Here is a 56,745-nt window from a genome sequence, read left to right as displayed (position 1 = left end):
GCCTCGACTTCCTTAGGAGTCTGCAGAGATTTGGCATGTCATCAAAAACTTGGCAAGCATCTATAGATGTGTGGTGGAAAGTGTATTGACTGGTTGCTTACGGCCTGGTATGGGAATGCCAATTCAATGCCTTTGAGGGGAAAATCCTACAAAAGGTACTGGATTTGGCCCAGTACATCACGGGTAAAACCCTCCCAACCATTGAGCACATCTACGTGAAACATTGCCATAGAAAAGCAGCATCCATCATCAAAGATCCTCACCACCCAGGCCAGGCTGTTTTCTCACAGCTGCCATCAGGTAGAAGGTACAAGAGCTTCAGGACTCGAACCACCAGGTTTAAGAACAGTTACTCCCCCTCAACCGTCAGGTTCTTGAACAAAAGGGGACAACTACACTCATTTAAGGACTCATATTAATTCATGCTCATTATTTATTGCTATTTATTTATCTGTATTTGCACAATTTGTTTACAGTTCACAGTTATGCTCTATAGCCATGCTAAGTACAGTATGCCCAGAGAAAAAGAATTTCAGGGTTGTATATGGTGACATGTATGTATTCTGATAATAAATTTTACTTTGAACTTTGAAATTGTGCAAATACAAGAAAGCCCAAGATGATGAAAATAATAATAATGTAATAAATATTGGGAACATGAGTGGTAGAGTCCTTGAAAGTGAGTCCATAGGTTGTGGAATCAGTTCAGTGATGGGTTGAATAAGTTTTGGACTCAGGTTCAGGAGCCTGATGGTTGCAGGGTAATAACTGTTCCTCACCCTTGCTGTGTGGGACCTAAGGCTCATATCTCTTTGCTGATGGCAGCAGTGAGAAGAGAGCATGGCTTGGATGATGGAGGTCCTTGATGATGGATGCTGCTCTCCTGTGACACTGTGCATTGTAGATGTGTTCAGTGGCGGGGAGGACTGAGCTGTATCCATTACTTTTTGTACGGTCTTCTATTCGAGGGCATTAGGAGTTCTATACCAGGCCCCAATGCATCCCGTCAGTATACATTCCACTATAGCAGTTTATCGAAGCTTTAGATGATACGCGAAATCTTCACAAACTTCTAAGAAACTAAAGGTACTGCTATGACGTCTCTCTAATGGCACTTATGTGCTGGACCCAAGGTAATGCTGAGGATTGCAAAGCTACTGATTTTCTCCCCCTCTGATCCCCTGTTGAGAACTGGTGCATGCACCCCCGGTTTCCCCCTGTAGTTAATCATCAGCTTTTTGGTTTTGCTGACCTTGAGTGAGAGGCTGTTGTAGCACCTGCTGGATTTGTTTCCCCCTTATATGCTGATTCATCACCACCTTTGAATCAGCCAACATCAGTGGTTTCATCAACAAACTTAATTATGACATTGTGATGCATTTCAAGAGTTTTAGAAGGACCTATATACTTCAACCTCTAACTCTAGTGAGGAAGAAATTGATAGCTTTCTGAGGCCATTAGGGTTACCTAAGTTGACGAAAGAACAACAGCAATACTTTGACTCCGTTATAACATTCGAAGAAATTATATCAGTGATTAAGACCTTACCTACTGGGAAAGTTCCTGGCCCAAATAGATTTACGGCGGAATTTTTAAAATGCTATGCGGAGGAGCTAGCTCCGCTACTGCTGAATGTGTACAATGAGTCTATAGAGCGGGGTAACTTACCCCCTACTTTATCACAGGCGTTAATTACATTGATTCTGAAAGAAGGTAAAGACCTGCGTGAATGTAAGAATTATAGACCAATCTCCCTAATCCCAATAGATGTGAAAATTTTATCGAAGATCCTTGCAAGTCGTTTAGATACAGTAATAACATGGTTGATACATAGTGACCAGGTGGGATTTATCAGGGGCCGTAGCTCATCTGATAACATCAGGCGCCTTGTGAATATTATGTGGGCGGTGGCCGATAATCAGTCACCTATAGCAGCTACAATCTCTCCCCCTCCTGTCTTCCCCTAACATTTCAGATCTCCCCCTCTCAAATCTCCTACTATCTCTTCTTTCAGTTAGTCCTGACGAAGGGTCTCGGCCCGAAATGTCCACTGTACCTCTTCCTATAGATGCTGCCTGGCCTGCTGTGTTCACCAGCAACTTTCATGAGTGTTACCTATAGCAGCTATCTCACTCGATGCTGAAAAAGCTTTTGATCAGGTGGAATGGGGCTATTTGTTTAAGATTCTTCAATTTTTTTCAATTTGGACCCATCTTTTTAAGATGGATTAGACTGTTATATAATAACCCTGAAGCAGCAGTTCAAACTAGTGGTTACATTTCACCTTACGTCTCTCTCAGAAGGTGTACCCGACAGGGTTCCCCACTTTCCCTAATGTTGTTCTGTTTAGTTTTGGAGCCCCTGGCAGCAGCTATCAGAGAGAATGAGAACTTTATAGGGATATCTGTGGGAGGTCAGGTTCATAAACTGATGCTTTATGCGGATGGTATTTTATTATTTGTGTCGGACCCTAGTCGGTCAGTGCCATGTCTGTTTAATGTTATAAAGTCTTACTCTAGATTCTCAAGGTTAATTGGACAAAATCAGAAGCACTACCGTTGACTGCATATTGCCCTGCATCTGTTTTTTACCCAGGCCAATTTCACCGGCCAAGGAAGGGTATACGATATTTAGGTATTAATTTTCCCCCTCAACTGAAGGATTCAGTAAAGGTAAATTTTGATCCATTATTGCAGAGAATTTCATGTGATGTAGACAGATGGTCATCATTGTATTTGTCAACGTCGAGAAAAGTGAATGCCTTGAAGATGAATAGCATTCCAAAGATTAATTATCTGTTCCAATTGTTACCAGTTCAAATCCCAATAACATATTTTAAGTAATTTGATAAAATAGCTAAGGCCTTTATTTGGAATGTTAAATGTCCATGTTTAAACTTTAACAAATTACAATTGCCAGTTGAAAGGGGGGGGGCTTAGGTTTGCCAAAGTTAATATACTATTACTATGCCTTTACTCTTAAACATTTAGCACAGTGGTCTCTCCCTCCGGAGAGAGCGCCCCCTTGGTATCATATTGAGTGTTCTGCTCTTCCTCCCATCACTCCATTACAATGTTTGTCTATCAAGTTACCTCCTGAGGCAAGGTCTCACCCAATTATATCACAAATCAATTTGTTCTGGAATGAAATAGCCATATTATTTAAATTTAATCCATACTTGAATGAAGCCTCGAGTATCTGGATGAATCCAAAGTTGTGTATTGATAAATCCCCTTTCTTCTGGAGGGAATGGCAAGGGAAAGGCATAATTAAATTGGGAGACCTTTATAATGGTGATAGTTTAAAATCTTTTAGTCAATTAACCCAACAGTGTATTTCTAGGTCTTACTTTTGGAGATATCTTCAACTGCGTCATTTACTACGTACAACTTTTGGTTCTACACAGCAACTCCCACAAGTTGCTACGACATCTATACACAAAAACGGGGCAATTATTTAGGTTTCCTTGGGGGTGGGTAGTGGTGAATGTAGTGGTTGTATTGTAATCTGAATTGTAATCTTTTCTGTTATTAGAGGTCTAATAGACACACTTGGTTATTATATTGATATTTATTTCTGCCATGTTTGTTTTTATGTTTTGTAAGCTATGGTTTGACTCAAGGGTTTGGGGAAATGACACTGGAGCTGTGCTTACCCTCACAGTCGTAAGTACAAAACGAGTAGAGCAGGGAGCTAAGCACAAAGCCTTGTGGTGAACCAGTGCCGATGGGTAATTGTGGAGGAAACGTTGTTGCCAATCTGAACTGACTGGGGTCTGCAACTAGGAAATTGAGGATCCAGTTGCACAAGGAGGTATTGAGGCCAATGTCTTGAGGCTTATTGATTAGTTTTGGGGAAATGAGAGTGTGCATCTTCACTGTCCAGATGTTCCAGAGTCGAGTGAGGAACCAATGAAATGGCATCTTCTGTTGACCTGCTGTGATGGTAGACCAATTGTAGTGGATCCAAGTTGCTGCTCAGGAAGGAGTTGATATCTCCCATCACCAACCACTCAAAGCACTTCATAATTGTGTATATGCTGTTAGTACCACTGGACAATGGTCACTGGGGCAGGTTGCCACATTCTTCTTGGGCACTGGTATAATTGAAGCCTGCTTGATGCAGGTGGGTACCTCAGACTATCAAAATGAGAGGTTAAAGATATCAGTAGACACTCTAGCCAGTTGAGTACCAGATGCTTTCCATGGGTGCACACTTCTGAATGATTCTCTCACATCAGGATCAGAGACTGAAATCACGCCATTGGGGTTTGTGGGAATTTGTGAAGGTGGAGAACTGAGGGGGGGGGGGAATTACTGAAATTTGAAGAAATTGATGCTCATGCCATCAGGCTGGAGGATACCCAGATGGAATTTGAGGTGTTGCTCCTCCAAACTGAGAGTGGCCTCATTGTGGCAGTAGAGGTGGCCACGGACTGACATATCAGAATGGAAATAAAGTTTAGAATTAAAATGGTTGGCCACCGGGAAATCCTGTTTTTTGTGGATAGAGCAATCCCCAGTCTACATCGTGTCTCACCAATGGAGGCCGCATTGGGAGCAATAGATATAGTAGATCACTTACCTGGAAGGACTGTTCAGGACCCTGAATGGAATTGAGGGAGGAGATGAATGATTAAGTTTAGCACTTTTTGCACTTGCAGGTCTAAGTGCCTGTAAAATTAGTGGGAAGGGACAAATGGATGAACAATTCTCAGGCAGAATGATCCATGTGGAAAGTGGAGAATGGGGGGGGGGGGAGAGAGAGAAAGAGTTAAAGATGTATTTGGTAGCAATGCCCCACTGACCCACTGAAATTAACATAAGTTGTGGAGAATGTGTTGGATGATAGGTAAGGACAAGAGGATTTGAAGGACATTGACATCTCTGATGTACTGGAAAGGAAATGTTCATGTAGGAAACAGATGCAGTAGCAATAAAGGAACTGAGAAAAGGGAATCTTTCCCCCCAGAAGACAGGCTGGGAGGAGGTATAGTCAAGGCTAGATTGTTTAGAATGAGGTGCATTTCCCCAAATTTTTGTTTCTACCAGAAATGTTAGAATGGACAAGTACAAGTATCCAGGGAAATTCATTTCCTTTATACCTAGCCATGACCATCTGATGCAGAGGTGAGACAGCAGAACATTGCAATACATAAAAACTGTAAATTAAAGAGAGAGAGAGTTTGTGTGTGTATATAAATATATATAAATTAAATTACTGCAAAAGAGAAAAAGAAGTAGATAAAGTAGTGAGGTAGTGTTCATGCATTCAATGTCTGTTCAGAAATATGATGGCAGAGAAGAAGCTTTTCCTGAAAGGTTGAGTGTGTACCTCCTCCCTGATGATAGCAATGTGAAGAGGGCATTGAGTTTATTTGAGGATGCTCATTGGGAAAGGAAATGAAGAATGGATTAAATCAAAGGGAAATCAACAGTAGAAAAGTTTAAAATGATTTTATTTTACAATAGGATAGATAATAAATCCAGGAAAATTTAAATACTTTTAAATACCTAAAGAAAAATAAATTGCAAAAAAAATCTAAAGACATCTTAAAGCAAAATTATGTAGGTTCTGCACATCTAAAAACAGAAAATGCTGGAAATACTCTACATGGTCAAACAGCACAATAAAAAGACATTTGAAGTGGATAAATTTCTAGCAAAATAAATTAATTGAATGCTTGCATGTGGATTGTTCTTGAGGGAATTGAGAGGAAGCAGATATTACTATAATACAAAGCAAGAGATTTATTTCAACAATGCATAGGAGCCTTTACCATGAACATTCGTGGAAGACAAGCCCAAATGCCAACCTGGGGATGCTTGTGTGAACATTTCACTGTTTAAAATGATAATCACAATAAAGATGTACAAGCTGCTTTCAAAAATTAAGTAATAATGCAGAAATTGTTGGTAACTGCCAGACAATTAGCAACTAAAAGAATAATTTTCACAGGATAATCATAAACACAAGATATTCTGCAGATGCTGGAAATCCATAGTAGCACAAACCAAATGCTGAAAGAACTCAGCAGGTCAAACTATGGAGAGGAGTAAAGAGCTGAGGCTTCGGACGAGGACCCTTTCATCAGGACTTTTAAGGAAAGAGGAAGAGGCCAGAATAAGAAATTAGGGGGAGGGGAAGGAGTACAAGCTGGAAGGTGATAGGTGGTCAGGTGATGGGGAAGGTAGGTAGGAAGGGGAGTGCGACTGAAGTGAAAAAAATGGAAGTAGTTGGAAAAAGGGCTGAAGAAGGAATCTGGAAGGAGAGGAAAGTGAAGCAAGAGAGGAAAAAAAGAGGTACTAGGGGAACGTGAAGAGAAGGGGTAAGAAAGGAGCCAGAATAGGGAATGGGAAAGGAGAAAAGCAGGAAGGGGAAGGAAGAGGAAATTTGCATTCCAGATTTATGGTGTTTGCTAATTGAATCTGATGCAATACAAGAATAATAGAATGTGGAGCTACAGGACAAAATAGGGGAGCGGAAATATTGGATAGCTCTACCAAAGACCTAGCATTTGTGCTATTGATCACATGGTCCAAACAACACTATGCATTTAATAACAGAGTTAAGACAACCATATTCACTAACTTCCGCTAATGCCCCACCTCCCCCTCGTACCCCATCCGTTATTTGTTTTTATACACACATTCTTTCTCACACTCTCCTTTTTCTCCCTCTGTCCCTCTGACTATACCCCTTGCCCATCCTCTGGGTCCCCCCCACCTCGTCTTTCTCCCCGGACCTCCTGTCCCATGATCCTCTCATATCCCCTTTGCCAATCACCTGTCCAGCTCTTGGCTCCATCCCTCCCCCTCCTGTCTTCTATCATTTTGGATCCCCCTCCCCCTTCCACTTTCAAACCTCTTACGAACTCTTCCTTCAGTCAGTCCTGACGAAGGGTCTCGGCCTGAAACGTCGACTGTACCTCTTCCTAGAGATGCTGCCTGGCCTGCTGCGTTCACCAGCAACTTTGATGTGCATTGCTTGAATTTCCAGCATCTGCAGAATTCCTGTTGTTTGCGTTTTTAAAATTCACTATTGTGAAGCCTCTTCCGGTGATGCCTACACCGAAGAAGTTTAGATCCTCTCTTCGACGGGAGTTCAGTGAAACCATCTCTCACTGCTCCCCATCTGTAATTTCTTCGGCTCTTCAACTTTTCGACCACACTTTGACTCAGACTCGCTATCACAGCCATATATCCTTTCTTGGAACGTGCCTCCGTCGCCAACTTACTCCAGTTGGCTTTAGGATTCGTTTCCGAGCCTCTCAATTTTGACCTTCTGAGGATCCCAGGTACTCACATTTTATTGACTCTGCCTCTCGTCGCTTCTCCCATCAAGCTCTGAAGGCGACTCTCTCCGCCATGAGGAGGTATTTGGTGTCCCTATCCCAGACCCTTCCACACCTTCGGGACACTTTCTTCGCCGTCTGTAATGGTCCTACCCGTTATTTCATCCTCCGTCGGATTCACGCCTGCAATCGCCGTTTATTTGACTTTGTCATGTTAGGCAAAGATCGCAAGATCCTACATCTACGGACTCCAGAGCCTGCTGGCCCTGAAACTAGCAGGCATGAACTTCAGATTGTTTCTGCCATTGATCTTGCTATCTCCAGCACCTCAGGGCATATTCAAAACCCGGACTCCAGCAATGACCATGGACACCTTCAAAGCGATTGCGCAACCACCAATTACGACTCCAGCCTTGAACTCCAGGCCGGGTCTTTATGTGCTGCTATTGTGACTCCCGTCTCCCCTTCCCCCACCAATACTCTGCAATCCTGTCTCCTTCAGATCCCATCGTCAGCTCCTGGGTCCTCAGTGGCTCAGTGGCTCCATCTTCCTCTCACCCCATTGACACCCCTAGCCTCCCCCCTCCCCCCGATCCCAGCTCTCAACCATGCCAGGTCTTTACCATCCCCTCCGACCTTCAACTGTCCTCAGTAAGGGCCTCACCTTTGTCTTCCCTCGCCCACATCTCAGTGAGTTCCGTGTTCGCCATGATGCGGAAATCTTCTTCCGCCGTCTCTGAGCCTACTTCTTTGGCAAGGACTCTTCCACCCCCACCGATGACCCCTTCTCCCGTCTTCAACCCTCCTCTTCTTCTTGGACATCCCGCTCTGGTCTTCTGCCTGCTCTGGATCTCTTTATCGCTAACTACCGACGGGACATCAACCGTCTCGACTTCACCACACCTTCTTCCCATTCCAACCTCACTCCTTCAGAACACTCTGCTCTCCACTCCCTCCGCACTAATCCTAACCTTATTATTAAACCCGCCGATAAGGGGGGTGCTGTTGTAGTCTGGCGTACTGACCTCTACCTTGCTGAGGCACAGCGACAACTCGCGGATACCTCCTCTTATTTACCCCTCGATCGTGACCCCACTAAGGAGCACCAGGCCATTGTCTCCCACACCATCACCGACTTTATCCGCTCAGGGGATCTCCCATCCACTGCTACCAACCTTATAGTTCCCACACCTCGCACTTCCCGTTTCGACCTCCTACCCAAGATCCACAAACCTGCCTGTTCTCGCAGACCTATTGTCTCAGCTTGCTCCTGCCCCACCGAACTCGTTTCTGCATACCTCGACACGGTTTTATCCTCCCTTGTTCAATCCCTTCCTACCTATGTTCGTGACACTTCTCACGCTCTTAAACTTTTCGATGATTTTAAATTCCCTGGCCCCCACCACTTTATTTTCACCATGGATGTCCAGTCCCTATATACTTCCATCCCCCATCAGGAAGGTCTCAAAGCTCTCCACTTTTTGGATTCCAGACCTAATCAGTTCCCCTCTACCATCACTCTGCTCCATCTAGCGGAATTAGTCCTTACTCTTAATAATTTCTCCTTTGGGTCCTCCCACTTCCTCCAAACTAAAGGTGTAGCTATGGGCACCCGTATGGGTCCTAGCTATGCCTGCCTTTTTGTTGGCTTTGTGAAACAATCTATGTTCCGTGCCTATTCTGGTATCTGTCCCCCACTTTTCCTCCGCTACATCGACGACTGCATTGGCGCTGCTTCCTGCACGCATGCTGAGCTCGTTGACTTTATTAATTTTGCCTCCAACTTTCACCCTGCCCTCAAGTTTACCTGGTCCATTTCTGACACCTCCCTCCCCTTTCCAGATCTTTCTGTCTCTGTCTCTGGAGACAGCTTATCCACTGATGTCTACTATAAGCCTACTGACTCTCACAGCTATCTGGACTATTCCTCTTCTCACCCTGTTGCTTGCAAAAATGCCATCCCCTTCTCGCAATTCCTCCATCTCTGCCACATCTGCTCTCAGGATGAGGCTTTTCATTCCAAGACGAGGGAGATGTCCTCCTTTTGTCCTCCACTATCAACTCTGCTCTCAAACGCATCTCCCCCATTTCACGCACATCTGCTCTCACTCCATCCTCCTGCCACCCCACTAGGAATAGGGTTCCCCTGGTCCTCACCTACCACCCCACCAGCCTCCGGGTCCAACATATTATTCTCCGTAACTTCTGCCACCTACAATGGGATCCCACCACTAAGCACATCTTTTCCTCCCCCGCTCTCTCTGCTTTCCGCAGGGATCGCTCCCTACGCGACTCCCTTGTCCATTCGTTCCCCCCCCCCATCACTCCCCACTGATCTCCCTCCTGGCACTTGTAAGCAGAACAAGTGCTACACATACCCTTACACTTCCTCCCTTATCACCATTCAGGGCCCCAGACAGTCCTTCCAGGTGAGGCGACACTTCACCTATGAGTCGGCTGGGGTGATATACTGCATCCGGTGCTCCCGATGTGGCCTTCTATATATTGGCGAGACCTGACGCAGACTGAGAGACCGCTTTGCTGAACACCTACGCTCTGTCCACCAGAGAAAGCAGGATCTCCCAGTGGCCACACATTTTAATTCCACATCCCATTCCCATTTTGACATGTCTATCCACGGCCTCCTCTACTGTAAAGATGAAGCCACACTCAGGTTGGAGGAACAACACCTTATGTTCCGTCTGGGTAGCCTCCAACCTGATGGCATGAACATCGACTTCTCTAACTTCCGCAATTGCCCCACCTCCCCCTCGTACCCCATCCGTTATTTATTTTTATACACACATTCTTTCTCTCTCTCTCCTTTTTCTCCCTCTGTCCCTCTGACTATACCCCTTGCCCATCCTCTGGGTTCCCCCCTCCCCCTTGTCTTTCTCCCCGGACCTCCTGTCCCATGATCCTCTCATATCCCCTTTGCCAATCACCTGTCCAGCTCTTGGCTCCATCCCTCCCCCTCCTGTCTTCTCCTATCATTTTGGATCTCCCCCTCCCCCTCCCACTTTCAAATCTCTTACTAACTCTTCCTTCAGTTAGTCCTGACGAAGGGTCTTGGCCTGAAACGTCGACTGTACCTCTTCCGAGAGATGCTGCCTAGCCTGCTGCGTTCACCAGCAACTTTGATGTGTGTTGCTTGAATTTCCAGCATCTGCAGAATTCCTGTTGTGTACAACCATATTTAGTGCTGGAGTAACTCTTGAAAGAGAATTAACACTTCTACTTTTTCCCCACTATTGCCTTCCAGTTTTTCCACATCATCTCCCTCTTACCTGTCTTCCTTCACACCTGGATACCCCATCACCTTCCAGCTTGTACTCCTTCCTTATTCTGGCTTTTTCCCCCTTTCAACTGATAACAAGACTATTTAAACTTAAGCTTCAAAGATGCTGTTTGAATTAAAACTTTGACTGCTCACTCTTGCCATGTAGTATCCTGCTATACAGTTATTACAAGAATCAGAAGCATCACAAATTTTTTTTTTAAAAAAAAGGATTTATTTTTGCACCACTCAGCAGTGTTAACATGGTGTACAGTTGCAAAGAAAACAGATTTAGAAAATGGAAGGTCAAATAGAGATGTTATAAAATGGATGTTTTTCCTGCCTAAAAGATGAATTCTAAAAAGGACTAAATTCATTTGTACATTTCAAATTGTAATGTTCAGATGGCTTCATCAATTAATAAAACACATAATAATCCTGGGCTTCAACTACTAAGAGGTAATAAGGACGAAAGAATAGTTTTCTTTCATCAGGAAAAAAAATTATTGCAAAGAAGTGTATATTAAATGAGTTCACAGGAATCATAACCTGAAGAACTATGATTTACAACTTTTCTCTTGTGTGCTGTAAGCAATTTTCAGCTGACCTTCTTTACAGGGAAATTTTGGACTAAACTTTCTCTTAACAATTGTAGGGTTACTTTTGCTTTGGCTTAAGCATGCCACAATGGAACAAATTTCGCCAAGTTACTTTAAGACCTTTTCCTTATTACCTTCTTGTGCAACTAGACCCTTGATTTGCTAACTTGCAGACACGAGAGAGTTTGGGTTGGCAACACATCTCCACAGGTACAGCTTCTGCTCTACTTGCTTTATACTTTTGACTGTGAGGTTGGGCACAGCTCCAATGCCAATACTGTTGTTGGCTGAATCAAAGGTGGTGACAAATCAGCATGTAGGAGGGAGACTGAAAATCTGGCTGAGTGGTGCCACAACAACTTACCTTTCACTCAACGTCAGTAAGACCAAGGAGCTGGTTATTGACCTCAGGAGGAGGAAACAGGATGTCTATGAGCCAGTTCTCATTGGGGGATCAGAAGTGAAGCGAGCCAGCAACTTTAAATTTATCAGCACTATCATTTCAGGGGATTTGTCCTGGTCTGAGCATGCAAGTGCAATTAAGAAGAAAGCACGGCAGCATCTCTACTTGGAAGTTTCCAAAGATTTGGCATGATATATAAAACTGACAAACTTTGATAGATGTGTGGCAACTGGCTGCATCACATCCTGGTAAGGAATCACCAATGCCCTTGAATGGAAAAGCCTTCAAAAATTAGTGGATACAGCCCATTCCATCAAGGTAAGGCCTTCCCCACCAGTGAGCACATCTACACTGAGCGCTGTCGCAGGAAAGCAGCATCCATCAAGGACCCCCACCACCCTGGCCATGTTCTCTTCTCGATGCAGTCATCAGGAAGGTGGTACAGGAACCTCAGGACCCACACCAACCAGGTGCATAAACAGTTATTACCCTACAACTCTCAGGCTCCTGAACTAGTAAGGATAACTTCACTCCTCCCATCACTGAACTGTTCCCACAACTAATGAACTCACTTGCAAGGATTCTTCATCTTACATTCTCAATATTGATTGCTTATTTATTATTTTTTCTTTTGTAATTGCAGATTTGCACATTGGTTGTTTGTTCAGCCAGTCGGGCGTAGTCTTTCATTGATTCTATGTTTCTTGAATTTTCTGAATATACCCACAAGAAAACAAACCTCAGGGTTGGATATGGTGACATACAATATATGTACTTTGATAATAAATTTACTTTGAACATCAAATATAATATTGATATAGTAATACAACCAATTTCCATTAAGGAAAGCCATTTGATTCAAATAATTGCATTCTTCTAGAACAGAGTGACCTTCCCTACCCCAAAAATAATTCCCTTAAATCCACAGGTTTACCCTGTTTTGTTCCTGACAATCCATGTTAACTATTGTTCACCTGACACCCTAAGACTAAGAAAAAAAAATTCTAGTGTTCACCATAAATTTATTATACTGGGACTTAAAATGGCACATTTGAATGAACATTTTATGATACTGCTAGCAGATTATAGCTATTAGAAATCCCTTTAATAAAACTGATCTGAAAATTGCATTGAACTGCTCTTACAGAAACAATGTTTAATTTTGAACAAAGTAGTCTAAAGTACAAACCCCATTTCCAGCAAAGTTGGGATATTTTCCAAAATGCAATAAAAACAAAAATCTGTGATATGTTAATTCATGTGAACCTTTATTTAACTGACAGAAGTACAAAGAAAAGATTTTCAATCGCTTTTACTGACCAACTTAATTGTATTTTGTAAACATACACAAATTTAGAATTTGATGGCTGCAACACACTCAACAAAAGTTGGGACAGAGGCATATTTACCATTGTGTTACATCACCTTTCCTGTTCATAACACTTTTTAATCGTTTTGGAACTGAGGATACTAATTGTAGTAGATTTGCAAATGGAAATTTTGTCCATTCTTGCTTGATGTAAGACTTCAGCTGCTCAACAGTTCGTGGTCTCCGTTGTCTGATTCTCCTCTTCATGATGCGCCATACATTTTCAATAGGAGATAGATCTGGACTGGCAGCAGGCCAGTCAAGCACACACACTCTGTGTCTACAAAGCCACGCTGTTGTAGCCCGTGCAGAATGTGGTCTGGCATTGCCCAGCTGAAATAAGTATGGACGTCCCGGGAAGAGACGTCGCCTTGATGGCAACATATGTCTCGCTAAAATCCTAATATACGCCTCAGAGTCAATGGTACCTTCACGTACATGCAACTCACCCATGCCGTGGGCACTGATGCACCCCCATACCATCACAGGTGCTGGCTTTTGCACCTTTCCCTGATAACAATCTGGATGGTCATTTTCAACTTTGGCACGGAGAACTCGATGCCTGTTTTTTCCGAAAACTAGATGAAATGTGGACTCATCTGACCACAGCACATGGTTCCACAGTTTTTCGGTCCATCTGAGATGAGCTCGGGCCCAGAGAACTCGCCGGCGTTTCTGCATAGAGTTGATGTATGGCTTCCTCCTTGCGTAATACAGTTTCAAGTTGCATTTTTGGATGCAGCGACGGACTGTGTTGAGTGACAATGGTTTTCCAAAGTACTCCCGAGCCCAGGTGGCTATAATTGTCACAGTAGCATGATGGTTTCTTAGGCAGTGCCGCCTGAGGGCACGAAGATCACGCGCATTCAACAGCGGTTTCCGACCTGGCCCTTTATGCACTGAGATGTCTCTGAATTCTCTGAATCTTTTCACAATATTATGTACTGTAGATGTTGAAAGACCTAAATTCTCTGCAATCTTGCATTGAGGAATGTTCCTTTTGAACTAACAATCCTCTCATGAATTTTGGCACAAAGGAGTGAGCCACGACCCATCCTTGCTTGCAAAGACTGAGCCTTTGATGGACGCTACTTTTACACCCAGTCATGATACCTCACCTGCTACCAATTAGCCTGCTTAATGTGGAGTCTTCCAAACCGGTGTTCCTTGAACATTCTGTGCACTTTTCAATCTTATTTTAAGTCTGTCCCAACTTTTGTTGAGTGTGTTGCAGCCATCAAATGCTAAATTTGTGTATGTTTACAAAATACAATTAAGTTGGTCAGTAAAACTATTGAAAGTCTTTTCTTTGTACTTTTGTCAGTTAAATAAACATTCACATGAATTAACATATCACAGATGTTTGTTTTTATTGCATTTTGGAAAATATCCCAACTTTTCTGGAAATGGGGTTTGTAGTTAGGAAATATCTGCAATATCCCATTGCTTACTAAGTTTAAGATGACTAATAACATTCACGAAACAACTGACACTTATGCATGAAAAGTCAAGACTCCCAGATATGCAATGATACTTTAATTTAATCCAAAAAAAATACTTCTTTGAAGTTAACCTCTTAGAATTACAAGTACACTAGCGTACTTTGAAATTAATTACATATTTTCTCAGTAACTTTCCAAAAATTTACGTTCGCACAAAATTGGCAATTAAGAAACTATACCAGTAGTATTCTGTAACACTTTAAAGACATTTTTCCCTATTAACAAATTAAAGGAGAATTTTAAAAAAACTTCCAAAAAGATACGAGAATTCATTTATGTGAATACAAACCATGCCTGACCTCAAGTATTTTTCATTAAACATTTTTCCCAGCTTTATTCATTGAAAAAAATAATTCCACAATTTTGGGTGACATCCATTAAAACGCAGTATTCTTAAACAAAAAGAGAAATTCTTCATGCCCATGGTAAGTACCAGAAAATTATGTAGAAGGTGGTGGATAATACTGCCCATAGTTCCAGGGTGTCTGATAGTTGTACTGTTGGAGAAGAAAACAAATACTGGTTAAATATTTAGCAACAGTAATTTGTAATTTCCCAAAACAACGATCAAAAATAGATGGTGGTCATTCCAGTTTGTGCATCCAATATGAAGTTTAGGTATTCCAATCAAAATCAACATTCAACTGTACACAAAAGTCTATTTGAAATGTCAATGTTGTAGCACTAACTTTTGATGAGAAACCCTCATTTTCCAATGATATTTTATCATCTCCCACACAATATCTATTTGTATTAAATGAGAGGAAGTTTTTAAATGCTAAGCAAGTCAGAGACAGGGCAGTCAGCTTCAACAGATGGGCTACTGGTTACGGCCCACCATATGAATGGTGTCAAGCCTACAGTTGCACTCAAGATAAAGATCAGCTTTATTTGTCACATGTACATTGAAACATATAGTGAGAGGCATTACTTGCTTCAAATCAAGCCAATGACAATTGTGTTGGGCAGCCTGCAAGTATTGCTACACTTCCAGCAGTAACATAGCATACCCACAACTCAGTAACCCTGACCAAATATCTTTGGCATGTTGGATGAAACTGAAGCACTCTCGTGAAAGCCACTCTGTCATGGGAAGAACTTACAGGTAGTGGTGGAATTGAACCCTGATCAGTGATCACTAGCACTGTAACATCGTTACACTAACCACTAGGCTATCATACTGCCCTGCCACTCATCAAGAACCACATACTTCTAACCAGCAGCTTGTAAAGTAATTAGAAAGCCAAATTACAAGTTGACACAAAATTACCAGCTTTGACTTCTAATTATGACAATGACTGGTTGGGATTAAGTTTTAAGACAGTGGTAATCCCTGCTAGATGTCGTTGGGGAATTGGGCACATTATAAGGGAATGATGTTGGAGGCAACTTGTCTGTGCAAATATCACTTGTGATGCACAAGTTCACATACAACTTGCGTTGCATTTGCATTGTCTGATGAAGTGTAATTAGAACTGAACACTGAACTCAGCCATAAAGCCTTGCTTTGGAATAGATGGAGATGGCCATTGTTGAATCAATTAAAGACCAATGATATTAGATTCTGCTCCGAGGGATTCCTCAACAAAACCTTATTAAACGTGAATCAAACAAAAATTAAGGCTGATGCCTCTGTTTTAAAGGACTTCATGAGGTCGAAATGGTTCATTTAACAGCTGCAAGTTTTAAGTGCCTCCATCACCTCTTTTGCACTCAGTTGCCGATAAGTTGGACTTCAAAGACGACAGGATATTTATAAAGCATTAATCTAACAGAAACAGCATTCATGATTTTTTTTTCCTATCTCAACTCATACTACCCCAAGATGCTTTATTCGTTCACAGTAAATACAATGAAACACAATAGAATCAATGCAAAATTACACACAAAGATGGCATGCAACTACTGTGCAAAAGACAACCAATTAGAAAATAATAATAAAGCAATAATAAAAAATATTGAGACCATGAATTGTGGAGTTCTTGAAAATTAGTCCAAAGGTTGGGGAATCAGTTCAATGTTGGGGTGAGGGGAAGTTATCGACTCTGGTTCAGGAACCTGATGATTCAGGTGTAATAACTGGTCCTGAACCTGGTGGTGTGGGACCAAAGACTTCTGTATGTCCTTCCTGATGACAGCAGTGAGGAGAGCATGGCCTGGATGGTGGTGGTGGTAGTGGTGGTGGGGGGGGGTGGTGGTCGTTGATATTGGATGCTACCCTCCTGTGCAGTGCTCCTTATGGATGTGGTAGTGTGGGGGGGACTTCACCAATGATGGATTGGATATGTCCACCATTTATAGACACCCAGTGATTTTTTTGGTGTACATTTCAATTTATGAACTTTCGTAAAAATGGCACTGGCTCACGAGGTTTCTACAAGGCTTTGGAGTACCTGACAACTGCAATACATACAGCAGGCTGCTCGTTGAGTATAGTTCGGTGTTAAGCACCATAATCCCCTTAGAGCTCATCAATAAGCTTTAAAACCTGGGCCTCTGTATCCTTCTCTACAACTCAATCTTTGCCTTCACGCTTATCAGGAAACAACAGCCTGTGTGGATTGGTAATAATAGCACCTCTTAACTGACAATCAACAAAGGCACAAAGACACATGCTTAGCCCACTCCTCTACTCATGACCGAGAGGTTACACACAGCTCAAACACCATTTATAAATTTGCCGATAACCACTGATGGCAGAATCTCATAGCACCAAGGAGGCATGCAGAAGTGAGCTTGATTGGCTGGCTGAGTGGTGTTGCAACAACCTTGCTCTCAACATCAGCAAGACCAAGGAATAGATTGTGCGGGGAAGTCAGGAAAGCACTCACCAGTCCTCATTAACAAATCAGCAGTGAAAAGGATGAGTAACTCCAAATTCCTGTGCAACACAGTAGTGCAGCAGCTAGTGGGATGCTATTACAGTCAGAGTTCAGAGTTCAATTCCAGCACCCAGAAGGCAGGATTTATGAACATTTGGAGAGGTATAATATGATTAGGAATAGTCAGCATGGCTTTGAAAAGGGCAGGTCGTGCCTTACAGGCCTGATTGAATTTTTTGAGGATGTGACTAAACATATTGATGAAGGAAGAGCAGTAGATGTAGTGTATATGGATTTCAGCAAGACATTTGATAAGGTACCCCATGCAAGGCTTATTGAGAAAGTAAGGAGGCATGGGATCCAAGGGGACATTGCCTTCTGTCGGCAAGCCAGTTCTGGATCCACAAAGAGTGGTTGCAGATGGGTCATATTCTGCATGGAGGTCGGTCACCAGTGGAGTGCCTCAGGGATCTGTTCTGGGACCCCTACTCTCCGTGATTTTTATAAATGACCTGGATGAGGAAGTGGAGGGATGGGTTAGTAAGTTTGCTGATGACACGAAGGTTGGGGATGTTGTGGATAGTGTGGAGGGCTGTCAGAGGTTACAGCGGAACATTGATAGGATGCAAAACTGGGCTGAGAAGTGGCAGATGGAGTTCAACCCAGATAAGTGTGAGGTGCTTCATTTTGGTACGTCAAATGTGATGGCAGAATATAGCATTAATAGTAAGACTCTTGGCAGTGTGGAGGATCAGAGGGACCTTGGGGTCCGAGTCCATAGGATGCTCAAAGCAGCTGCGCAGGTTGACTCTGTGGTTAAGGCGGCGTATGGTGCATTGGCCTTCATCAATCGTGGAACTGAATTTAGGAGCCGAGAGGTAATGCTGCAGCTATATAGGACCCTGGTCAGACCCCACTTGGAGTACTGTGCTCAGTTCTGGTTGCCTCACTACAAGAAGGATGTGGAAGCCATAGAAAGGGTGCAGAGGAGATTTACAAGGATGTTGCCTGGATTGGGGAGCATGCCTTATGAGAATAGGTTGAGTGAACTCAGCCTTTTCTCCTTGGAGCGACAGAGGATGAGAGGACCTGATAGAGGTGTATAAGATGATGAGAGGCATTGATCATGTGGATAGTCAGAGGCTTTTTCCCAGGACTGAAATGGTTGCCACAAGAGGACACAGGTTTAAGGTGCTGGGGAGTAGGTACAGAGGAGATGTCAGGGGTAAGTTTTTTTTTTACTCAAGAGTGGTGAGCGCATGGAATGGGCTGCTGGCAACGGTGGTGGAGGCGAATAAGATAGGGTCTTTTTTGAGAGACTTTTGGATAGGTACATGGAGCTTAGAAAAATAGAGGGCTATAGGTAAGCCTAGTAATTTCTAAGGTAGGGACATGTTCAGCACAACTTTGTGGGCCGAAGGGCCTGTATTGTGCTGTAGGTTTTCTATGTTTCTATGTTGCTATCCTCTGCAAGAAGTTCGTACATCCTCACCATGAAAATGTGGGTTTTCTCCCACAGTCCAAAGACGTACTGGTTAGTAGGTTAACTTCTTATTGTAAATAGTCTGTGATTAAACAAGGATTAAGTTGGTGGGCTGCTGGGTGCTGTGGGTTGTTGGGCCGGAAAGGCTTGTTCTGCGCTATATCTGTAAATAACAGAGGACCTATTTTTGGCCCAACACATTCAGGCAATTATGAAGGCACCATGCCAGCAGCTATAATTCGTTAGAAATTTGATGAAGTTTGTTATGTCACCAAAGACTCGAGCAAATTTCTACTGATGGGCAGTGGAAAACATTCTGACTGGTTCCACCACTGCCTTGTATGAAGGCTCCAATATGCAGCACTGAAAGAAGTTGCAGAGGGTTGAGGACTAAGCTGGCTCCATCTTGTGCACAGGCCTCCCTAACAGATAACAACTTCAAAAGATGGTACCTTGGGCAGTCGGCATTCATCATTAGGGATCCTCTCTACCTGGGTCATGAACTCTTCATTACTACCATCAAGGACTGTAGGGACACTTAACGTTTTAGGAACAGTTTCTTCGCCTCCGCCATCAAATTTCTGAATAGTCCATGAATCAATGAACACCACCTCGCTTTTCCTCTTTCATGCTATTTATTTTTGAACTTCTATGTCATAACTTTAACTTTTATGATCTGTACTGCACTGCTGTCACAAAACAACAGCTTTCATGACACATGTCAGTGATAATAAACCTGATTCCCATTCTGTTACCCAAGGTTGACCTTCCTTATATACCCAGATTTGATTGCTTGGCTTGATGGAAGGTATGTGACAGATCACAACATTATAAATTGTTTTAAGTATACAATTTTGCAACTGCTGATCTTTTAATCTTTTAGTTTTCCCATTAATGTGACAAAACGCCCAATTCCTCAATATGAAAACAGAATTAGGTCTTTGTAATTATATTAAAGACAAACAAAAAGCTAACATTTAGATTATCAAGACTCAAAAATCTCAAAATTTGCATGTCATCTGAAGCCATAAAATATCACAAGCATGATCATCTCCCCAACCTTACTGAAGTTGAAAATTGGAGTCCAAATTCTTGAGGGTCTGTTGAGCAAGTTGAATACCTGTTTTATATTTTAATGGGAGATTGGCATTGATGTGTGTAAACTCACTGTCTGACTTGGTCTGTGCAACTGCTGTCACTGCCCTGTCACCAATTACCAGAGGTTAGAAAGAATAGCCAAATTCAAGACAATATTTCTCTTTCTTTCAGAATTGCAGCAATACATGTATTAATAAAATATTACGCTGGATAAAGAAATTCAATGATCTTTCCATGTCAGAAATTAGTTCTTTAGCAATTTAATTTGATCAGAGATTACCCACCTGATACCAAGCATTATAGTTATATGCAGCTGAATTAGCCTGCAAGTCCCCACTCATCAGCTGGGTAGAGTCCAATGTTGCATCAGTTCTTTGCTTTTTTTCCTCTGGTTCCTCTGACCTGTCAAATTTAAGACAAATGAGCAAAGATATTTGCCATGAAAATTTGGAATTAAAATACTAAATTTACATTAGCTGCTCAAAGATTACAAGAACACATTCTAAGATTAGGGAGATATATTTAATCAGTTTTACAAAGTGTTGTACAATAAACTGGTCCAAAAAGTTAGGGTACATGGGATCCAAGTTTCTAGATGTACCATGGACAGCATTCTGACTGGTTGCATCACCGTTTGGTATGGAGATGTCAATGCATAGGATAGTAAGAGGTTGTTGTGGACTCAGCTCCATCGCGGAGATAAGCCCCCGAAACATAGAGGAAATCTTCAAAAGACAGTGCCTCAATAAAGACAGCAACCATCATTAAGAACATACTCTCTTCTCATTAATACATTCAGGAGACTGAAGACTATGTTTTAGAAACAACTTATTCCCATCTCATCAGATTTCAGAATGGTGATGATATGAGAATTGAAGAAATAGTAGTGTGTGAAGATTATGATGAAAGAAAATGAAGGGATCTGATGGAAATTTGGGTGGAGCCGTGGCAGATGTAATTTAATCTAGAAAAACCTGAGGAAAAGCATTATGGTACATCAAAAAACCAACAGGATGTGCACAGTAAGTGGCAGAAAACTCAGGACTATAGATGTATAGGATACCTTGAAGTACAAGTTCACAGCTCCCTGAAAATGGCAGCATAAGTGAAAAGGGTAGTGAAGATGTCATTCAGCATGCTTGCCTTATTAGGCCATGGCAATGAATATCAAATCTGGGATATCATGTTCCAGATAAACAAAACAGGGGTCAGTCAACACCTTGACTATTGTATACCGCTCTGGTTGCCAAACTACTGGAACAATGTGGCAGCATTAGTAAAAACCACAGAGTCAGCATAACATTTCCTGGAAATGAAGGTGTTAAGTCACCGGAATGTAGAGGACTGAACGAGTTTATAAATTTAGAGTCTAGGATGGGGGTGGAGAAAGAGGGGTCTAAACTAGAGGTGATAGGTTTAAGGAAGAAATTTAAAGGAGATCGAAGGGAAAGGTTTTCCTCAGAGCGTGGTGAATATCTGGAATGAGCTCTCAGAGAAAAATACAACATTTTAAAAAAACATATGGATAGACACTTGGAGAGGAAAGGAGAAGAGGGATATGATCTAATGACAGCAAATAGAATTAAGATCAACAGAAATCAGTCAGCATCGATGAGTTGGGCCAAAAAGACCCCTTTCTTTGCTGCACAACTCTATTACTCTATTAGAATCTTATTAGACTGGGCAAGTTAGAACATCATTTTTATATTTGTACTCAGGTTAGAAAACAAGCAAAAAAATCAAAACCTATCATTGTTGGCCTCGGAACTCACAGTCTGATGGCTCTCTTTTCCTGTCTCATCTATATTCCACTACCTAACAAATTCTGTCATCATTTAAGACTTAAAGGATAGGGTTCAATTCTCCCTAACTAAATGTACATCAAAAGGCACTTAGTTCATTCTTCTACAGATACTGCTGAATCCACTGAGTTCTTCCAGCAGATTGTTTGCTTTTTCAGATTCCAGCTTCAGCACTTTCATGTCCCTGAAGAACTAGATACTCTGTACGCTACTCACAAGCAGCATTACAGCCAAAGGCAATTCTTGTTTTGAAAATTGTCTGATGAAGCCCTTGTAATGAGATGATCACTGGTAACACCAAAAGAAGTCCCTTAGGAAAGAGACGACTTAACTAACACAATCAGAATGACTGTATGTCACTAATATTTTGGATTCCTAAATCAATTTTAATCTATTGTTGTTTAAGTATTTTCATGAGGGAAAAAAGACAATACTTGCCCATTTTCCGCTTTTCTTTTCAAGGACTCCTGATCTCTTAAAAGCTGTTGGTGATCATCATAAGCCACCATGAGTCTGGGAAATAGAAAACAATTAATGGCTGTTCCAAGACAAAGGAGATCTTAAAAAGTATTTTGTTCAAACAGACCAGACTGCCACTAACGTCATTCCAAGAGAAGGAATTAAGACAAAAACTAGTTTCCTGAAAATTGACACTTACTTCAAAATGCTCCAGTAACTTATAGCAATCATATTTACTGCTGATGTGGACATACCTGAAGATCGTGCCCAGGGTAAGAGATCTTTATTTTATGTTGGGTCTCAAAAGCAGGGTATAACTGCACAGACAGTACCTATAAAAACTATTCATCCCCCTTTTAAGTTTGTTTTTTTTTTGTTTTACAACATTGAATCACAGTGGATTTAATTGGGCTTTTTTTGACATATATCAATAGAAAAGACTCTTTCATGTCAAAGTGAAAACAAATTACTACAAATTGGTTTAAATTTATTACAGTTATTAAAAATAATTTTCATTTTAAAATCTTTTTTATTCATTATTATTGAAGATCAACAAAAAATACTTTAAAGTAATCAAGTCAACATGTTAATATGTACAATGTGGAATTAAATTACCAAATAACTGATTAACAAAAGCTAAACAATATATCAATAATGAGGGAAAATAAAGTGTTAAAACTATTTTTTTTGAAATTAGGAAAAAAGAACCCCTACTAACAAAAAAAACCTGCTATAAAATAATTGATTGCATAAGTATTCACCCCCTTCAAGTCAGTATATAGTAGATGCCCTTTGGCAGCAATTACAGCCTTGAGTCTGTGTGGATAGATCTCTAACAGCTTTGCACATCTCGACACTGCAATTTTTCTCCATTCTTCGTCACAAAACTGCTTGAGCTCTGTCAGATTCCACGGGGATTGTGAGTGAATAGCCCTTTTCAAGTCCAGCCACAAATTCTTAATTGAATTGAGATCTAGACTCTGACATGGCCGGCCGCTCCTAGACACTAACTGTTGTTCTTTCCTGTGTGGCTTTATGCTTAGGACCATTGTCTTGCTGGAAAACAAATCTTATCCCAAGTCACAGTTCTCTTGCAGACTGCATCAGGTTTTCCTCCAGGATTTCCCTGCAGTTTCCTGCATTCATTTTACCCTCTACCTTCACAAGCTTTACAGGGCCTGCTACAGTGAAGCAATCCCACAGCAGGATGCAGCCACCATCATGGTTTGCGGTAGGGATGGTGTGTTTTTGATAATGTGCAGTGCATGGCTTATGCCAACAAAAGCATTTAGTCTTAATGGCCAAAAAGCTCAATTTTGGTTTCATAAGACCATAGAACCTTCTTCCAGTTGATTTCTAAGTCTTCCAGAAACATAGAAAATAGGTGCAGGAGTAGGCCATTCGGCCCTTCAAGCCTGCACTACCATTCAGTGTGATCATGGCTGATCATCCAACTCAGAACCCTGTACCTGCCTTCTCTCCATACCCCCGATCCCTTTAGCCACAAGGGCCATATCTAACTCCCTCTTAAATATAGCCAATGAACTGGCCTCAACTGTTTCCTGTGGCAGAGAATTCCACAGATTCACCACTCCCTGTGTGAAGAAGTTTTTCCTAATCTCAGTCCTAAAAGACTTCCCCTCTAGCCTCAAACTGTGGCCCCTCGTTCTGGACTTCCCCAACATCGGGAACAATCTTCCTGCATCTAGCCTGTCCAATCCCTTTAGGATTTTATACGTTTCAATAAGATCCCCCCTCAATCTTCTAAATTCCAATGAGTATAAGCCTAGTTGATCCAGTCTTTCATTATATGAAAGTCCTGCCATCCCAGGAATCAACCTGGTGAACCTTCTTTATACTCCCTCTATGGCAAGGATGTCTTTCCTCAGATTAGGGGACCAAAACTGCACACAATACTCTAGGTGTGGTCTCACCAAGGCCTTGTACAACTGCAGTAGTACCTCCCTGCTCCTGTACTCGAATCCTCTTGCTATGAATGCCAGCATACCATTCGCCTTTTTCACCACCTGCTGTACCTGCATGCCCACTTTTAATGACTGGTGTATAATGGCACCCAGGTCTTGTTGCACCTCCCCTTTTCCTAATCGGCCACCATTCAGATAATAATCTGCTTTCCTGTTTTTGCCACCTAAGTGGATAACTCACATTTATCCACATTAAATTGCATCTGCCATGAATTTGCCCACTCACCTAACCCATCCAAGTCACCCTGCATCCTCTTAGCATCCTCCTCACAGCTAACACTGCCGCTCAGCTTTGTGTCATCCGCAAACTTGGAGATGCTGCATTTAAATCCCTCATCTAGGTCATTAATATATACTGTAAACAACTGGGGTCCCAGCACTGAGCCTTGCGGTACCTCACTAGTCACTGCCTGCCATTCTGAAAAGGTCCCGTTTATTCCCACTGTTTCCTGTCTGCCAACCAATTCTCTAACCACACCAATACCTTACCCCCAATACCGTGTGCTTTAAGTTTGCACACTAATCTCCTGTGTGGGACCTTGTCAAAAGCTTTTTGAAAATCCAAATATAGCGCATCCACTGGTTCTCCCCTATCCATTCTACTAGTTATATCCTCAAAAATTTCTATGAGATTCGTCAGACATGTTTTTCCTTTCACAAATCCATGCTGACTTGGTCCGATGATTTCACCGCTTTCCAAATGTGCTGTTATCACATCTTTGATAACTGACTCTAGCATTTTCCCCACCGATGTTAGGCTAACCAGTCTATAATTCCCCGGTTTCTCTCTCCCTCCTTTTTTAAAAAGTGGGGTTACATTAGCCACCCTCCAATCCTCAGGAACTAGTCCAGAATCTAAAGAGTTTTGAAAAATTATCACGAATGCATCCACTACTTTTTGGGCTACTTCCTTAAGCACTCTGGGATGCAGACCATCTGGCCCTGGGGATTTATCTGCCTTTAATCCCCTCAATTTACCTAGCGCCACTTCCCTACTGACATGTATTTCCCTCAGTTCCTCCATCTCACTGGACCCTCGGTCCCCTACTATTTCCAGAAGATTATTTATGTCCTTCTTAGTGAAGACAGAACCAAAGTAGTTATTCAATTGGTCTGCCATGTCCTTGCTCCCCATAATCAATTCACCTGTTTCTGTCTGTAGGGGACCTACATTTGTCTTAACCAATCTTTTTCTTTTCACATATCTATAAAAACTTTTACAGTCAGTTTTTATGTTCCCTGCCAGTTTTCTCTCATAATCTTTTTTCCCCTTCCTAATTAAGCCCTTTGTCCTCCTCTGCTGGACTCTGAATTTCTCCCAGTCCTCAGGTGAGCCACTTTTTCTGGCTAATTTGTATGCTTCTTCTTTGGAATTGATACTATCCCTAATTTCCCTTGTCAGCTACAGGTGCACCACGTTCCTTGATTTATTCTTTTGCCAAACTGGGATGAACAATTGTTGTAGTTCATCCATGCGATCTTTAAATGCTTGCCATTGCATATCCACTGTCAACCCTTTAAGTGTCATTTGTCAGTCTATCTTAGCTAATTCACGTCTCATACCTTCAAAGTTACCCTTCTTTAAGTTCAGAACCTTTGTTTCTGAATTAATTATGTCACTCTCCATCTTAATGAAGAATTCCACCATATTATGGTCACTCTTACCCAAGGGGCCTCTCATGACAAGACTGCTAATTAACCCTTCCTCATTGCTCAATACCCAGTCTAGAATAGCCTGCTCTCTAGTTGGTTCCTCGACATGTTGGTTCAAAAAACCATCCCGCATACATTCCAAGAAATCCTCTTCCTCAGCACCCTTACCAATTTGGTTCACCCAATCTATATGTAGATTGAAGTCACCCATTATAACTGCTGTTCCTTTATTGCACACATTTCTAATTTTCTGTTTAATACCATCCCCAACCTCACTACTACTGTTAGGTGGCCTGTACACAACTCCCACCAGTGTCTTCTGCCCCTTAGTGTTATGCAGCTCTACCCATATCGATTCCACATCCTCCCGGCTAATGTCCTTCCTTCCTTTCTATTGCGTTAATCTCCTCTCTAACCAGCAATGCTACCCCACCTCCTTTTCTTTCATGTCTGTCCCTCCTGAATATTGAATATCCCTGAATGTTGAGCTCCCATCCTTGGTCACCCTGGAGCCATGTCTCTGTGATCCCAACTATATCATATTCATTAATAACAATCTGCACTTTCATCCACCTTGTTACGAATGCTCCTTGCATTGACACACAAAGTTTCAGGCTCGCTTTTACAACACTCTTCGCCCTTATACAATTACGTTGAAAAGTGCCCCTTTTTGATTTTTGCCCTGGATTTGCCAGCCTGCCACTTTTACTTTTCACCTTACTACTTTTTGCTTCTACCCTCATTTTTGCCCTGGATTTGCCAGCCTGCCACTTTTACTTTTCACCTTACTACTTTTTGCTTCTACCCTCATTTTTGCCCTGGATTTGCCAGCCTGCCACTTTTACTTTTCACCTTACTACTTTTTGCTTCTACCCTCACTTTACACCCCTCTGTTTCTCTGCACTGGTTCCCATCCCCCTGAGAAGCCTCAGGTAAATTCTAGTTGAGATTGCATGTGAATTTTTATTTCAACAGTGGCTTTCTCTTTGCCCATAAAACAGTTGTTGTATGCACAGTTTCTCCCATCTCAGCCATTGAAGCTTGTAACTCCTCCGGAGTTGTCAAAGGTCTCTTGGTAGCTTCCCACACTAGTCATTCAGTTTTTGAGGACAGCCTGCTCTAGGCAGATTTACAGCTCTGTCATATTCTTTCCAAGGGATATTCAGAGACTTGGAAATTTTCTTGCATCTATCTCCTGACTTGTGCTTTTCAATAAACTTTTCAAGGAGTTGCTTGGAATGTTCTTTTTGTTTTGATGGTGTACTTTTTGCCATGGTACTGACTACCCAGCAGTTGGACCTTCCAGGTACAGGTGCATTTTAACTACATTCAATTGAAACACCTTGACTGCACACTATGTTCTCCATTTAACTAACTGTGTGACTTCTAAAACCAATTGGCTGAACTAGTGATAATTTGGTGTGTTATTTTGAAGGGGGTGAATACTTAATGCAATCAATTATTTTGTGTTTTATATTTGTATTAATTTAGACCACTTTGTAGAGATCTGTTTTCACTTTGACACAGTCTTTTTCTGTTGATCAGTGTAAAAAAATTCAAATTAAATCCACTGAGATTCAATGTTATAAAACAATAAAACATGAAACCTTCTGGGGGGGCGGGGGGGAGGAGGGCGGGTGAATACTTTTTATAGGCACTGTATGAGCTCGTCACTGTGGATTCTGACTCAGTTCCCATGTTGTACATTGTATGCTATCACAAACATGGAATGTGGATTGAAGTAATCACATGACAGGATATCAATCTAATCTTCAGAATGAATTAAACAGTAAACAGAATGGGATTTTGGATTAGAGGTTGAGATAAAATACTCATAATAATAATAATAATAATAGGCATCCGTTAGTCTCATGAGACCATGGATTTGTGCCTTGGAAGGTTTCCAGGGCGCAGGCCTGGGCAAGGTTGTATGGAAGACCAGCAGTTGCCCATGCTGCAAGTCTCCCCTCTCCACGCCACCGATGTTGTCCAAGGGAAGGGCATTAGGACCATACAGCTTGGCACCGGTGTCATTGCAGAGCAATATGTGGTTAGGTGCCTTGCTCAAGGACACACACGCTGCCTCAGCCACGGCTCGAACTAGCGACCTTCAAATCACTAGACGAACGCCTTAACCACTTGGCCACGTGCCAAAATACTCATAACATCAGTATAAATGTGGAATGTTGTTTAAAATGCCGCATTCTTCGAATGGACAAATTCCAATGTTTCAGATATTTAAAAACAATGAAAAATTTTGAAGAAAACGAATATCACCAAGTTCACCACTAAGCACATGGATATAAAAATACATTGTTTCACAAAGCTCAGAAACAAAACTAAAACTAACCTTTTCACATCTGAGCCAAAGTCTTCCAAAAATTCCACTTTTCGCTGGGAGAAGGCAATCCTTGTTTCAATAGGCAATGCGCTATTTACAGCAATGTCAAATGCATTCAAAATGTTTTCCTCATTCAGTTTGAGGTCTGAATTATATTCAAGTTCCAACAAATTCAAATACAGTTTGGGGCTTTCCTAAAAATCAAAACAAATCATCCAGCATTATCCAAATAATTGCAACATACAAAATACTACCTAGTTAAAATATGGCAATACTTATTTCATAGAAACTAAACGACTACATTTAATTGTTCAGCTCCCAAGTCAGAATCCCGAGTTGGATTCCCAGTCTTGTCAACAATTTGCACTTGGGCTTCCTTGGAGAAGTTGCATTCGTCTTAGTCAGCCTGGAGAATGGGAGGGAAAATAAAAATCAGCACTTTTTTGAAAATACACATCCTGAACTGGTGGACTGTGGCAATTTTTTTGTCACAGGATGGGAGTAAGAGAACATACCCAGCTGTACACAGCATGGTATATAGTAGTAGAATAAAGTCATTACAGATGATCCAATGGGTCAAAATACTGTAGAAGGTAATCTGAAAATACACAGGAATGGCGAAAGTGAAAGCTCAAGTAAATATATTTGTTCAAATTGCCCACAAATGTGTTAATTAAAAAGACCAATTCCTAGAGAAATGCTCATTAAGATTGAAACATTTAACTAAATTTTTATCTAACTACAAAACACATAAATTCATACTAAATTCTGCAGAAGGCATAACATTCACTACTAATAATGCTGCTGATCACAATAATGGCTTTTAAAACAATAGTTTCATTCTTGATTTTACTGTTACGCACATTTTAACAGAGGAGTAAATTGGAAATGTACTGAGTATGGTAATTGAACTCGAGGAACAGACCTAGCCTGGCAATTTGAGAAAGCCTCCATAGTTTGTCTCTCTTCATGCAACAATACATTCTCAGGTTCCGGAACAGTTCCTCAACCATTCACTTGTCTTCATCACTGAACCCAACTTAAGGAATCACTTTCAAGGACTCTTCATCTCAAGTTTTCGATCTTGATCGTTTATTTATTTTTTTGCTTTTGTATTCACAGTTTGTTGTCTTTTGCACATTCTGTTGTCTGTCCTGTTGGGTGCAGGCTTTAGTTGATTCTATTATGGTTATTGGATTTACTGAGTATGCCCGCAAGAAAACAAATCTCAGAGTTGTATATGGTGACGTATATGTACAGTACTTCAATAAATTTACTTTGAACTTTATTAAAATCCAATAGTGATTAAAAACAATGCTGACATTTCACAGTATGATTAACCATACTTGTCTTTATAGAAGCATTCATATCGTTACAACATTTGAATTTGAACTGCACATTTTTTCTCACTAACAATTCAATGCCTTGGTTGGGGGAGAGTAATGAGGTTACCTCACGAATAAAATAAGTGGGTTTAAAACACATCTGTCATTAAACTGGAGATGAGGAGATAATTGTCTAGGGAGTGTGGTGAGAACAAGGGAAAATAGATAAAAGTCAAGCAAAAGAAACTTTATATTTTTGAAATGGTGTTATTCCAGTATCTTATTCAGTGATGGAGTTAAACATACTGCATGTTTGCCCATAAATCCAACTAAATAACAGTTCAGTGATTCAATTCAAATACGAGATAATCATTCTGACTCCATGACACAACTGTATTTAGTACATTCTTTGCAGAATGTTCGCCTTTTCTCGCAGCATTTGCCTATCGTGATGAAATAGCCTCAATATGAAAAGAACCCTCATTAGCTTTGAAAGTAATGTAATTGGTTTAGAAAGCAAATGAGTTAGCTGTACTTTTCACAGAGAGCTGGCTAAAATATTTTGCTAATTTGTATTAGAGTTATACTTAAGTTTATTAAAATCAGTGTAATTCTATTAATACAAAATATTTCCAAACATGTAAAGTGCTTCTCAACTTCGCTAGAACTGAAATTTACAACTCTGCTCCACTAGCTTGTTTGCAGTTGTATGAGTTTTAAAAGTTTGAGTTCTAGATAATTTAATTCATACCTTATCAAAGTCTATAGCTTCCACTAGAACCTTCCTGGCCTTTGGAAGACTCTTCTGTACTTTGAATAAAAGACGAGCCAACTTCACAGCATAGAAAGATGCCTCATTGGGTGTTTTACTGTTTTTAATGGCATCTTGCAGCAGAAACTCTGCTTCATCAATATTTCCATGACGGCGTTCTAGACTCACTCGCCTTAGGCGGACCATGGCTAATCCTGGCACCGATTCTTCTAATGCTTTCAAGATTCGCCTTGCTTCATTGATGTTCCCTGTGAACAGAAATACCAAAAAATCCTTACAATTATTAAAAACATTTATGTTAAAATAAAGCTTGGCAATGTATCACAACTATCATTTTGTTAAGTTATACCGATCCTGTTACAAGGATTTACTTCCAATGAAATGTAATGGAATAGCTGATGTGGGTATTTATAGCAGCTAACCTTGCTGTTCCTCAAAAGCAGCCCATAGTAAGTGAACCATTGGTTTCTTTGAAAGATGAACTGTACATGCTCTGCTAAAAACATGCCTTACACCTTCATTGCTGTGGTTCTCCATATATTTGGCATACTGAAAAAAAAATCAGAAAGCTCGTAAATAATTTTTTTCACGATTCAAATTAAAGATTGTGTTAAAAGCCTGTATTTTGCTGTAGAATGCAACTAGTCAGAAGTAAATAACAGCTCCTTTTGTTGAAGTGCAATGGTCTATCTAGTTCAAATTTCAATGCCAAGACTAAATTTTGGATGACGAAACATTTATTTGAACATTAGTAATAAAGGCCTTACAAATAATAACACAGGTCTCATAAATTAATGACGTTGAGTCACAACATTCAGCAGATACATTTAATAACCTTAACATCTGCAGAAACCCAAGCCAATTCATTGACTATATTTAAAGCAAAGGTCGATGGGTTTGAGATTTGTCAGGGCATCAAAGGTTATGTATGGAGAGAAGGCAGGAGAATGCAGTTGAAAGGGATAATAAATCAGCCATGATAAAATGGTGGAGCAGATTTGATGGGTCGAATAGCCCAATTCTGATCCTATGTCCTATGGTCTAATTGAGATTATAAAAAATAATTTCAAAATAATTGAGTAAAGATAGCAACATATTGAATAAGATTAAAATACCGACACTTACTTTTATCCAGAAGTCTTCATAAAGGGCACAAGCAACAAGGCACCTCTCGAACAAAACTACTACTCGTTCAAGAGTTCCATTTTCTATCTCAAAGTCAAGGTAATCTTTCCAGTTTTTTAGCTGTGCTTTCTCCAGCGGCTTCACGTGAAAGTAAGGACGTTTAATCTATCACATAAAGAAACTCTTTTTAAAAAAAAAGTTTAACCAACATAAAATTTGGATCTAGCTGTTCCACAATTTAAAACAGGAATAATTATCTCGTTCCATGTTCTTGCAATTTAATTTTTTTCCTTTTTCAAACAGGTTAGATAGCAGAGGTGGCAAGTGAAAATGTTTTAACTTTCAGATCAATTTGACTTTCCATTGGTTTCAGACTGTAAACATTTATTGTAGGGAGAGGGAAACAGTTATTGAAAAACATAAAAAAGGGCAAATGATAGCAATCTGAAACAAAAGCAGAAAATGCTAGAAAATATTTTGAACAGGTAGCATGTGTAGAGACAGAATGAGCAATTAATGGTTTTTGATATCCTCTAATTCTCTTATCATTTTTGAAGTAGAAACTTCTTTCTTATAGCATTACATACCACAAAATGTTATTGAACATGCTATTTAGTCTGTTCTGTCTTAGCATATCAATGTCACACATATCAAAGCTCAGTAACCACTCTACTTCTTCAGGAGGACAAAGAAATTTGTTATGTTTCTATCAACCCTTACAAATTTTTATTCATGCATCAGTGAAAGCATTTTACCTAGATCAGGGGTGGCCAACCCTTTACATTCCATGCGTTAATTTTTACACATACAAGTTCAAATGCGATTTTTTTCATGCACAAGTTCTATATTAACATATTTTTACAAGAATTGAATGGGGGTACAAGAGTTATATGGTCATCTGAACTCGTGAGTGAAAAAATTGACACATGGAATGTAAAAGGTTGGCCACCTCTGACCTAGATGCATAATGGCTTGGTATTATTTATTTATTGACACACAGTGTGGAGTAGGCCCTTCGAGCAAGGCTGCCCAGCAATCCACCAATTTAATCCTAGCCTAATTACGGGACAATTTACAATGACCAATTAACCTATCAACCGGTACATCTTTGGAATGTGGGAGGAAACTGGAGCTCCTGGAGGAAATCCATGCGGTCACAGGGAGAATGTACAAGGACAGCTTCTATCCTGCTGTTAACATACTCTTAAATGACCTCATATATGATATGGACTCTTGAGTGACATTCTACATCATGATCTTGCCCTGTATTCACCTGCACTGCACTTTCTCTGAGGCATTTACATTTTATTCTGAACTGTTTTACTTGTTCTATTTCAACGTGCTATGTAATGATTTGATCTGTTTCAACAGATGGCAAGACAAGTTTTCCCACTGTATTTTTGGTATGTGGCAATAATAATCTAATACCAATACCACCAAGCCCATTCTAGCCATCCAAGAGCTTCTGCAAAATAACTACTTTTCCTATTATAACTGAATAATAAACCTATTTGACACTTAATGAAATGGCTTTTTAAAATACACATAATACTCTTCTACATTTTGTCTATTTTTCTTTACAATCCAAACACTTCATATGCAATCTATGTACTTTTCAAGTACATGAATTGAATCTAAAAAAATAGCATTTCTTCAACGACTTGCTAATGGCACCTATTTTATAGATAGAAATTTATTCACAAAGCAAACTGTATGATTAACTTCCTTACTATGTTCCCCTTCATGAATTGAGTAAAATATTTTCCAGATCATTGGCACAAATATCGATTTATTTAAGGAAGTATATTATGGTGTTGGAAACAGTCCAAAAGAGATTACACGAGATAATTCCTGGAATGATAAACTCATTATCACATGGCTCAAGAAATTAGATCTACATTTCTTGAAGGTTTGGAAAATGAGGGGTGGTTTATTGAAACAAGTTCCTTAGTGTGCAGCACAAAGTAGATGCCTATACTGTTTCAAAGATCAGGAATTTAAGGGCTCCAGGAACTGGCGCGTAAGAGAAGGAGCTAGGGGTAGATGAAGGCAGAGCTGGACTGAGGGACCCTTGCCTGTTTTCTTATGTTCTTATTCCTTCCACAGAACCATGGAAAATTATAGTTAGAGCTGCTATCATTTCTTTAAACACAAAGTGCAAATGATTGAACAAAATTTGAGACTATGTTTAAAACATACAGTGGCATTTTTATGGTTAAAGACTGAACACAGCTGTTGTGATATAATAGCAGACAGTACCAAATACAGAAATACTTTGAATATTATGAGATCTAAAATGCTTTAAAATGAAAAGCAGAAGAATCACCCAAAGACTAAACAGAACAGATGACTGTTGAAGGATTGAATGCATGTTGCCTTTAGAAGTAAGCTTGGCAAAACAGCTTAATCTTGCCATGTGCTGTATTAAGTATTTCTATTCAAAACGAAGGAAAACAAAACCAGTAAATATCAGTCAGTTAACTTAATGTTTGTGTTGGAAACAACTGCAGACTTCTGAAATAATAAAAACTGTACAGAAATATGCAGAGTTGTTGCCCACTGGCATATTTGTACAAGCAATCGCTAGGTTACAACAGTTTTTCATCCCTGAGAACAATTTATAAAGTGAATGTCTGTAAGTTGGAAATAAACAGCTAATGAGTGAGCTGGTACAGGAAGAGCAGACAAATCGTGTATGTGTAACATAGGGGGATGTGTAATCCAGTAATACAAGCAGAGTATTAAAAAACAGTTCTCACTTAGGGGTAAAAATATACACATGACACTTGGGCAGATGGCAAAGTGTTTAATATGACAATAGAGTGATTTGATGAACAACTGTGGATTAAAGACTACAAGGATGCAGAAAAGGATCCACAGCAGATGCCATCTCCCTGGCCCTATACTCATATCTGGAGCACCTGAAGAGTAAAGACTACATTAGACTATTGTTCATTGACTACAACTATGCCTTTAATTCTATAATTCCAAGCAAGCTCAACAAACTCCAAGAGCTGGAATTTAATACCTCCTTTTGCAACTGGATCCTTGACTTCCTGAACTCAATCAGTAAAGATAGGCCGCAACACCTACACAATGATTATCCTCAACACTGGTGCCCCAAAAAGCTGTACCCTTAAGGCTGATTTATACTTCTGTGTCAAATCGACGCCTTAACCTACGCGCGTTGTGAGCATTTATACTTGTGTGTTGGTGTGTCTGCGTCGCTCTGCAATTCAGGCACGTCGCACATGCGCACACGCGCACACACCTGCCCGTGCAAGGCTTCATGGTCATGGTAGTCTTTCTTGGGGTAAACAAGTTTAAGGCGTGCGTCTTTTTTCGTAAAAGCGAAATGTGTCCTCCATAATTTCGGAAAGCTTTTATGGAAAGCATTGCAGCCAGAGTTCCTTCCCTGCCCTTCAGTCGCCCAATGGGAAGCTATTGCGGCGTAGGAGGAAATGAGATGCTATCAAGTGGACCACAGTTGTTGCGGTCTGCGCTGCCACGACGCGTAGTTACATTTTGGGGGAGGTGCGCGTCAGGCTACGGCGTAGGGTTCACAGCTATGCCGTACCTACGGCATCGATTTGACACAAAAGCATAAATCAGCCTTTAGCCTTCTCCACTCCCTATACAATTATAACCATGTGGCCAGCTTCTATTCCAAGTCTACCTGCAAGTTTGCAGATTATACCACTGTAGAGGGTCATATCTCAAATGATGAGTCTGAGTACTGGAAGGAGATAAGAGAGCCTACTGACATGACAATTTTTCCCTCAGTGTCAGCAAAGCAGAAGAACTTGTTATTGACTTCAGGAAAGGGTGAGTACACATACTTCTGTTTACATCGAAGGTGCTAAGATTGAAAGGGTTGGGAGCTTTAAGTTCCTAGATGAGAACATTACCGATAACCTGTCCTGGACCAACCACATAGACATCATGGCCAAGGGAACCAATGACCCCAGGGCCAAGGACTGGAGGCCCAGAGTCAGCCTGTCTTGGGGTTGGAGGTCTGTGTATGTGAGGGGATGGATGGGAGGCTGAGAAACTGGCTTGTTTTGCTGTTATTATCTTGTTTTGCTCTGTTGTTGTTCTGTTGAACATTGTGGGCATGCTATGTTGGTATTGGAATGTGGAGACACTTGCTGGCTGACCCCAAGCACATCATTGATGTGCTGGTTATTAACGAAAACTACACATTTCATGGCATGCTTTGATGTATATGTGATAAATTTTATCAAAATATTTGCTGTTACTATTGTTCTCAAGAGTTCAAAATATTGATGTACAGAACGTTGAGTTTGGGAGACCACCAAGAGGTTCTCCAAGAGCACGTCTGCCTGTTTCTCCAGTGATTTAGTCACAGTTACAACAATTAGTCTTTCTTTTCACCTCAAATTTATGCTTGGAAAATCTTAGAAATCTTCTAGACAATACAACATATAGATGTTAAGAAATATTAGTTAATTTGCTTTTGTTACTATTTAGTTCTGTTAAAAAATACTTACTCCTTCCTCAAATGCCCATCTTCGGCTAACTTCATTTTCATTATGATTATGTATTTCTTGGCGAACTTCAATAATTCTATGGCGCATATTTTCTATTTCAGAAACAATCTAAAAAAAGTATAAAAAATTCTCAAACTTAAAATACTGAAAACCAACCTGAAAGAGATTAAATGAGGTAAAAAGGAAGCACACAATTCCACATTCTGTAAACATTCATGAAATCTGAAGACCAGGTTAATAATCTATGGATAGCTACACAAATGCACAATATCTAAGCGATATGGGCTGAGATGGCCTGTTTCTGTGCTGTAATTGTTATATGATTATGCACAATAAATAATCTAGAAATAAAGAGAAAATGAGGAATAAAAACAGAAAAGGAAACAACAAAAACAATGGGGCAAAAAGATAAGAACAGAAAATGAGGTATTTAAAGTGAAAAGTAATAAAAAAGTTGAAGTGTGTAAAGGGAGGAAAGGAGCATAAGAATATGAGGATAAGCCCATTGATTCCTTAATGTTACTTTGTCATTACGTCTAGTCTTCCATCTCAGTATAACTTTCCTCCATTATTGCTTTTGTTTATATCCAAATATATACTAACACCACCTTCAAAGCCTTCTTGGACACAGATGAGGAAATTTCTTCTCATTTGTATTGTTAGGCTGGTTTGTGACCCTGGTTCTAGACACAAACAACAGAAAATCTAGAGAACCTGGAAACAAAAGTAATGTGCACAAAATGCTGGAGGAACTCAGCAAGCCAGGCAGCATCCACGGTAAAGAGTAAACAGTCAAAGTTTTGGGTCGAGACCCTTCATCTGCCCTGATGAAAAGTCTCAGCCCGAAACATCAACTGTTTACTCTTTTCCATAGATGCTGCCTGGCCTGCTAGTTCTAGGCACCCCAGCCAGAGGAAATATTAACTATGTAACCCACCAAGCTGTGAAAGAATGTCTATTTTAATAGGACTTCCTCTCATTCTTCCAATTATTCTAGTCCGGTTCGCTCAATCTTTCCTCAGAATACAAACCCAGAATCCTGGGAATCAATCTGTTGAACCTTTGTTGCAGCATTCCATCTATCATAAAAACTTCCTCACTCGCAATATATGCCATCTGTAGTCTCACCAGGACCCTGTACTCAACAATGTTCTCTGTATTCCATACTCTGTAGGCCAACATACCACTTGGCTTGTTGTACCTGCATCTATGAATCAGGCAAAAACAGGTTTCTAATACGAGAATACAAGGACATCCCTTTGGAACACAAATGAGGAGGAATTTCTTTAGCCAGAGGATGGTAAATCTGTGGGATTCATTGCTACTGATGCCAGTGGAGGCCAAGTCATTGGGTGTATTTAAAGCAGAGGTAGATAGGTTCTTGATCAGTCAGGGCATCAAAGGTTACAGGGAGAGGGCAGGCAAATGGGGTTGAGAGGGAAAAATAAATCAGCCATGATGGAATAGCAAGGCAGATTTGACTGGCCAAATGGCTTAATTCCACTCCTATGTCTACGGTCTACTTCTGGGTGCCTCACAACACCAATAGCTTCAAATCTATTAGATTTAAAAAGTATTGTTTTATAAAAATGGAAGACCCAGAATATTTCGCATAGCATTTTACCTGCCATATCCATATTCTCATGAATCCAGTTTCTTCCTCAAAGCCTACACTGCCAAACAAAGTAGCAATGATTGTACAGGGAGGGGCTCACTGCTGCTCAGGCAAGTTCATATAGTAGCTAGCATGCAATAGCCACCCTAAGGTAACAGACTTCACATACAGGTATCTTGCACAAGTTAGACCCTCAGTATTATCAATTAAGAAATTCGCTATTTTCATCCTTTAAAAAGTTGGAATTTAATTATTAACTAAAGAGGAACTGAGTAAATTGAAAAATACATCTGCAGTGTACAAGGTAAAATATAATATTGAATTAAAAATAATTTTAAAATTATTTTACACTTGTATCTTGTGCAAACTATTAACTAAATAAACATTATAAGAAGGGATGTATTCTCACAATTGGAATGAATAGAACATAAAATATACAAACATAACAAATGCACAACAAAATCCCACAAACAGGAATAAGGGGCAAAAGAGGAAATTAAAACTTCTTTTCCATATTTTGCGTCAAAATACTATTCAGTGACTCCTGAGAATGTACCCACTTTTAAGTTTACACTTAAGAGGCAACAGTGACTGGGGATAGATAGCTCTTCATTCAGCCATGGAATATGGTGCCCTACCAGTGATGTTGTTGTCTTCTAATGACCGGGGAACCAAGATAAGCTACAGCAGTCATTGATCCTGACATAAAGGGGAAAATATAGCCTAGACTTTGCAAACTTTTCTGGTCAGTGGTAGCACTCTAGTTCTCGGTGCGTTTGAATTCAAGGCCCATTCCAGAAGCTTCAGCATACAGTCTAGACAGGTAATTCAATAAAGCACAGCAAATTTCACTGCTGGTAGTACATTCTTTTAACAAAATATAAAAAAATCAAGCTCCCAGGTAGACATAAAAGATCTCAAGGGATCGTTAAAACTGTGAAGTTCTCTCAGTAGATAATTTAAAATTCATCCCTCAACTAACTCCAATAACTGATTGGATGGATTCAGCTCTTTGATGAAAGACTTACTAAAAATTAGACACTGGATTTCAAAAGATTCCAGTAACTAAACTTCAAAACTACCTTGGTTGCTGAAAGGCAACAGTAACATTTTGAAAGGCACTATATAAATTCATCTAGTTTCATTCCGTTTTTTGGAACTGCCCTCATGATTTCTCGGATAAAGCAATCCACAACCAAAAGCAGCAAGACCTGGAACATATCTAGGCCTGGGTTGATCGGTGGCAAGAAACAACTGCGCAACTTGACTCCGGCAATTACAACAGTCAAAATTTTTTTTTAAATCAGCTGTCGCCCCCTGGTATTCAATGGCATTACCATTACTAAATCACCCATTTTCAATATACCAGGTGTTATCATTAAGCAGAAACTGAATTGGAGAAGCCAGATACACAAGACAACAAGAGCAGGTCACAGGCTAGGAATGTTGCAGCCAGTAGCTCATCTCCTAACTCTGCAACGTCTACAAGATGCAAGGCACAAGTGTCATGGAATATTTCACCAGATGAACATACAAAAAGCTCAACACAATACAGTATATGGCAGCCCACCTAACAGGCACTACATTTATTCATTCATTTACTCACTCCTCCACTGAAGCACAGTAGCAGTAATTTGTACTTTCTACAGAATGCACTGCAACAACCCCCAAGTCTCATCACATAAAACATCTTCCAATTCCACAACCCTCAACTGACTAGGACAAGGGCATCATAGCACGGGAACAATTACCATCTGGAAGTTGCCCTCCAAACCACACAACATTCTGACTTGGAAACATACTACCATTCCTTCACAGTCACAGGGTTAATATCCTTGAAATCTCTTTCACGACAACATTGTTGGTATACCTACGCCTCCAGAAACACAGTGATTGAAGAATGCAGGATATCAGCAGTTTCTCAAGGGCAACCTGAAATAGGCAATTAAAAGCCTGCTCAGCCTGCAAAGCTCTCATCCCCTGGATGAATGCAAAAAGAAAAATCCCATGTAATCAGAGGAACACACACAAAATGCCCCCCTCTAGTGCTCCCCCCCACCCTTTTCTTTCTTCCATGGCCTTTGTCCTCATCAGACTCCTCCTTCTCCAGCCCAGTATCTCTTTCACCAATCAAATTCCCAGCTCTTTACTTCATTCCCACCCCCCCTTTTCAGGTTTCACCTATCACCTTGTGTTTCTCTCTCCCCTCCCCCCATCTTTTAAATATACTCCTCAGCTTTTTTTCTCCAGTCCTACCAAAGGGTCTCGTCCCGAAACGTTGACTGTACTGTTCTCCATAGAGTTCCAGCAACTGCAGATTTTCTCTTGCTTGAAACAGAGATCCAGTTCTGAAAGCTTCCTATGTATCTAGACCATGCATCACAAGAAATTCAGCTGCTCCACCAATCCATCTGCTTGCTTTTGAAACATACAGAACCCTCTTTACAAGTTTCACTAACAGTGACTGAAACACTTTTTAATTCACCAACTAAAAATAATTTGTTAACATATTTGATATTTAGGAATTGTAACACCAGGAAAAGAAAACAAAATTTACCTTACTTGTCTCCCCCCCCCCCCACTTCTTAAGTGGCATCATGACCAATGATCAAAGAAAGGTACAATTATGACTAGTAATCAACCGTCAAACGATAATTCCTACTACTTCACATTATAGTCTCTCTAGTTACTTATGGAAAAGATTGGGGCTTCAAGGATTGGGAAAAATGAGTTCAGGAAAAAGTTATTCTGAAATCCGACAACAGAATCCTACAGTATGAAGAAGTGTTATGAATGCAGTACGGAGCCAGATAGTGGCGACGTCAGCAAAGAACAAATGCTGCAAGTCTGTATTAAAAACAGAAAATGACACAATCAAACCTGATGATATCGCTTCCAGAAATCTGTTGTTAATAAAGCTAAAATGAGGGCTACGAACAGAAATTTAATTTTCTCCCTCTTTGAAATTTCAAATGGAATCAAGGATCCTGGGCTAAGATGGGTCAGATGGCTAAGGTAGCACAACAGAACTTTGGGAAAAAAACTAGAACAAGTTTGACTATTTAATCAATGTCTAACCATGTGTGTTAGTTACACTCATGCATTTGAAAATTCTCAAAGTTATCCAAAACATTCAGACTGTTGATGAATCATAATTGCTATGTAGTTCACATTACTTGAGCAGGATCATTTATGTCAATTGCAGCTGCTGGATTGCTTCTTGGAGTACCATCACTGTCAAAGTGTTCATTTATGGATGCCAGCTCATGTCGTAGTTTAATAAAATCCTCTGGAGAGATTAAATCTTTAGGCAAGTGATTCTGAACATGCTCTCTAAACCTGAAAAACAGCAGCAACATTTACACTATGGGGTATCCCCAAACAATAAGCTTTTTATTACCAGACAAAGTTAGGAAAGAAAATTCTAGCTTATAATGCAAAATATTGGGATACTCTACAGGAGTTTTCCTACCCTAAGGATTCAGTTTATTGTGAATTTCACATTCAATCCTTTGTTGAATGTAGTAGAATTTCTGCACAAAAATAAAAAATAAACTATTACAATTTTTAATTTACTAAGAATATGGAGAATTTAATTTTATAAATCATTGTTCGATCAGTTTCCGAATTTGAACGAGTTTTCATTGATCTGGGGCGGAGATCTTAATACCTGTTTGTCTCCAGCTTTGGACCGTTCGGCTCCTTTACGGACTTTACCTAATAAATCTGCAAATCTGATTAATTTTTTCCTTTCTGATTCTGGGTCGACGGACATTTGGCGTTTTCTGCATCCTCAGGAAAAAGATTTTTCCTTCTTTTCACATGTTCATCATTCCTATTCAAGAATTGATTATTTTTTCATTGATTCTCGTCTTATTCCTTCAGTGATTAAATGTGATTATGATTCTATAACCATTTCGGATCATGCTCCACTTAAGCTTTCTATTAAAATTATGGCCAATATACCAAATAATAGACAATGGCGTTTTAATTCGCTGTTGCTTCAGGACTCGGACTTTGTTAATTTTATGAATGAACAGATTGAGCTTTTTTTTACAATTAACCATACAGAAGATATTTCGGTTAACACTCTTTGGGACACTTTTAAAGCCTATATTCGGGGTCAGATTATTTCGTATTCGGTTGCTCTGAGGAAGAAACAGAAGCAGGAGGAGATGGTAATTGTGGACAAGATTAAAGAAATTGATAAGAAATATGTTATGGCTCCTTCTGAGTTATATAAACAAAGAACTGAACTTCAAATGGAACACAGTTTACTACTCTCGTCCTCGATTGTAAACCAATTAAAGAAAACAAGAAGTGACTTTTATGTTCACAGTGACAAAATTGGCAAGCTGCTGGCTAATCAATTGAAATCTAATTATGTTAAATCTCAAATCAATCAGATTTATAACCAAAATGATCGATTGATACTGGATCATGTGGGGATTAATCAAACCTTTTGTGATTTTTATTCTTCTTTATATCAATCAGAGTCTCCTCGAGATTCTAAATATATGAATGATTTTTTAGATAAGTTAGACTTCCCTCAGATTTCACAGGATATGTCTTCCTTATTAGATACTTCCATTACAATGGATGAGATTAAGAATGTTATTTTTTCTATGAATCTGGGGAAAGCTCCTGGCCCTGATGGGTTTACCGTTGAATTTTATAAATGTTTTGCTTCTTTATTGATTCCTTGGCTCGGTAGGGTTTTTGAGGCTTCTTTGAAACTTGGTAAACTTCCTGAATCTTTTAATAGAGCATCAATTTCTCTAATACTAAAGCCTCGGTTCGTACTAACTCTTTAAACTCACCTTTTTTTCCTCTTTTTCGTGGTACTCGACAAGGCTGTCCTCTTAGTCCCCTATTATTTGATATTGCATTAGAACCTCTTGCAATTGCTATTCGAGAATCTTCAAATATTACTGGGATAACTCGGGGATTAAAGTCCCATAAATTATCACTCTATGCTGATGATTTACTTTTATATATTTCTAATCCTGAGAGATCCATTCCTGCTGTTTTAGAGTTATTAGCACAATTTGGTCTTTTCTCAGGTTATAAATTAAATCTTAGTAAGAGTGAACTTTTTCCGATTAATAAACATCTTCCCTTATATTATAAATTTCCATTTAAATTGATTAATAATTACTTTTCATATCTTGGGATTAAAATTACTTGTAAATACAAAGATTTATTTAAGACTAACTTTTTACCATTAATAGACCATATTACTCAACTTTCATCTAAATGGTTTCCTTTATATTTAACTTTGATTGGTCGTATTAATGCGGTTAAGATGTTTTTTTTGCCAAAATTTTTATATGTGTTTCAGGCATTACCAATTTTCGTTCCAAAATCTTTTTTTGATAAAGTTGACTCTAAAATTTCTTCATTTATTTGGCAGAATAAGAATCCGAGACTGGGTAAAATACATTTACAGAAAGCTAAGAGAGATGGAGGTTTAGCATTACCTAACTTTAGATTCTATTATTGGGCTATTAATATTCGACATATGAAATTTTGGTTACTTGACCAGGACATACTATCTATTCCTAAATGGGTAGCATTGGAATTACAATCGGTTCAGGGTTATACACTTGGTTCTATTTTAGGCTCCTCTCTCCCTTTTGATTCGAAACGTCTTAAGCAGGTCTCTAACCCGATAGTTAAATATGCTTTGCGCATTTGGTTTCAATTCAGAAAATTTTTTGATCTTAATCAATTCGGGTTAGCGATTCCTATTTTAGGTAACATATTTTTTCCTCCCTCTTTTACGGATCGCGCTTTTCAAACTTGGAAGACTAAGGGCATTTTACGGTTTTTGGATTTATTTTTAGATGGTTCCCTTATGTCTTTTGAACAATTATCTAATAAATATAACTTATCAAGAATACATTTTTTTAGATATTTACAAGTTAGAAATTTCCTAAGTACTATACTTTCTTCCTTTCCAATGCTTCCTCCTACATATATTTTAGATTCGATAATTAACCTTAATCCATGTCAGAAAGGTGCATCGGCTATGATTTATAATATTATTATGAAACTTAGGAAAGCTCCATTTGATAAGATTAGGGTAGATTGGGAACAGGAATTGGGGCTTACCATTTCTGTGGATGATTGGGGGCAGATTTTACAATTAGTTAATACTTCCTCTATTTGTGCTAAACATTCCCTAATTCAATTTAAAGTGGTTCATAGAGCACATATGTCCAAAGATAAGTTAGCGCGTTTTTACTCGCATATTAATCCTTTCTGTGTTAGATGTTCGGGGCAGATAGCCTCTTTAACTCATATGTTTTGGTCTTGCCCTGCTTTGGAAACTTTTTGGAGAGATATTTTCAATATTATTTCTAAGGTATTAAATATAGATATCTCTCCTCACCCTATTACTGCTATCTTTGGACTATCTAAAATTTCTAGTAATCTTTCCCCTTCAGCCCGTAGAATGATTGCATTTCTTACTTTAATGGCGAAAACATGTATTTTACAACATTGGAAAGAGCTTAATGCTCCAACTACCTTTTTTTGGTTTTCTCAGACGATTTTATGTTTGAATTTGGAGAAAATTAGAAGTAACCTTTATGATTCTTCATTTAAATTTGAACAGATTTGGGGACCTTTTATTCGATATTTTCATTTAATGTAATATTTACCCTTCTTGTTTTTTTTTCACTGTTTTTAATGGAGGTCGGGATTGAGGACGTGATTTTAAGTTTAACTCTGTTTGGTTTCAAGTTAGCCCATTGCTTTGCTTTGCTTTTAGTTAGCTGCACGGTGGGTTTTTTTTTGGGGGTTTTTTTTTTCTTTTTTTTTTCCATTGATATATATAAAATTTAGTATACTATTATGTTATCTTGGTTTCTTATGTTTAAATTACATTGTTTGTAGTAATTTCTTTTTGGTATTGATATCTTTTGGAATTTTATTATACTTTAACATTGTATTAATGTTTATATGGCTTACCTTTTTTGTATACTTACTCAATAAAAAGATTTAAAAAGAAAGAAAGAATATGGAGAATTTAAAAAATATATTTTGAGGTTTACCACAGCTCTTGAAGTTAATTTCTTAATGATTTTTGCAGATGGTATCAGTTATGAAACAAAGGAATATAAAAATTGAATTTGTTGTAATGTGGAATCGTTTGGCACTCACGAACAGCCCAACATAATACAACAATGTCCACAGCAATAAAATTCTTAACATAGATAAACTGCAACAAAAAACCATTAAAAAAGATGGAATCTGCGCCAGCGGTTTCTTTAAATTTGGTTTGCCAGGACAGAAGAGTCCCCTTTCCATAGGTAACTAACTAACATTGCTCTTATTTCCCATTTCTGTATTTCTTATTACTCTGGCATGTATTTTCATTCCTCAAAAAGTAGAGGAATATTTTCAATAGCAGGAACTCATTTAAAGTATAAATATGAATGGTTTTCAGTCTACCTTACCTTTGGAAGTGATGACTGTAGAGCTGTGTTGGAATACCAAGAATACGATCATAAATAGCTGTCACCTCTTGCAGATTTCCTCTGTCATTTTCCCAGTTAATGTAAGTTTCCCACAATCTATCTGAACGAAAGTCAGTTCCTGCAGCTAACACGGCATGTTCAAACACACTGTAAGAACACAGAAGAAATTGTCAAGTTTGTTGCTGTAACCACAAGTTTCCACATGCCTTGTTTTTTTGTTTGAAGTGCCTAATTGATACAACTTTATGGTCAAAATACATTGAATTTAAGTTTCAGCAACCATTTGTGCTCATTTTAGAAACACTTCAGAAACAAGCATTGCCTATGATTCTGGCCACAGCCCAAGTATAAATTCATCACCTTCTGTTGGTTGTGCTGATTGGCAAGACTGAAGAGGATCTGAGAAAGAAATAAGCTGAATTATCATAGAATAGAGCTGTTATAATTGAGAAGTTTAAATATTTATAAAAAAAGGAATTGATTACTGTACTGCTATCTAGCCAGGAATATTCCTGAATATTTTCTCAAAAGTCATTTTCATTAATTAAATCACATTACTCATGGTGGCGATAGACAACTTTACAATTTTTTTAGGCCCAGAAACTAATAATAAAACTATGCCATGGTCTGTAATACCTATTCCTCTGGCACTCTACTCAAAACAGAAGTCTCTCTCTTAATCTCTGCAATCTCATTCCACCCCTCCAAGTCATTGAACATGACTCTCAAACTGCATCTATCTTTCCTAGATACCCTTGTCTCTGAGAAGTTTGTGAAATCATGAGTACAGATAAGGTGGATAGTCAAAGTCTTTTCCCAAGACTTGAAAGAACAAAACTAGACAGCACAAATACAAAAAGGGGGAGAAATTTTTAAGGGGAGATCTTTTAAGAGACAACTTCTTTACAGAGGATACTGAGCACCTAGAATGAGCTGCCAGACTTTGTGGCAAAGTTTGCGGATGATATGAAGATAAGTGGAAGGGTAGGTAGTGCTGAGGCAGCAATGCGATTGCAGCAGGACAGAAAATTGGAAGAATGGGCAAAAATGTGGCAGATGGAATACAGTTTTGGAAAATGTATCATAATGAAGGAGAAGATTCAAATTTCAGAGCTGCAGATGGACTTTGGAGTCCTTATGCAAGTCTATGGTAAAGAAGGCAAAGGCATTGTTGACATTTATCAAGGGGAATAGAATATAAAAGCAAGGAGATAATGCTGAGCCTTTACAAGACACCAGCCAAGCTGCACTTGGAGTACTGCCAACAGTTTTGGGCCTCGTATTTCAAAAAGGATGCAATGTCATTGGAGAGAATTCAGAGGAGATTCACAAGGATGATTCTGGGAACGAAGGGGTTAATGCATGAGGAGTGTTTGGCAGCTCTGAGCCTATGCTTACTGGAAGTTAAGAAAATATGTGGGGATCTCAATGAAACCTTTCGAATGTTGGAAGAACCAGCAAGGGTGGATGTGGAGAGGATGCTTCCTACAGTGGGAGTATCCAGAACTACAGCACGCAGCCTCAAAATTGAGGGGGTGACCTTTTAGTGCAGAAGAAAGAGCAAGTTTTTTTTTAACCAGAGAGTAGTGAATCTGTGGAATGTTCTGCCACAGATGTGGTGGAGGCTAAGTCCGTGGATATACTTAAGGTGGAAGTTGATAGTTCCCTGATCGGTCAAGGCAGCAAAGGATATTGGGTTGAGTGGGATCTGGGATTAGCCATGATGGAATGGTGAAGCAGAATTGATGGGCTGAATGGCCTAATTTTCCTCCCATGTCTTATTGTCTTATGAAGTGGGTGAGGTGGGTATAAGTGCAACATTTAAGAGGCATTTGGACAGCAACATGAAGGAGAGGGGTGAGAAGGTAATGAGCCAAACGTGGGCAGATGGGACAAACAGGAGTGATCAGTTGGGCCAAAGGGCCCATTTCCATGACATGATAAGCCTTCCAGGTATCAGTTCCTGCCGCTCTACTGACATAGCATTGATTGAAAAATGATTAAATAAATCCCACATAGTGTGATAATTCACTCTCTGCATCAGAAACTTCATGCACAACCCATCAATGCTATCCCCAGCCTTTATTCCATCTTGCATCTCCAACCTCATCAGATATAAGGGGATTATTTTGCTTGTCCTCCTCTGCTACCCCTTCAGCCAACAGTTTCAGTTGTCTATCTTCCACAATTTCTAACATCCTCAACATAAATAAAGCACCAGTCACACTTTCCTTCTCTCCTTCCATTTCAAAGGGAGCTTTTCCTCTTCAATCTCCAGCAACACTCACTCTTCTACACCAGTAACCGATGAAACTGCAGGAGATATTTCTTCCCTGTTGTTTAGAGGCCTCATTGTTATTTACAATAGATGGCTATTTAGCCTAAATAATTTTAAATTGTAGGAATTCAGATCTTCCTAACCTCATTTGAAACTTTACTGGAATGTTTTCTGCTAAAAATGTAACATGCCTTAATAACGAAGGACTATACTTGCAGGAATTCAGAGAAAGAGAGGCAAATCTGACAGAAACATAAAATTATGAAAGGGATAAATCAGACAGAGACAGGAAAATTGTTTCCACTGATAAGTGAGACTCAAACTAGGAGACCTAGCCTCAAGATTCAGGGGTGGAGATGGGTAGTTTTCCCGCAGCAAGTTACAAATTTATGGAATTCTTGCCCAGGGTAGCAGTGGGGGCTACCTCATTAGATGTATTTAAGACACAGAATTTTTTGCATAGCAGGAGAATTAAGTGTCATCTGAAAAGACAGGTAGATGGAGGTGAGTCCATGGCCAGATCAACCATGTTCTATAGATGGTTTACTCCTGCTCCTATTTCCTATGTTCTTAAATGCGATAAAATTCACTGTGAAAGACAAGCATAAGCTGCTGACAAAACATTTAAACTCAACAATCTCATGACCAAAGGTCATAAATGTCTGACCTATTTATACCTTGCAGTCTAACGAAGAAACTAGGAAAGACCTGTGTGTTGACAAGTTCCAAAATTCTGAATTATGAAGGTGATGGTTAATATACTTAGAATCATATCATCAAGTAAAACTTCCATCTTAAATTTTTATTCTAATGAAATTTACTGACAAAGTCAAGAGAAAGTTACCAATTGAATTATCATGTATTCATACCAAAGTACAGGTATGATTCCAATATTACCTTTTTATTCTTGCATCAGTCTCTGGATTGTCACTATCCAAGGTCTCCTTCAAGAAATTGATATAGTGGAGCCAAAGATCAACACTAAGAGGAATTGCTTGCAGTCCTTGTCGGTACACCTGTGACAAAGAGTTTCTAGTAATATCTGAAATAAATGTAATAAAAAACCACCAGCAGAGTCTGTACTGAAAATGTTACTTTCCAGGAATTTGTTTGAATAATCATCCATTACCATTATGTGGAGGGTGGTAAGAACATCACAATGTTCTGCTCTCCACGCGTACAGCCTTGATCTTCAGAGTGTGAGATGGCTCCTGCATTCTGACAAGGTAGGGCAGGCTTGGGGTACAGACCATAGGGCACAGACCCATTAGAACATCACTGACAGCCTCTAACCACAAATGTAATAAAATTCAGCAAAAACAAAAACATGAACGTAAATACAGGGAAAAATAATTGGGTTTAAAATCATAGCACCCAAGTAAAACTGTCAGAAAAGCCCTGCCCTACTTGTTAAATTGCATTGATTTGCACTGCAAAGCTTGACAAACTGTAGTACTAATGAACCTGTTAACAAAGAGAGAAGACATTAGCTGAAAACTGCTAAGGGAAAATATTTTCTTTTATTTTAACTCTGAAAAAGTGGATGAGACCATAAATTATTTACTAAAGCCAAAATCAAAATCTCAAAACCTCTTACAAACATGGTTTGTTTTAGTCTTTTGAGTAGAATATGGCTTGTAGTAATCTGAGACATGGCCAAATTAAAAGTGAAATGTAAATAAAGGGACAAAGTCACAAGAAATCATTCACCTCATTTGCCTCTGTCAGGTTGTTATGGCGTCGTTCAAGATCTGCATACTTTTTCCAATAGCCATAGCAATATGGATAGTGAGATAAAAATTCATCAAAGGCTCTTCTGGCTGCCAGAACGTGGTTCTGTAAAATAAAAAAAAGTTTTAAGTTTACTTTCAACACATTATACACAAATGTTACCTCTCGGGCACCTCTTCATTTGCTGAGTTCACTTATGTGGTTGCATTTTGATTTGTTATATTTACAATTCAATTGCTCAGATTTCCATTCAGTGTACCAACATTAATCACTGAGATGCATCTTTTGTAAATTGATGTAATAACTATGCATTTTTAAATTACTAAACTAGTTAAATAGTTTATCATAAGCAACAATTCAATACAGCAACTGCTGTTATCAGTAAAGCCTGCATTCCAACCACAGAAGAATCCATTATCTTTTAATTCTTAGGCCAAGCCAAAAGTGTGAATAAGAAGTAGAATTTATTCAAACATAAAATCAAGCTGAGTATTCTGCACTAGGCTTACATTAAACATTGATATGGTTAGTTGCTTCAACTATCCGGAGCACTTTCACTCCAGAGCAAGGGTTGACCTAAATTCCAGATTTACACAACTGAGTGAATGACTGGGATGCCAAAACATATCTTCCACCAAGACAAAATCTGGACAGCCTGTTAAAGAATGAGGTTGCTATCTGAAAGACTGCATTAATTGGACTAAATCTTGAATGCACCAAGAATGTAATGATAGTAAGGAATGAACCAATATACATAAAGTGCAGTTTAACATCCTCCAAAAATTCTGCAGCCAATAAAAAGTGAGCAAATGACGACTGACAGATTCTATCCCACAACTTTATCTAGTCAATTCACTCTAATTTCTTCTTTTTTTAAAAAAATGCTTTCTAGAACACCAAAATTTATTTAAACAGATTATTGCATGAAAGCAATCGGCAGATATTTGGGCTAAAAATCAGAAAAACATACAAGCCAACAGCTGGTGTAAATGTGTCTGGTTTGCATAAACTGTATAATAGTGTTTATCGGTTAGAGAAATGCTTATGGCTAACAATAAGGAAGAGAAACCACAGTAACTTCTTATGAAGCATGCAACATGAAAGATGCTGCCCTCATCTACATCTCCTCCATTTCCCAGACATCCACCCTCACCCCATCTTCCCATCCTGTTGTCCTTACCTACCAGCCCATAAGTCTCCTGATCTAGCAAATCACTCTCTGCAACCACTGCCATCTTCAAAAGGATATCACTAAACATATTTTTAACTCCCCACCCCCACCACTCTGCACTTTCCACAGGATTGCTCCCTTTGTGATTCCCTTGTTGTTCATTTGCCCCTCCCCCCGATCTCCTCCCAGCACTTATTCCTGCAAGCACAAGAAGTGCTACACCTGTCTATTCACATCCTCCCTTGGAACCATTCAGGGCTCCTAACAGTCCTTCCAGGTGGTGCAATGCTTCAACTGCGAGTCTGTCAGGATCATTTACTGTACCTGTTGCAGCCTCCCCAACATTGGTAAGACCCAATGTAGATTGTGGGGACCATTTTGTCAAGCATCTTCTCTACATCTGCAACAAGCAGGATCTCCTGATATTCCTTCAGTTAGTCCTGACGAAGGGCCTCGGCCTGAAACGTCGACTGCACCTCTTCCTAGAGATGCTGCCTGGCCTGCTGCGTTCACCAGCAACTTTTATGTGTGTTGCTTGAATTTCCAGCATCTGCAGAATTCCTGTTGTCTCCTGATAGCCAACCATTTTATGTCCAATCCCCAATCCTAATCTAACATGCCAGCTCACGGCCTTCTCTACTGCCAAGATGAGGCTACTCTCAGGTTGGAGAAGTAACACCTCATTCTGTTTGGATAGTCTCCAACCTGACGGCATGAACATTGGTTCCTCTAACTTCTGGTAATTTCACCCCCATCTCCTCTCACCCCTCTCCTTTCCTGCCTATCATTTCCCTCTGGTGTCCCTCCTCCTTCCCTTTCCCCCTTGGCTCACTCTCCTCACTTGGCATATTCCTTCTTCAACCCTTTTCCTTGCCACCTATCACCTCCCAGCTTCTCACTGTACCACCCCAACCACCTACCTTCTTCCCCATATGGCTTCACTTATCATCTGCTAGCTTGTACTCCTCAGCCTCCCTCCACATTTTTCTGGCTTCTTCCCCCATTCTTTCCAGTCCTGATGAAGGGTCTTGGCCCAAAACGTCAACTGTTTATTCTTGTCCTTAGATGCTGTCTGACCTGCTGAGTTTGTCCAGTATTTTGAGTGTGTTACTCTGGATTTCCAGCATCTGTAGAATCTCTTGTGTTTATAACAGGAAGGATATTGGACTTTAAAATACATGCTGAAATCTCATCTCGTTAGGGTTGAGCTTGACTGACAAAGCAATTATGCAATTCCCTCAACTACACCCGGCCACAGCATTATTAATATAACCAGCTATACAAAAAAAAAAGGATTTTTTAAAAGAAATATCAGATTATTAACATTGAACATGATCTCTATTTGCATCCCGCTTGGTGGTGCAATAACATCAGCACCAGACTCCGGAGCGAAGGTTCCCGAGTTCAAATCCAAGTCGGGTTAAGCGTCGAGCTAGCAACTTGGCCTCGTAAAAACAAGAATAGCTTGCTACGGAAACACTGTCATGACAGGGCCCCGATAACGCCACTCCTGAGTTAAGGGCTATCCTCCTCCTTTTTCTATGATCTCTATTTCCTAGCCACCAGATAGAATTAATAGTCCAAGAACTTTCTGGATTACAGAAGACTCAGGAAGAATCCAACATTCTGTAAATATGCCCAATAATTTCAAAGCATTTTTCAAGATATTATTATTACTATTATACTAAGTAGTAGTTTTGTGGTATTCATTAACAACTGGATCCACTATACCTTTCATTAGTTTAATTAAGCAGAGCATTAGGCAAGTTCAAAAGATATTTGATAAAATGAAATTATAGAAAATGCATGTGGAGTGATATAATATGGGTAGCTGTAGAATTTCTGACTTAATGGGAAAAAGGCTTACTGATAGAACACTTAAGTAACTTGGGAACTGCCTGTACAAAGATTTATTCTGATCTCTATAGTTATTTAATCTAAATTATAAAGCTTTAATGTAAACTCAAATAACTATAGAACAACAAATACCTATAATATAACTATTTTAACACAGAAACTCTCAAATTTATTGTTTCACATACAAACCTCTAAAGATTGACACAGAAGATAACCCAAATTTTCTCCAATTCGTCTTATGGTTGAAATTACCAACAAAAGACTCAGCAGTGAACCATAATGAAATCTTCATTGTAAATCTTACAGTGATGCAACGAAAATGCTGGATCTGGAGGCTCATCTAGTTTACTATGGACCACATTTTTCAATTGATAGGAACTGTTATTAGCACCAGCAATAAAAATTCTGATAGCTACAGAACTAAGTTTTCAGTGTAAAGATGACAACACACTGTACTTTAACCATTTAAAAAATTTTTGTATAATTTACTCACCTCTTGCTCGACATACTGCAGCAAATACGTCCAACCTGTAAAGTCTTGGGGATTGTCCTCAACCACCTTCCAAAACTTTTCATATTCCGCAGGAAAGGAAATCTCAGAGTCACTGAGTCCCACATTTACTACATCGTCAACAATTCGATCAGGGGAAGAGTTCTCAGCCTGAGATTCAGTGTCCATTGATGCTGAACCTTCAGGAGATTCTACTTGCGCTGCTAATGAATGTGGCAAATTTGTAAAGGGCTCCATACTGGTTTCCTGTTCAATAACTTCATTTTCACTTTCTAAAGTTTGTGGCTCATAAGTTGAGGTCTCATGGGTATCAGAAGGCTGAGAGTTTGGCACGAGCATCTCTTTTGGAAGAGAATTGCTTGTGGTGGAGATATTTTTATACAAGTCACTTTCATCAGTAGAAGTAAGTCCATCACTTGGTGACGATGCTGTCTCACTTAAGCCTTAAAAGGTAGATAAATAGAGACACTGATCATACCACAAAGCAATTGTCCAAAATTCAAATTGTCCTCTCTTTGGTTTACAAATACAAACCTATCGCTAATGATTCCCATCAGAAAAAAGCAAATTAATTCAGTTATAAGACTATTTTACTAACTACCATAAATCAATGGCATTTAAATCAGAGTTGAAATATGTGCAACATTAATATTTGTTTTTCTTTAAGCTCTCTTTTCAAGATCACTCAATGTTGGAAGCAACATTTCAACATTGCTCAGGCCTAGAAGCTTATTTTTGATTAAGAGAATGCATTTTATCCACAATTTTAGAAATTTTGATGCCAATCCTACATTTATCTTTAAATGAAAACTAATGGCAATCCCAATAAGATTCATTATTGGGAAGTATGTATAAAATATCTTTGTTGATTTTCCTCGAGTAACACAAAGATATTCCACAGATTTAGACAAAATAATGTCTGCAAACAATTCAGACAGGCATCTTTTGGTGGCACCATTCCTTTCAGTGGACATAAGAAACTATGCATTGTTTCACTACTTTTATGATGGACATAAAGGGAAAAATCTTTTTCAAAGTAGCATTAATGTCAATAACTGAAACATTTAATATAAATTTGCAGAGTGTACAAGAGGGCAAAAAGGGACTGAAGAGAACTGAATGAGAAACCTTTGCTTATATTTTTGAACAGTGAGCAGGATATTGATAGATTGCAGAAGGAAGTAGACTGATGGAATGGGCAGAGATGCATGGTATGGTAGAAAGAATGACACAAAGTTTACCTTAAGTTCTCAAAAAAATGCTGGAACAGAGAGACCCAAGGGTAAGTGTACCGTTAAAAAAGCAGGGCAGGTTTAACAAGACATACACAATTTGGGGTTTTTAAATCAATAAAAACACAGAATACAAAAGTGGATGATGGAATGGTTGAAGATGAGAGGTCACAGGTATAGAGAGAGAATACAACATATGGCTGGTATCTGAAATGCACTGCCTGCCAACGTGACAGGTTCCACTGTAAACTTCTACAGGGAATGGATTATTTGATAAAGCGAAACTTACAAGCCAGGAGAAAGGGGCACCACAGACATGATGAGCTACATGGTCTCCCTGTGTGCAGTAACTACTTAAAGAATTGTAGTGTTCAGTTTGTGCTGTTAATGGTAGTTATCAGATGTAATAAACATTCAATTTCCATTAATCTAAACAGTATAGAAGCTGTTGTGTTTCAGTCAAGTACACTGGTTTTAGACCAAGAATGATCAAATACATCTTAAAGAATAATAAAAATTACACAGAAACACGTAACACAGAAAAAGTAGAAATATGCAACAAAACACATTGGGGAGAGAAAATGAGTAAAATTTACAACTTATTTGTTGGCTGCTAGTGTTCTGCAGGGGTCAGCATTGGATCCGTTACTTTTCAGATTATACATTAATGATCTGGCTAAGTTTGCAAGGATAAGTGGGCAAGTAGTGTTGAGGAAGCAGGGAGTCTGCAGATGGACTTGGACAGATTAGGAGAATGGGCAAAGTGTCAGAGGGAATACCGGGTAGTGAACTGTATGGTCATGAATTTCAGTAGAAAGAATAAAAGTATAGACTATTTTCTAAATGGGGAGAAAAAACAAATCAGAGGTGCACAGGAAGTTGGGAATCCTCATGCAGGATTCCCTAAAGGTTAACTTGTAAGTTGAGTCAATAGTAAGGAAAGCAAATGAAATGCTAGCATCCATTTCTAGGAGATGTAGGAGCATTTGATGGCTCTGGGCCAGCACTCACCAGAACTTAAAAGAATGAGGAAGGATCTCTTTGAAACCTACTAAATATTGGAAGGCCTAGATAGAATGAAAATGCTTCCATTCGAGGGAGAGTCTAGGATCAGATGGCACATCCTCAGAATAGAAGAACATCGCTTTAGAACTGAGATGTGGAGGCCACATCATTGGGTATATTTAAAACATCATGATTAATGAATGCACTACCAAATGACAATAAAAGAGGACTACGTGTCTTCATAATCATAATAGGGACGTCAAAGGTCACAGGGAGAACGGGGTTGAGGGGGAAAATCCATCAGCCATGATCAAATCGGAGTAGATTCCATGAGCTGAATGGCCTACTTCTGTTACGTCTTAATTAACGTCCCACTCGGAAGACAGCACTCCTGAAAACTAAGCATTTCCCCAATACCCCTCTGGCGTGTCAGTCTAATGTTCTGTGCCTAGAACATAACTTTTAAGGCGATATTCCTGATACTAACCTCTGCCTACGGTGGTCCTTGTAAAACAGGGTGCTGTAAACTTACTACAATGCCTTGGAAATGAAAGGACAACGTTTTAAAAGTTGTGCTTCGTTACACCTAGTGGAACATGACACTAGGTGAAGACATTTCAACAATTAAATACAAAACTCCAAGGAACGGGTGTCCTTACAGTCAAAGTAAAAGCTGGGTGACCCTGGGCTGCCGGAGATCTGATATATTTAGACACAGGCGCAGCCCACATAAGGACTTCGCCGCTTCGCGAGGATCCGGGACTCAACACGGGCCTGGTCTGGTACCTTTGCTACAGGTCCCAAGATTAGGCCTCCAGTCAGGCTCGACAGCAACGCGAGCGCCGCGCAGCCAACCTGCGAGAACAAGGGGCGGTGGAGGCAGATGCCGGCGCCACCAGGGTCGCTCGACCCGACTTCCCGCCAGGATTCGCCACCAACACTCACCTCGTGTCGCCATAACGCAGTCCTCCACTGCGGCCGCTCGGAACTCGCACTCCGGACACACTCCGCCCGAAACCCCGCCCGCCTTCTGACATCACCTTCACGTCACAGGGCAGCCGACTCTGATTCGCTTACCCCAGCTGCGCAACTACCGTATTAATAGGATGATTGGACTTTAAAAGTAATTTTAAAAACAGCTTTACATGTTCACCTCTTGAAATTGCAATGGATATATCACTAAAACAACACCAGAAAATGCAGCGTGCAGTGTCTTCACGTGTAGAGGAAAAATAAATGATTGTTACTCCGGATCCGATACAGCACAAGCAAAAACTCAATTAGATAAAGAATACAATAATAAAAAAACACTATGAATATACAGTAAATACTTAAGATAGCTATATACATAGATTAATTGTATGTCCATAAAGTGACGCTAGGCACAGGAGTGTTTGTACATAAGGTGACTGACAGGAATAATAGCGGCGATTGGTGGTCTGGAGGCGTGGGTTAGTGGGTGGATGTTTTGATTAGCCTTACTGCTTGGGGAAAGCAACTGTTTTTGAATCTGGTGGCCTCGCTGCATTGTTGGACGCAAGTACAGATGTGCGTAATCCAGCCCCTTCAGAATTTAGAGGCGTTGGTGAATGATTGTGTAACATGTCATAACAACTATTACAAGAAGAGAAAAAGCAAACAGGACTGAAATTCCTCTGTCTCGATGACAATTTCCAAAGGGGTTAAGCAATGATTCATAAAGCAAGTTTTATTTTGCTGTTTTGCAATGTTTAGTATGTATTAATATATGAATGTGTCAGTTAAAAAGAATGAATACTTAATAGCTGTAAAGCACTTTTGGGGCATCCTAAAAGGATGAGAGGACATTGTATGCCTGGAACACTCAAGATATTCATTTGGAACAAGAGGAGTCCACCGAGTACAAAAACCATGTCACTTGAATGCCAAGGTATATGAACCAGACACTGGTAAATGGGATCATTGTAGAGTCTCTTGTTGGATCCTTAATGGATGTGGTGGGCCATGGGACCTGCTTCTGTGCTGTATACTCTAACTTTCGACCTACTTGATGTTCGAGCAT

The 56,745-nt window shown here is 39.7% G+C and overlaps 1 protein-coding gene across 6 annotated transcripts; it reads right to left on the bottom strand.

Moving 5' to 3' along the window:
* Positions 1-14,334: 14,334 nt before the first annotated feature.
* prpf39 (PRP39 pre-mRNA processing factor 39 homolog (yeast)) lies at positions 14,335-55,739 on the bottom strand. Of its 6 annotated transcripts, XM_063046977.1 has the most exons (14): positions 55,650-55,739; positions 52,450-52,910; positions 48,908-49,033; positions 48,095-48,213; positions 44,899-45,066; positions 40,612-40,774; positions 35,821-35,928; positions 31,310-31,474; positions 30,607-30,733; positions 30,164-30,432; positions 28,097-28,281; positions 22,088-22,162; positions 20,132-20,249; positions 14,335-14,941 (listed from the first exon to the last, which is right to left on the bottom strand). In XM_063046977.1, exons 1-14 carry the CDS (start codon positions 55,660-55,662, stop codon positions 14,885-14,887), a joined length of 2,154 nt encoding a protein of 717 aa, XP_062903047.1. In that variant the 5' UTR covers positions 55,663-55,739; the 3' UTR covers positions 14,335-14,884. The 6 variants fall into 6 exon arrangements, 5 of the variants coding, with proteins under 5 accessions (XP_062903047.1, XP_062903067.1, XP_062903056.1 ...); XM_063047005.1 differs by lacking the exons at positions 14,335-14,941; positions 20,132-20,249; positions 22,088-22,162 and adding exons at positions 28,389-28,493; positions 28,603-28,685 and having other exon boundaries at positions 28,144-28,281; XM_063046997.1 differs by lacking the exons at positions 14,335-14,941; positions 20,132-20,249; positions 22,088-22,162 and adding an exon at positions 28,603-28,685 and having other exon boundaries at positions 28,143-28,493.
* Between the last annotated feature and the right edge of the window lie 1,006 nt (positions 55,740-56,745).

Source organism: Mobula hypostoma, chromosome 1, assembly GCF_963921235.1.
Source record: "Mobula hypostoma chromosome 1, sMobHyp1.1, whole genome shotgun sequence".
NCBI classification, from domain to species: domain Eukaryota; kingdom Metazoa; phylum Chordata; class Chondrichthyes; order Myliobatiformes; family Myliobatidae; genus Mobula; species Mobula hypostoma.
The sequence above is the reverse complement of the archived record's forward strand: the minus strand, read 5'-3'. Positions and strand labels throughout refer to the sequence as shown.

Coding starts and splice junctions, on each gene's coding strand:
- prpf39 (XM_063046977.1), bottom strand. Junction 35,929..40,611: donor ACATAAATGATCCTGCTCAA/GTAATGTGAACT, acceptor TACTTTTTTTAG/ATTGTTTCTGAAATAGAAAA. Junction 14,942..20,131: donor ACTATAATGCTTGGTATCAG/GTGGGTAATCTC, acceptor CTTCTCCAACAG/TACAACTATCAGACACCCTG.